This window comes from Dromiciops gliroides, chromosome 2, assembly GCF_019393635.1.
Source record: "Dromiciops gliroides isolate mDroGli1 chromosome 2, mDroGli1.pri, whole genome shotgun sequence".
In the NCBI taxonomy this organism is placed as follows: Eukaryota; Metazoa; Chordata; class Mammalia; order Microbiotheria; family Microbiotheriidae; genus Dromiciops; species Dromiciops gliroides.
In genome coordinates, this window is record NC_057862.1 from 674,985,141 (window position 1) to 675,055,565 (window position 70,425).

A 70,425-nucleotide genomic window follows, 5' to 3' on the forward strand; every position below is an offset into this window, starting at 1 on the left:
CTTGCCGCAATGCTTGGCAAATAGTAAGTGCTTAAGAAATGCCTTTTGACTGATGCACGTCCAATTAGAGTGGGACAGAATTCTAACTAGTATCTTCCTTATTCCAAGCTGCCTAACTAACTAGTGGATAGATTAGGGATTAGAACCCCAGGCTGACTGGGTATGTGTATATATACACCAAACCTTTGGACTAACAAGATATGAAGGGGCAGGCATAGAGAGGTGGAAAGACACAAATTAGTAATTATGCCAAAGCAAGGTCTGGCATTGAGCAGCACCCATTGGAAGTGGGGACAAGCTTTTGACTAGACAGCACTCAGGCCTTCAGCTGGGTCAGGCCCTGCCCATCATGCCCTCCAGCTGCTACATTTTTATGAACTCAACCAACCTTTATTAAATGCCTCTGATCTGCCAGGCAGAGAAGATAAGACAAAAAAAATTAAAATGAGGTAATGCCTCCAGGAAAACAAATATGAGGTAATGTGTGAAGGGAGACAGCATCTGGGCTGAGCCTCGTTGACAGTTTCTGGCTATAAGGTGATCAGAACTACAGAATTCCAACGGGCTGTTTGATGGGGGTGGCAGAGAACAGCAGGGCAGAATCACCGCCGCTTCAGCCTTCTTTCCTCTCCTGGTCCACCTTTTTATTGTCCTTCCTCCCTCCTAGCTGAAAAGCTAGACAACTATGGGAGCTCCTTGCTGGGGCAGTCAGTCCATCGATGCATTTCGAGACTTATGGGAACCAAAGGGAAGGAAGTGTTCTTTTTAAAATGAAATTACTTTTAAAAAAATGGAATTACTGGGGGTAGCTAGGTGGGGCAGTGGATAAAGCACTGGATTCAGGAGGACCTGAGTTCAAATCCAGCCTCAGACACTTGACACTTACTAGCTGTGTGACCCTGGGCAAGTCACTTAACCCTCAATGCCCTGCAAAAACAAACAAAAAAATAAAGGGAATTACTGCCTCAAGTGTCAACAGTTCAAGAAAAAATCAGGCAATGAGGTGATGGAAGAAATAAAACACAAGAAGCTATTGTGTGTGTGTATAATATTTTATTGGGAGAAATAAGACATCGAGTGGTTTACCTTAGGAACAATCTTTTCGGACAAGGCCACTGCGAACAACATCTTGTTTGGTCCTCCTGAAAGATAATAATAACAACAACGATGATAATGTCGATATAATTCTGTAAATTTTGCAAATCACTTTGTATACATTTTCACTTTTAAACCCTGTAAGTACTACACGTATTATCATCCCCATTTTGCAGACGAGGAAACTGAGGCTTGGCGAGGCTAAGCCATTTGCTCAGGGTCACACAGCTGGTAAAAAATAAAAGAGGCTCCTAAGTCTTCCCAACTCCAAACCCTACAAGCTATCCCGACACAGCCCCTTTGACCCACCTACGCTGCCAATTCCAGCCCTGAGGAGTGAGCAGAGAATAAGAGAAGGGCCTTTAGGGGCTGCCCATCTTGCCCCCTCAGGAAGAATTCTTCCTCCTGCAGATGGGAACGTGGGCCCCGTCGGCACCCCTCAGGAAGCCGGGAGCATCACCAGCTTAACCACTCCTGTCTCATCACCTAAAGATTTCTTTCTCAGACAGCTTTTAGAGCAGGGATTTTTTAACGTGGTGTCCCCAGGCCCCTTAAGGAGTTTCAGGGGAGTCTGGAAATTTGTTTTTCTAAAAAATATTTTGGGGGCAGCTAGGTGGCGCAGTGGAATAAGCACCGGCCCTAGATTCAGGAGGACCTGAGTTCAAATCCGGCCTCAGACACTTGACACTTACTAGCTGTGTGACTCTGGGCAAGTCACTTAACCTCCATTGCCCTGCCAAAAAAAAAAAATTTTTTGATAGTTATTTCCATATAACTGATTTCCTCCGTCCTGTGCATTTTAAAACAAGATTATGAGCATGGGTTCAGAGGTTCCACCATTGCTAAAGGGTCCAGTACACAAGACAGGTTAGGAATCCTTGCTTTGGAAAAAAGCTAGGGCCACGTTCCCTGCCCACCCCTGTCCACCCCTGTCCGAGGCAGTGGAAAGGAAGAAGCCTGGGACTTGGCCTCAGATCCCACTCTCCGGCTTATCCGAGTCTCAGGATTGGAAGGGAAGGGACCGCTGCAGAAGCCACTTACTTCCAGTTTCTCCTGCCCTGAAGAACTGTCCAGGATGGGTGCGGTAGTGTGGTTTGGAGGCAGAGGGCTGGACCAAATGACCTCTGATCCCTTTCAAACCAGTCACAGAAACTCAGAGTTGGAAGGAACCTCAGAGGCCACCCAGTCCAACCAACACTTGACCAGGAATCCTCTCTCCATGCACGGGAGCAGCCGTCATCCAGTGCGTACCTGAAGACTTCCGGGAAGGAGCCCTGGATGACCCACTGCACTTTTAGATGAGAACTGACAGCCCTGTCACACCTTAATCTGCCTCTTTGTGATTTCCACCCTTGACTCTGGCTCTGATCCCTGGGGACAAGCACAGCAGCTCTATTGTCTTTTCCTCATATATTTGAAGATGGCTATGTGTGCCCCCGCCCCATGTCTTCTGCTCATCAGGCTGAACATTCCTAGTTCCTGAATCTTCATAGGGCCTCCAGGCCCTTCACCTTTGAGGCCTTAGACATATTCAGCCTCACTCCGCCCCGCTCCCCCCCTTGGGGCCAGTAAGGATGGAGGTGGCTCTCCCTCCCAAATATCTCTTCCCATGAGCCTATCTCAGTCTCTGAAATCCCACCATTTTAACTTCATTCCTGTGTTAAGCCCTGCCCTCCCAGGGTCTTCTTATGAAATTCAACCATCCACCAGTGGGGGGACACATTCGGTGCCTAACAACGTGGGACTGCGCTCATCTGAGCTCTTCTTCCGGATGGAGGCTGGGGACAGAAAGTAAGAAGGTTCCTGGGGTCACAGATTTAGAGTTGGGGGGCTCTGTGAGGTCATCAAGCCCACCCCCACCCCATTCTATACAGAGGAAGAAACTGGCCCTAGGGGAGCCCTAAGTGTAAGATGAAAAAGCCCGGATTTGGAACCAAAGGCTCTGGGTTCGAATCCCAGCTCTGCTTTAATACCTGGGCAAGTCACCCCCTCTGGGGTCTGTAAAATGGAAGGCTTGGCTGGGCTGGCCTTTAAGATGCCTTCCAGTTTGAAATCTGAGATCGCTCTTGAAGGCATCGGTCCCCCAAACCTCTCCTGGGGAGATGGAGGAAAGGTTCTTTCCATTTTCACAGACAGGACTAAAGAATTTAGAGCTGAAGGGAACTTCAACAGCCGCGGAGTCCAACCCCCGTATTTTACACACGAGGAAACTGAGGCCCGGCAGAACCGGGGTCCAAATTCGGAATCCTGCCCGCGGAGGGCCAGACTTACACAGAGAAGAGGCTCGGGCCGCGGGGAGGGCTGTGAACTGTGAGGGGCCAGGCAGGGTGGGTGAGTGCCCCTGGGCCAGTCCTTTTCTCCCCGCAGCCCTGGGCAAGGACCAAGATGGGTGGGCTCCTGGGAGCTCGTGCCCAGTGTCACACCTCGCACCTTCCATCCCACGGCCGCCCCCGCGCTGGCCGGGACCCCTCCCTCCCCCTCCCGTGCGGTCCTTTAAACCCCAGGAGACGGGAGTCGAAGGCACCCAGTCCGACCTCCTCCTCAGTAATGAGGACGCGGATAGACTGGCCCGAGCGGCGACCGCATTATGTAAGGCAGGCCATCCGCCCGCGCCTCTGGTCGGGACAACAAGGAGTTAACTGCGTGCGTCACCAGTGGCGTCACCAGTTACCAAGGAGCTTTGGCATCTGGTTTTTGCAGCCCCCAGACCCCAGGGATGGACGCCCTGGGGAGCCACAGATGCCAAGTCCTAGGTCAGGAGGGCCCCTTCCCCCCTCCGCTGACCCCCTCCTCCGTCAAGAAGCTTCTAGAAATTCAGATTGGCAAAGGGCGGAGGTTCTCGGATTTCTGAAGCCTTTCCCCCTCCATCCCCCTCTACTTCCCCACCCCAGGCAATGTGACTTACCCTAGCAGGAGCCCCCTCAGAGCTGGGATCCAAGCCCCTTCCCCGATTCCCCCGGCGGCAGCGTGGAGAAAGCAGCAGGAGGGTGGGGGTGGGGCAGGAGAGACCACCGAAATCCAAGGCGAGGATGATGGAAGGGAGGAGGGGAGGAGGGTGAAGAGACAGAGGGAGCGAGGCAGGGAAGCCCCCCCCCCCCCAGACGGAGGCCAGGAAGGGAGACAGGTGAGGCAGCATGCAGATGCTAGGGGGACAATGAATGAACAGACTGGGGAAAGGGTCAGCAGCGGAGAGAGGGAAGGAAAGAAGGGAAGAAAAAAGGGAGGATGGAGAGGAGGAGGAAAGAAGGGAGGGAGTAGGGAAGGAGCCGGGAGCGAGGCCCACGAGGCCGAGCCCGGAGGGGAGAGGGCGGCAGAGCAGGACCCGGAGCCAAGGCAGGGAGATGCCGATGGAGAGGAAGCAGCGAGGAAAAGGGGAGGCGAAGGGAAGAGAGCTGGACAGAGAGGGGGCGGAGGCAGCGCTTGACTGCGGGCCAGGGGCGGGGGGCTGCCGTCACTCAGGCGGGCAGCCCCGCTCATTGGCCCGGGCCGGCGCCTGCCCCCTGCCCGCGAGGGGGGGGAGCGGGGGAGGCTCCGGCCCCGCCCCGCCCCGCCCCGCATCCAGGCGGAGCGCAGCCTCCCGCAGTGCGGGCCAGCCTCGCTTTCCGCAGCCTCGCGGGGGCAGCCGCGGGATGCTCGCAGAGTGGAGGGCTGCCTCGCAGTCCGGGCGTCCCAGGGCTGGGGCCGGCCGAGCCTCACTTAGGGGACCCCGCAGGGAATTCCTTTGTAATGCGAACCGCACCCAGTCCCTCCTCCTCTGCAGTCCGGCCACCCACCAGCTCCAGGAATCCAGCCCCGCCCCGCTCCCCCCACCTTCCGTCAGGGCCCCCAGGAGGGCGGGGCCTCCCTCGACATGCAACAGGGGGTGGGCTGGACACTGCCCGGTCCGGGGATCTCGGCTCTAGAAGAGAGGCGGGAGGCCTTGGCCTACGAAGGTGCGAGGAGAGGGGGGCAGTGGGGGGCCCCGCCTGCTTTCTCTAGCGTGCCGCAGCACCCCCTCTTCCCTGACGCATGGACAGGGTTCAGAAACAGCAACAAAAGCAACCCTGCCGCCCCCTCCCCGCCCAAAACCCTCGTGGCCTTTTCGGAGGTTGGGGGGGGCGTGTGGGGGAGGCCGGGCTGAGGTCCTAGACTGGACCCTCAGAGCCTGGCTTCTTGGGAACACTTTCCTGGGCGATAATAAGCTTTTTCCGGAGTTGAAGGGGGATGCATGGACATGGAAATGGAGGGAATGCTGGGTGCTGAGGATGAGTGTGAAGACAGGATGGATGAAGGGGAGAAGGAATCCGCATTTATGGAATGCCCAGTGTGCCAGGCACTGGTGCCTAGGGCGGGCTTGACATCTCTCACGCGAGGTGACTGAGAATGGGGAGGAACATGAGCGCTGCAAAGCAACTCCCGATTCTCGGATCTGGGATGCGGGAGCTGAGGCACAGATAAGCCGGACTAAGGCACAAAGACGGGGTTTGACTCTGGGTCGTGACTCCAAAGCCATCTGCTTCCACTAAATGTCCTCACCCCGTGCGGTACTGTGGGAAGAGCGTTTGGTGTGACCATGGCTAAGTCACTGCACTGCTGTGCCTCAGTTTCTTCATTTGTAAAATGGGAAGGCAGGCCCAGAGAATATCCTGAGGATCCATCCATGCCATAACCTAGGCCTCAACTCCTAATGGAGACAGGGATCAAAGGACCAGACCACCCCCTTGCTGTTTCTGTGGAAGTCTCTGGTGGCTCAGAACTCAAGGCTGATGCAAGTGTAGGAAGTGAGGGGATAAAGAAGCTCTCCAAAGTGGGCGCTGATAACGCCCACCCTCTCCTTCCAGGGGCCTCTGTAGGCCTTGTCCATCTGCAGCCTTCAGGAAGGGCTGTGCCTAACTCACCCCGCCCCCTCCCCAGGGGGTGTGAGGTCCTGGCAGCCAGTGAGTGTCACCCCTTGCTGTCAATTTCTCCAAACAGCTTTATTGTAGATACTGAGCAATCACAGGGTTGGGGGGGGGGAGGGGGCGATGGTGGGCTCAAGGTCACCCAACTCTTCTCGGCCCAACCTCTCCACCAAATGTGTGGGGAAATGGACCCAGAAGAGCAGGGTCCTGGGATAAGGTGCCAGGTGTCTGTGGCACGGACACAAGCCAATGCTGCCAACAACCTCCCCTAAAGGTACTGGATTTAAGTGCGTTGTAGGGGAAGGACAGAAGACTGGGGACAGCTAACTGGCCCGCGAAGCCAGCCAAAGGAGCGCGCCCGACCCAGGGCGTCCCCTCGGGTGGGCTGGAGCAAGCACGCCCAACTCCACAGTGACTGGGGGAGGGTCTGTAAGGGGGCTGCAGCTGGGGGGCGGGGGCAGCTCAGGAAGACAACAGGGACCCTCCTCCCAAGGCCCAGCTTTCCTCTCTGTCCTCCCCCTCCAGAGTGGTTTTTCACCCCCTCAAAATAGGGTCGTGCCTTCATTTCTCTACCAGTGAGCACCAGTGGGGAGTGACCCGGCCCCTGCTCTGGAGGGACTGTCTGATCGGATAAAAGGCACACACATGCCAGCCAGGGCTCAGTGTGCCCGGCTCAAGGCTGACTTCCTGGAAGGAGCAAGTATGGCGCAAGGCCTTAGAGCCAGCCCGAGGGCAGGGACTGGCTTTGTCTGGACCCTCCAACTCCAGTCCTCACTGCCCCCATGGCCTTGGGCGTCCTGGACCTGGTGGTTCCGTCCCATGGAGGTTAGAGCTAAGATGTGATGGGTCAGAGGCAGGGGAGATAGTTCAGTGGGACCCCTGGAACCCTCCTAGGAGAGGGTGCTGGCTCTCAATGCCAGATTAGCTGGATCGGATCCCACAGGCGCCAGGGCTGTGGCCACCTGGGGGAGGCGGGGGGCAATGACATCAGAGGCTCTGAGTGCCCTGGCATGGGCTGGAGGCCAGCTAACCCCTGCTTGGGTCCCAAGCCACCCCAATTTGATATCTGAAGAAACTGAGGCTCAGAGGAAGGCCTGCTCAAGGAGACAGAAAAGCAGCTGAGCCAGGATTTGAACCCAAGACTTCTCATTCCCTATCCAATGGCCTTTCTACCACGTGTCAGCGGCAATGGGACAAGGAAGAGAGGAAGATGGGCACAAACCACTTATGAATGAATGGGATGGTGAGGAGTTGGTGATGACATGGAGTGGGGGAAAGAGCCGGATGACGCCCGGGTTTGGGCCTTGTGAAGCTTAGGCAGATGCCAGCCTGAAAGCAGCCGCAGAGAAAGCCCCACGGCCCGAGGCCAGCTCCGAGGCTGGGCTCCCACCCTGGCCACATGAGGCCGCCTCGGGAAGGCACAGGGAGAGGGGCTGGGCCCCCTCAGCTTCACTGTTGGCCGGGGCCCGTGCACAGGCTTGACAACTCGGCCAAGGCCTGACACATTCTCTGCTTCCCATGAGCCTATTCTCAGGAACAGGATCTACCCGCTCTTGCTTCCTCGGCAGGCCTAGCACAGGGGGTCTTAACAGAGCGCGGGGTGGGGAGGAGGTGGCCGCAGAGGGCCTCACAGATCCGCTTAGGAGACAGTGATTCGGACTGTGCTGAGACACCTTCGGTGCCAGGCAAGTCACTACCTCCCAAGGCAGCCCATGGCTCTGAGGGCTGTACTGGGTCCATCTACAAGAACCCCAGGCCTGAGATGAGGTCATCCCATCTGCCTCCTCCACTAGTCGGGGACGGAGCTGGATAAATGAGTGGTTAGAGCTTGACATTGACAGGCTTCCTAAATCCCTGTCTCCCTAAATTGTGTCCGTCCCAGGACCAGGGGAGAGCGGGGCTGCTGCCCGCTGCCCATCCCTACCGCAGAAGCTACAACTCGGCACAAAGCACGTGGAGAGGGACAAGGGGAGGGGATGCAGACTGTGTTCAGAGCTCTCCAGGCCTGGGGCCCTTACCTGGCCTCTCATCTGACCCCCTCCTTACCGAGGAGGTCCGTGGGCATCCCGGCCCTAGGGGCCAGCTCCACCAGAGGACCCCACAAACACAGGAGGCCTCTCTCCACAACGCAGCCTACACCTACTCCTCTTCCCTGCCCCCAGATGGGGGGCTGCCAACAAGCCGTGACACTGGAGGGGGAGGGAGGGAGGGAGGGAGGGGTCCCGTTAGACCCCTTATTTTTGGCCGCGCTTGTAAATGACGGCCAAGGCCACAGAAAAGAGCACCACGGCCACAGTGGACCCCAGCCACACACCCCAGGAGCCGTCGCCAGCGGGAACCCTTCCAGGCTGGGCCGCAGGGCTGGGTGTCTGGGCCGATGCAGGGCTGCTTCCCAGGAGGTCCTCGCTGGGCCTCTCATGAACACGGACCTCAAAGGTCCCCAAGGAGGGGCTCTCTGAGCCCCCGGGCTGGCCGAGGGGACCACGGCAAGGCACAGTGTGGATCGACAAGTAGTCGTTCTCCTCCGGGAGATTCTCAGAACTGATGTGGAGGGACCCCACGCTCCCGGAGGGGTTGCTGATGATCAGGCGATCTGAGCCGCCGGAGTAGGGCTCCCCATCATGTGACTGAAGCACCCCGGGCTTGCTTATCTCCACCTCTTCCACATGGGGAGGGGGTGCCTGCCCTGAGGGAGCTGGCCCAGGGGACACCTGGGGAGGTGGAGCAGGGTGGGGAGAGCCGGCTGGCCGCACCTGCAGGAAAACAGAATCTGGGCTGTCAGTGGGATGCCGGGCTGGGCATCGCCTAATGGGGGGGGGCTTGGAGGGCCCCCCTAACTAACCCAGCCTCCAGCCTGTCATCAGACCCTCTTGGAAACTGTAGCAAAGTCACTGGGGGAGGGCAGGAGGACATGTGGGTGGAAACAGGAAAAGCATCCAGCCCCAGGCCCAATGGGGGTCTCTTTGGTGTATGCCCGCCCCCCGCCCCCCGCCCCTGCCCGGGCTTCTGGTACTTGGATCCTGTGCCGAAAGTCAGGAACTGGCAGGGACAAAGTCCGTCCCAGTCCTTCCTGCCCAAGACTCAGCGAGTGTGTGGGGCCACACTTGCTGAGCGCTCCCCCAAAGCTCTGCACACTTGAGGCAAAGGGGCCGTGTCGGGTCGGCAGAGGAAGGGCCAGGCCCGGGCCTGCCGCCCAACCTTGTTGCCCAAGCCCCGGCGCCAGAATGCTGCAGGGAGCCAGGGCTCAGCCACATCCCAGCAGCGCTGACCACGGGGGAGGGGGCAGGGTTAGGAAGGGCTTAGAGAAATCCCTGAAGGACCATCCACCCTGGTGGCTCTGCAGGAGGCAGAAGTCTGGGCCCCCCCTGCCCTTCACAGATCCTTAAAGAATCCCCTGGGGCACCTGTCCCAGGGTGTTCTTATTGGTGCAGGGGGTGAGCCTACCTTTGGGGGCCCTGGGATCCTGGTGCTGGGCTCTCCACTGGCTTGGGGGGGAGGGGCAGCCGCTGTGGCACGGTGTGAGGGCGAGGAGGAGGCTCCATGTGAAGGAAGTGATGGGGCTCCAGAGGTTGGGCTCTCCTTCTTAGCGGAACGGGACACGAAGGAAACAGACGGAGAGATGGGGCCTCTGGGAGATGTTGGGAGAGAGGTGGCAGCTGGCGGCGGAAACACAAACGCGTGAGACTTGTGACCACGGTCAGCCTCACCTCGGCCTCTAGGCACCCCCTCCTCCTCTGGCCGGTGACCTCCCTCCCTGGACGTCACCACCATTTCCCAGCTGCCCTCTCACCCCAGAAGATCCCTCCGCCCTCTTGCCCTTCGAGAACCCCCATTTGCACGACAGTCCCTTGAGAAATGCTCCCTGACTGGGAAGAGGATCTGGGGTGACTCCACTGGGGTGAGGGGCAGGCAGCTCACGCCCATGGTGCTGGCTTCAGAGGCCTAACCAGCCCAGCTCCTTGAGGGCTGGCCACAAGGACGGCAGACGGCCACCCCTAATGCCACCCCCGTACTGGTCCTTACAAATGTCCACTGGCTTCGAAAGCTGTATGAGAACTTCGGAACCCGCCTGTCCGGCTCCTAACTGTGCCCGGAAGGGAATCCCTCCCAGTGACGTGCCCAGCTTGTGGTCAGCTCGAGGACCGCCCCCGGCTCTGCCCTCTGGGGCCAGCCCGCCTGTCATCCACTCCAAGATGGCTCTCATGTCCAGCACGGTGGCCAACACCTGCAACCCCTCCTACTCTTGAGCCTGGCAGTTCTGAGCTGCAGTGAGCTAAGCCGACGCCCACTGGGAATTCCAAGCCCAGCACCAATAGGTGAGCCCTTGGAGGGGAGGGAAGAGGAAGGAGGGTCTCTGAGAAGGGCTGACCAGCTTGGGTCAGAAGAGATGGCGCAGGGACAGCTAGGTGGCACAGTGAATAGAGCACCGGCCCTGGAGTCAGGAGGACCTGAGTTCAAATCCAGCCTCAGACATGTGACACTTACTAGTTGTGTGACCCTGGGCAAGTCACTTAACCCCAACTGCCTCACTAAAAAAAAGAAAGAGAGATGGCGCAGGTTAAAGCGCCCATGCTGATCGGAATGGGAAGAGGCCTACAGGTGGCTACTGAGCTTCCAGCCTGGGGCGAGACAAGGAAGACCCAGTTTTGAAAAAACAAACCCAAAGACAGCCTTGATGTTCCCCTGGTCTTTTCTTCTGCACCCTGGCCACCCTGCCCAGACGCCGCCGAGCAGAGGCAGATGGGATGCTTTGCAAGCTTCTTGCCACCTCCCAGTGCTGACTCGGGCTGAGTTTATAATTCACTAAAACTTCCCTGTTGTTTCCACTGTCTAAGCATAACCCCACTCCCCCAACCCCCATCTCGTACTTGGAATGCTGGGCTTTCCCTCATCCCTGTTGGTCCCTGTCTTGAGGCCCCACATCATCGGTTGTGTTAGCTTTGCGTCATCACAGGTGTGCCCAAGGCACCGCTGAACATGCCGGGGTGTACTGAGTCAGGCACAGATCCTTGGGCACTCCATCGGAGATCTCCAACATCAAACCACTGACGTACAACCGTCTGTCCCGTCGTCAAAGGTGCTATCATCTAGCCCGATGCAAAGGCCATTCTCCTTGACAGAGAAACAGATGCAAAGAGTAGAGTAGTTGGGTCACCTCTCTCTCTCTCATTCCATGGGGCAGGAGCTTCATTACGCCCTCCACTTTCTTCCCTTTATTTGGACTTGACTTGTGAATCCATCAGTATAGGGAATTCCTCCTGAGGAAAGTCCATGCACCAATGTTTGGAGCTGCCTCCTCTGAAACTTATAGGCTTGCGGAGCTTCCTGGAGCACTAAGGGGTTAAGTGACTTACCCAGGATCACAGGGTACTTACGCCAGACTTGGACCGGGTCTTCCTGACCCAGAAGCTAGCTTTTCTTCACTCTGACCATCTTGTCTTTCACTTTCTTTCTTTCTTTTTTTGGTGAGGCAATTGGGTTAAGTGATTTGCCCAGGGTGACACAGCTAGTAAGTAAGTGTCAAGTGTCTGAGGCTGGATTTGAACTCAGGTACTCCTGAATCCAGGGCCAGTGCTTTATCCACTGCACCACCTAGCTGCCCCTTTGTCCTTGACTTTCTTTAGCAGTCTCAGCTCACTGGGAACTTCAGCTCTGCTATTATTGTTACGGAATTGTGCCACGCTCGTATTCTTCTTGTTACCTGCCTTTGCTACCATCTTCAGGGCCAGTCCTCTTGAAATCTAAGGTGGTGGGCGAGTTTCTTAGGGGTCCCCGTCAAATCTCAAACACTGGGAGTTATTTCCCTTTGTGTCTTCAGACTTTCATTTTGAGTATGTCCCATCCTTCCTGGGCTGACTTTTCCTACAGAATTGTAGTTCATGATTTCTATACATCCTTCCTCTGAACCCTTTGAAATTTATCCCCCGAAAACTAGGATGCAAGTCAGTCTACTTCCAGCTTTCCTCTCCTGCTGAATGGTCACTTCCCTTTAATGTGCCACCACTTCTTCCCTATTAGTGAGAATCCTATACAACATAAAATTTCCCCTTTTTGCTTATTATTTCTCCACTTTTTGAAGAATGAAATGATCATTGAGGAAGTCAAAAAAGAATCCTTCATGGTGCTTTTGGTGGAAAAAGATCTCCACCAGATGTCTCAGACAGCCATAGTCTTTTCATCACTAACTGCATCATGTCTCAGTGCCCCTGTGGTGACCAACTTCCTGAAGACCTCATCTATTTCCTCTTCCCGGAGGCGGGCTGATAGGTCAAATCTACTTCTATTGCTCACCCTGCTGATTGTCATCCCAATGCCCTCTACCACACTTCTCTCCCCAAGCCCCGGGTTCTTGGATTCGTAACAACTAGATTCTTAATAGATAACACACCCACCCTTCCCAACCACTTTTACCAATGAGGTTCTTCTGAATAAGGTGCTGCCTTCCACAACTGAAGTCATCGCATGGGTTTCATCCCCCTCCATCTGTGGTACGGACAAGGTCAGATCTGCCTCCTGGCTTAGGACCTTTCTGTCACCTTGACTGCTCCCTGGACCCTGGGCACCTTTGTGCTGACACCGGGGACCCGAGAGCCGTCATCGGCTCCTTTCTTGGACCCTGTCTCCTGTGAGCTCCTGGGTGTCTCACTGCTCTCCTCCTTCCTGCCTCCACCGTAGCTCCTCTCTATGGTGCCAAGTCTGGCAGAGGCACTTGGGCACTTTTCTCCCTCTGGGATCCTTTTCATCTTAAAGCCCTTTAGACCAGACTTTCAAAACACTGCAAAAATCCATTCCTTATGACCACAGGCGGGCGCGCTCCATTCCTGGCCAGGAGTCTGTATTTTACTCCATGGTTCAGGATTCCAAATACCATCCTCAGAGGGCATCTTCTTATCATCTGTTTACTTCCCCAGCCTTTCGCTTCTGTCTGCCTTGTCTTCAAAGAGTACCAGTATGGAAAACAACACCTGCGTCCCGAGAGGCTTCAGTTTCTTGCTTAGGGTTCCCTAATCTTTGGCGAGCGCACACAGAAACATATGCATACACACATATATGATATGTGCATACAAGCATAGTATACATCAGTGTGTACAGTTATACCACTATATAGACATGTTCCACACTTACATATTGTATACACACATTGTGTATTCACAGTGTGTACATAAACACACACACACTGCAGCAAGGTGGCACAGCGGATAGAACACTGGGCCAGTGGCCAGGAAAACCCAAGTTCAAATCTAGTGCCAGACACTTACTAGCTATGTGATGGTGGGCAAGTCACTTAATGTCTGCCTCAGTTTCTGTAAAACGAAGACGATAATAACACCCACATTCCTAGGGCTGTTGTAAGGTTCGATATCTGTAGAGCCCTCAGTCCACTCCCTGGAACACAGCTGCTACTTTAGTAAATGCTTGCCCCTGTTCTCACATATGCCTGTGTGCCCGAGGCATTCATGAAGTCGGAGGTTTTCTCCACACCTTTGGCATCCAAACCTCCTGGGTCGCCTCGTGATCCTGCCCCCTTCTCTAGGATCACTTGGCCGAATGCAGCTGCTGTTCCCATTGTTCTTTTGAGGCCTGTTTCTGCTCCCTCTGCCGAGACATTTGAGACAGTCACACACAAGTGTGGAGGCTCCAGGGTCCCACGGGGGGAAGTCTGCTAGACGGTTTTCTGCAGCTGTTTTATCCTGCCATTTTTATCTTCAAATGCCTGCGGAATGACTCTGCACAGCTGTGCCACTCACAGGCCTTCTTTAAACCACTGACTTTCTATTTCTTTGTGGAGAGACACAGTTTCTACTCAACTTTTTAAAGATTTTACAGGTTTTATGTTCTAAGCCTGTTATGGGAATGTATAATTTTAAAAGTTTACATTCTCCACTTGCTATTGCCTTGTCTCTCTCTCTCTCGGCTCTGCAAGTACACCAAGGGTCTGCTAACTTGGGCACTTTTGTGCTCATCTGGACTCCTTGTTATAGCGACTGATCTAAGCTGGTTAAACTTCTGAATGAAATGATTGTCATTGGTGTCGCTCTCCTTCCTTCTACCTGTTACCCATTTTTCAGTTTCAGTAACTTGTATGAAGAAGTTGGTTTCCATTACATAGGCTTAGATTTTTCTCGTTTTCATTTTTTCACACGGTTTTTGGCTGTTCTGGATCTCTTCTCTAACAAGTCAGTGGTCTGACTCGAATGACTCAGGGAATGGCTCAGATCAGTCCTTAGCCCTTCATTCAGTGCCTCCTCTGTGCCAGGCACTGCGCTAAGCACCATCATGACACTCAGCAGATAATACTAGCAGGAAGGCCTCAGCTGGTGCCTCTTCTTACATATTTTTCATGGAGAGACAGAAACCCCCACATTGCAAAGAAAGGTCTTACAATATCGTGGAGACCCTGACCACTGGAAACGACCCATTGTCACAGACATTGTCTACAATCTCCTGGATGTCGCAATAGGCCCCAAACCTTAGAAGCAGGAGACTGCAGACCCTAATAGCTCAGCCTGACCAGCCTCTCCAGGAGGTTCTTCACCAGCCCCGAGCCCAACAGCTAGTCTAAGGCAGGACCCACGGCTTTCCTCAATCCCGCTGAGACAGTCACACCAATGACACTTTCAACATGGAATGGGCCACAACAGTACAGAGCATGCTGGGTTTGCTGCCAGAGGACCTGGGCCCGACTGTGGCTCTGCCACTCCCTAACATGTGATGACCCTGGGCACATTTCCTGTGGGATGAGGGGGCTCCCTCTCTTGCAGCCCCAAGTCTAGAATCCCAGGATGCAGCCAGAGTAACACAGATACTCATATTCTCACCACGCTAACAGGGAGGACGGCATCCTTGCTAGGGAGATCATGGGGGGTACCAACCACGAGGTGCCATGCTCAACTTTTCTGGGAGCGTCCCAGAGCTACTCCTTCCATAAAGGCTGTGTGTCACTCAGGGTGGATCCCCCCAATTTGGAGGAAAGGACAGGGTCTGCCCAATGGCGTCCCAGCCTCCAGAACTGAAGAGCTGGCTTACCTGGGGGGCTGTCCCCAGATCCTCCGCTTGCCTTGTGGTGCTTTCCAGGGACTGTGGGGGCAGGAGCTGAGAAATAAGGGTATCCCAGAGAGCTCTGGGGGTTCCTGGATGTGTCCCCAGAATGGGCAGGATTCAGGGCCGCCCCTGGGACCTAAGAAAGGGAATACATCAACAATGAGTCCGATCCTTTCAGAAGCTGAACAATACACCTGACTTGCAGTTGGGACCTGGGAGCCCCAACTCGGACACTGGCTAGACAGCTCCGGGCCAGTCGTTTCATCTGAGTCAATTTCCTCATTTGTAGAGTGGGGGAAGTACTTGCGCTACAAGCCAGTAGTTTTGTGGTGAAGCTGCCAAGCTCTGTGTAAATGTGCACACTGACCGTCAGGATGCTGTAGGGAGGGTGGTCACATACATGCAGGCCCTGGGCCCTGCCGTGCAAAGACACCACAATGTCAGCCCAGAGCCCCTTCCCCAGATGCCAGTTCTATGTCCTCCACACTGCAGGGACCAACATTTATTGATGGCTCTTAACCTCTTTAACCAAACGTCAGTCTGGTGTCTGGTCTAACGCTATCCTAGTAGATACAAAAGTGAACCTCGGGCAGCTAGGTGGTGCAGTAGATAGAGCACCGGCCCTGAATTCAGGAGGACCTGAGTTCAAATCTAGCCTCAGACCCTTAACACTTACTAGCTGTGTGACCCTGGGCAAGTCACTTAACCCCAACTGCCACACTAAAAAAAAGAAGAAAAAGAACCTCATCCCCCAAGCATTTCAGGAGTCAGTGGGGAATGAGTTTTCCCCAACCTTTCTGACCTTCCAGGTTCAGGCCAGCCCGGCCACTCTGATGATATCATTTCCCATCATTCGAAGCCCTACTTGTCTCTCCCTTCTCTGAATACCCACCGTCCTCAGCTGAGTCTGGAGTACAAGTCCAGCATTTAGACTATTCTTGAACTGTTTCTAGTCTTCCCAGACAGAACACTCCTGACAGCAGAGGTTTCTATTGTACCCTTAACCTTGTACAACACATCTGCTTTAAAGAGGCTCAGTAGTGGGTTCCCAAGTGCTCTCCCCAAGGGCTCTGTTCTTCACAGAAAGATGGGAGCAGAGCAAAGAGCAGTAGCTCTCACTTCCGTGGTCTGGGGTCCCTCCCTGAAGACTGGAAGCCGTCATCCCAACTGGGAAAGGGAAAGCCGTACCTCTCTCTGACGCTCAGGCAGTTGGCTCTCCTGGACAGGGGCACTGGGGCTGTCTTTTGCCTCATCTCCCTCTAGTTCTTCAGGGTAGCCATTGTAGGTGGTGTCGGGCAAAGCAGCGGTTGCTCGGACGGATGGGCTCCCACTGGCGGATGGATGGGTCCCTGGGGCTCCAGCATAAGGTACTGGCCGAGGGTCCTGGGGCTCCTGCTGCCTTCTGGCCGAGTTACTGGGTGGAACAGGGGCAGCGATGCTGCGGGGATGGTTCTGGAACCCTGCTGGAGGTTGGGAAGAACAGAGACAAAGAGGCAAGGGGGGGTTACAGTAAGGTCAGGCTGAAAAGGGTGCAAAGGTCATGCAGTCTAACTCGGCCATCACAACCTGTTCTACCAAATGCCCTGTTTCACTCTGAAAAGAAAAAAAGAAAACTGGGGGGCTGGCTTAGCTCTCTAAGTGCCTCCCTCTGCCCCCCAGATCACACACCAGCTATGCCTGTGTCTGGCACGAAAGTCGCTCACAAGGTGGACGGCACGGACCCTTCCAGGCTCATCTGGGCCAAGGGGCCCTGATTGGTCCTTTTCTCTGATCTCTCATCTCCAGCCTCGGCACCTTTGCGTGGGCTGTCCCTTCTGCCTGCTGCCCACCTTCCTCACCTCTGCCTTCCGGGATCTAAGTTTCCCTTAGAAATTCAGTCCAAGGGAGTCTCCTCCACACCAGGGTGCTCCTGGTCCACCCAAGTCACTTTGTATCTATTTCTCTTGACTTGTCTTTGCACTTGGATTTTCCCAATAGAACCTGAGCTCATCGAAGGCAGGGATTTTATAGTGTCTGGTACATTTGTTGTTCAATCATTTTTTTTCTTTTTTTTTGCAGGGCAATGAGGGTTAAGTGACTTGCCCAGGGTCACACAGCTAGGAAGTGTCAAGTGTCTGAGGTCGAATTTGAACTCAGGTCCTCCTGAATCCAGGGCCAGTAATTTATCCACTGTGCCACCTAGCTGCCCCTGGGTTTTTTTTGCAGGGCAGTGGGGGTTAAGTGACTTGCCCAGGGTCACACAGCTAGTAAGTGTCAAGTGTCTGAGGCTGGATTTGAACTCAAGTCCTCCTGAATCCAAGGCCAGTGCTTTATCCACTGCGCCACCTAGCTGCCCCCTCAATCATTTTTTAATCCTATCAGACTCTTCATGACCCTATTTGGGTCATTTTCTTGGCAGAGATACCAGAGCGGTTTGCCATTTCCTTCTCCAGCTCATCTGACAGATGAGGAAACTGAGGCACAAAGGGTGAGTGACTTGCCCTGGGTCACCCAGCTATTAAGTGTCTGAAGCTGGTTGTAAACTCAGAAGGGTGAGTCTTCCTGACTCCAGGTCCACTCTGACGCCACCTAGTGGTCAAGACTGGTACACAGCAGATGTTTAATAGATGCTTGTGGGATGAATAGGATAAACAGACAAATAGCATGTGATAGAAGGGTGTGACAGAATGATCAACAGGGACAGATGATAGAAAGGTAGACCAGACAGACAGACCGCACCTACACCCACAGAGGTGGGGAGAGAGGAGGGAAAGTGCTGGGCCACAGGCGGGAGGGACAAGGGCTATAGCAAGACCAGTTCGGGGGGGGGGGGGGGGGCGGGGGGGGGGGAGGGGTGGCTCTGTTGGCTGCACAGGGAAGGAAGGAAGGGTACTCACGGGTCTGGTTGGAGGCATATTCCCTAGAAATCTCATCAGCGAGGTCCATGTGCTCGCACTTCTGAAGGGCTGTGATGAAGCAGGTCACCCAGGCTGAGCGCCTCCGGAGGTGGTCAAAGAGCTTCCACACGCTGTCATGATTCCCGAAGCGTTCGATGTGGGCACGGATCTTGTCCTGGAAGAGGAGGTTGTGCCAGGTTCTGGCTCTGGCCTGAGAGGTCACCTTCCCAAGCTGGGATGACAGCAGTCTTTGGGCCCCTGGGGAGGATGGGGGAGGGAGCCAGGGTCCAAGCCCAGAACAGGCTTGGGAGAGAGAGCAGGGGAGGCAAGAAAGGTGTCCCTGAGGGTAGGAGCGTCCTCACATCATCTGACCTACCTGATCAGCGGGGGTGAGGCAGGGCAGGTGGGACAGTAACTCCAAGACATCGACTCGTAAGAAGTGACTGAGGTGGTTGCGGATATAATTCTCGGTACGCTCCTCGGCCACCCCCATGGTCCTGAAGGGGAAAAGAATGGGGTCAGTGGTGTGGTGAATGTGGAGGGAGAGTGGCCCTGCCACTTGCTATCTGTGTGAGCTGGGGAAGCCCATTCTCTGACTCTCAGGGGATCGTGGGGTAGGGAGCTGGGTGACTTGAGCTAACTTCCCTTCAGATTCAAACTCGAGATCTTATGGAGAGCTGCTGAGGACAGGGTGGTGGCCCTTCACTGATGACCATGCCGACTGAGATGGAGGATTCTTCAGAAGACGAGGCTTTCTGAGTCTGGAAGGATGGAGGGCGAGAGGGGAGGGGTCCCAGCAGTCAGCTGAAGGACACTGGTGGGACACCCACACCCAGGCTGCCCCTTTCCAGTGACTAAGGCCTGATCATCAGGGAGACTCTGGCTTCTCTTCTCCCGAAGATCTTCCACAATCCAAGGCTGTCCTGGTTGGCTGGGAAGTCTGGTTTGGAGGCAGAGGGATGGACCAAATGACCTCTGATCCCTTTCAAACCAATTACAGAATGTCGGAGTTGGAAGGAACCTCAGAGGCCACCTAGTCCAACCAACACCGGAGCACGAATCCAGTCAAGGGTCAGCCTTCACCGGCTGGACAAGGTCTCTTCCACTTGTTAGCATGGTTTTCCTGACATCAGACTTAGAAATGCTTCTTTCCCCTTCTGAGTTCTTCCCTTGGGGAAGCCCCGCTCCACAGGTGGTATCCTCCAGGTCTGCTCTTGACAGGATGAGCCCAGGTCCTCAGAATGACCCTCACTCACCACCATCTTAGTCACTCTCCTTGACCACCACAACACTCCCCTGTGGTCCCAGCAGGGACGCCCCCCCCCCCCCCAGTCCTATTCGGCTGTTGGCTCATCCTGACTTTCTGGCAGTTAAACTCTTGTCCGGTCATCTCTCCTTCCTGTCTTGTTGCTTTTTGAACCCTAGTATAAAACTTTGCATTTATCCTTCCTAACTTGAGTCTAATGTTCTAGCCTACACCGCCCCCCCCCTCAGCTATCACCCCCCCCACCCATCCCTCCCTGTGCTGTGTCATCTGTAAATCTGATGCGGATATCTATCCCCTCATCCGAGTCAATGACAAAAATGTTGTCCTGTGACACTTCACCCACTGGTGACCTCCTTCCACTCTCCACTGACCCAGTGATGACTCTTCTTTGTGCCTGGCCATTTAACTGGTTCTGAACTCACTTGACTGGAGCATCATTTAATCCCTGATTCCCTTTCCATAAGAACAGCCTGAGAAAACAGGGACAAATGTGATTGGGAGTTTACAATCTCACCCTTAGTGCTGCACCCCTTTGGGGCCAAGCCTAGTCTCCTGAGGTTCCCAGGGTCCTTGGCACATCAGATTGGCCCCTCGGCCGCCCGAGGAGATGGACAGAAGAAGGGCGTGTTTGGGGAGGGGGCTGCAGAAAAGGCACAAGGCTCGAGAATGGAGCACATGCAGCTAGTCAGGGGGAGGGATCCGGGCCTCCAAGTTTGTTATCATCCTATTTATTCTATCAGACTATGGGAAGGGAAGAACTGACTGACTCCTGTGGCCCGGGAAGGCCTGGCAGAAGCCGCAGCCTGGGCACACCGGCTTCAAAAGGAGAGGCCTTTGCCCGGGTCTCCTTGGGCAGCCGCAGTCTGCTCCTCTTCCCGGCCCCGGGGGTCAGGGGGGCCCGCCCTGCTATTTCTCTGGGGCGGGGAGGGGGCCGTGGGGAAAGGTCACGGGACCTGGAGCCTGGCTTCCTCGTCTGTAAGGGGTGGCCGGCGGGGAAGGGCACCGTAAGCCCTGAAGGGCACCGGCCGGCTGCTGGCAGAGCTCGCCCCGGGGTCTCAGGTGGAGCGGGCGCTAAGTTACGGAGGAAAACAAACGGCTCCCTGTCCTCGGCATCCGCCCAGAGGTCGGCACCAAGACTGGCCGTGCCCATCGGGGGCAGGTGCCCATCGGGGGCACGAGGATGGGGCACCGGCGGCCTCCCCCGGGGGCCCGGCCCCGGGAGAGGGAGGGGGGAGATGGGTCCGGGTGGGGAGGCCCCTTCCAGGCCCACGCGCGTCTCGGTGCAAACCCCACACGGTCAGTCCCACCTGCTGCACCCGAGGCCCCCCTACCCCCACCCAAGGACCCCGGTCAAGGTTAGAAGGGCCGCCCCGACAGGCGGGGGCGCGGGGGAGAATGCCCCCCCCCACGAAGGGGGAGGGGAGCTGCGGGATGGCGCCTCCACCCTCCCGCCGCTGCGCCCTTGACCTTGACCTCCGGGGCCGCCCGCGGGGTGCGGGGTGCGGGGTGCGGGGTCCCCGAGCCGCCGCACTGCTTACCTGCGGACAGGGGCCGGGGCCGGTCGGTCCCGGCTCGGCGGAAGCCGGCGATGGCGCAGCGGCCCAGGCTCGGAGGCCGCTCGGAGAAGAGGCAGAGGCGGCCGCCGCAGCCCAGCGGCTCCGGAGGACGGGGACGGCGGGCGGGGCCGAGGCTCACGCCCGCCCTCGCGGCGCCCGCCCATTGGCCGGCCAGGCGAGGGGGCGGAGCCCGAGCCGGCCGGGGAGGGAGGGGGCGAGGGAGCTGGGGAAGGGGGCGAGGGGGAAGGACCGCAATGATTTGACAAAAATCAGGGAAAGGAGCCCGCGGGCTGGAACACAAACCATGGCATGTCAGAGGGGAAGAGCGGGGACACAGAACACGGGGGAGGAGGGCATTGGAACATAGACCACGGCGTGGGGGTGGGGGAGGGCACCCGCACTTGGGAGATCGCCCCGAAGCTTTATTATCCTCCCATTGCTCTCTGAAAATTTCTGAGAAGGGCGGACGGACGGGCAAACCTCGATCTGTGTTCAGGGTATGCCCAGCCCTGTGCAGCAGAGGCAGGCCCAGAAGGGCACGGTCTGGTCTGGGAAGAAGTGAGCCTGACAGAAGAGCCCAGGACTTCCCGGAAGGCGGGGGCTGTTGTACTTTATTTTTTTTTGCGGGGCAATGAGGGTTAAGTGACTTGCCCAGGGTCACACAGCTAGTAAGTGTCAAGTGTCTGAGGCTGCATTTGAACTCAGGTCCTGCTGCATCCAGGGCCGGTGCTTTATCCACTGCACCACCTAGCTGCCCCGGCTGTTGTACTCTTGAGCTCTGCCCACGGACAGGGGCTTTGTCACATTCTGTGGAATGTAGGAAGGAAGGAATCGCCTGGCTCAGGTTCGTGTTCAAAACACATGCACTGGAAAACTCAAGTTAAGCATCCAAGGTCCTCAAGCCGCCAGGTGATGCCTCAGTGCACAGTGCTGGGCCCACAGTCTGGAAGACCTTGGCCATGGCTGTGTGGCCCTGGGCAAGTCACTGCACCGCTGCCTCATTTTCTTTCCATATCAGGAAGGAAAAAAATACATTTTAAACCCATTACATGGGAATACAAATGACACTTATGAAAAATAACTTTTCCAAAACAAGAAGGATTTAGTGAGAAGTGTGACTGTTTTCCCTATTGTTGCAAATCTCTTTCGTGTCTGTCTGAATGGTTAGGACTCCTGTCTTTTTCTGCATCACTTGGTCTACTGTGATATTCTTTTGCTTGAAGTATATGAAGAGAATGTAGTCTCGTAGAGATGTTGTTGGACAGGGAGAAGTGTTTTAGTAGGCAAATAACATCTCCATATTATGATGAAAATTGTGACCTCAGGGGATCCAAAGGGTCCATGGACCACCCTGAGAACCAAATTTTAATAAACCAAGAGGATCAAAGGATGGAAGAGCTAATAGAGACCTTAGAAATCAGGAAATCTTCCCTACCCCTTTTTATTAATCAGAGATGCAGATCGTGGTTGTTCAGGGATTTGGGTTGTGTCCCCTCCCTGTGAGCCCATTTGGGGTTTTCTTGGCAAAAATACTGGGGTGGTTGGCCATTTCCTTCTCCAGCTCATTTTACAGATGAGGAAACTGAGGCAAACAGGGTGAAGTGACTTGGCCAGGGTCACACAGCTAGGAAGTGTCTGAGGCTGGATTTGAACTCAGGAAGAAGAGTCTTCCTGACTCCAGGTAGCTGACCTGTTATCCAAACCCTGATCCTCAACTTTTAAGTCATGGTCTTTTTGTACTCCATTACGCATGAGGAAAAAACCACTTGGGGAGTGGTGAAGGATGTGGCATGGTTACCTCCAGTTGGAGAAATGAGGAGACAGGCCTGGATCTGAGCTCTGTGCTGGGAGGTGTGGGTGAAGATCCCAGCTCTGGAGCTGATGGGGCTCTCAGGTCATCTGGTCCAATCCCCTTACTTTCTAGAAGAGGGAACTGGAACCCTGGGAGGGAAAGCGATGGGTGACCGCGTAGGCTAGGCCCCGTCCCCATTTCCTTAGCCTACTGTGACAATCTCCTAACTGGTCTCCTTGCCTCAAGCCTTTCGCTCCCCAAGCCATCCTCACACAGATGACCAATGCTACTCCTCAAGCACAGGTGCAATCGTGGGCTCTCCATGACAGCGCGGACCTGACACGCTCTTCGGTTGGGTATTTCCAGCCCGTCCCCATCTGGCTCCGTTCACTCACTGACCAAGAATGGACAAATCGGTTCTTGTTAGTAACAATAGCAGACAGCATTTCATCCATCCCTTTAGGTCTGCAGAACACTTTCCCTGGCATCTCGTTGAATTCTCTGCCAGTCACTGGGGATTCAGACTCAGACTGACACTGGCAGACCTACTGGGGTGGGAAAGGGGAGAGAACATCTATGTGGAAATGAAATACACGATACCAAGCAATTTTCTGGGGAAGGGCCTGTGCATCCGAGAGGGTCTGGAGAGACTTCTTGTAGAAGGACTCCCATGAACTGAGGCTCTGAAGGCAGCCAGGGATCCAACCGGGTGGAGGTAGGGGCAGGGGACATGCCAGCCTTGAAGGATGGAGAGCCAGCACAAAGGCAAGTGGAAAGAATGTCACACACTGGAAGAGCCAGCAGGCCAGTTGGGCTGGAATCTAGAATGCCTCTAGAATCATGTTCAAGAAATCTGGAGCTGGTTAAGCTGAGGCTAAGGTGTGAAGGGCTTTCAAACACAAGCAAGACATTCATTTTTTTACTCTATCAGGAAATGGGAGCCACTTGAGTTTATTCAGCAGGTTAATGACACAGTCGGACCTAAATCTTAGGAACGTTATTCTCAAAGGAGTGTGGAGGCTGGACAGGAGGGGAGGCTGAAGGCAGAAAAACCAATGAGGAGGCTATCGCAATTGTCCAGGCAAGAATAATGAGGAACTAAATTAGGGGTGGGTGGATGGTGGCTGTGTGAAGGGAGAGAAGGGAACAGATGCAAGAGATTTGGCATCTGGTTGGACATAGAGGTGGAAGGAGAATCAGTGAGAAAACGGAGTGTGAGGAAAGTGAAATGACTTGCCCAAGGTCACACAGCTAAGTGTATGAGCCAGGATTCAAACTCAGGTCTTCCTGAATCCCCATGCAGTACTCTACCTACTATCCACCTAGTGGCCCTCAAGAGATGGCTAAGTTGGGGGCAGCTAGGTGGGGCAGTGGCTAAAGCACCAGCCCTGGATTCAGGAGGACCCAAGTTCAAATCTGGCTTCAGACACTTAACACTGACTAGCTGTGTGACCCTGGGCAAGATATTTAACCTTCCTTGGCCAAGAAAGGAAGGAAGGAAGGAAAGAAGGGAGGGAGGGAGGGAGGGAGGGAGGGAGGGAGGGAGGGAGGGAGGAAGGAAGGAAGGAAGGAAGGAAGGAAGGAAGGAAGGAAGGAAGGAAGGAAGGAAGGAAGGAAGGAAGGAAGGAAGGAAGGAAGGAAGGAAGGAAGGAAGGAAAGAAGGAAAGAAAGAAAGAAAGAAAGAAAGAAAGAAAGAAAGAAAGAAGGAAGGAAAGAGCACTTATCCATCACCCCAAGATCCAGAGTCCTGGGTGGCAGAGCCTGACTTCAGACGCCAAACCCAGTGGAGCAGGTTGGGTCCAGAGGGTCGAGGTCCCTGAACAAGCACCACAGCTCATCACAATCCCAAGGGCTTCGCGGCCTGCTCTCTTGTCTCCTCCTGGGCCTGCTGGCAGTGTGGCATGGGGTGGCCCATGTCCCAGAAGGCCAGGCTGGCCGGGGATGCCAAATGCGGCACATCCCGAAAGGCTGGAAAACCGCCAGCTGGAAGCTCAGCTCAGCACCGTCTGTGCTGCCCTGGGACCTGCCAGGCCAAACCTGGTGCTGCTCCTGGGACTGTCTGACCCAGGCACATGCTTTGGCCACAGGTCCCCCCAGAGGAGACACTCCCACAGGCCCCTAAGTTTCAAGAGAAGCCACTTTGAGGTAAGCTCCAGGTACCCAGGGCCGCACCTGGGCCTCTAAGATGAGCCACAGCGTGAACAAGTGTGGGACAAGCTTCCTTGGCAGCGGGGACCTTTGCTCTTCCTGCTCTCTCTCTGGGCCTCTTTTCTTCTCCCATCTTTAGTCCTTCTTGTGAGGAAAGGCCGTGGTTTCCTTTTAATAGGATATAACCGCCACCATTCAAATGACATTCCTCCGGACCTGTTTGAGGACAAAGGTCTCAGTCCCCCTTCCCTCCAGCAGACAGATCACGTGGTTCAAGTATCCCTGAGCTGGCCTCAACCAGGCCCTATCCCAGGAGGATTGAGGGAATGTCCCTGTGTCACCTCCCCATTACCTAAGAACTCAGAGAATAATAATGGAAATTAGGGTTAAGAATACTGTGTTCTGGTTAGCTAGCTTTCAAGCTTAGGTTGTAACCCTTAAGTAATCAGCCAATGATGAACAAGGGGAGGGTCCGTGCCCTGTTAGAGACTAGGGATTAAAAAGGGGCCTGCGGGCTCCAATCCTCTGCACTCAGAACCTGCCTGCTGCACACCGATCTCGGCTCCTATTCTTGGCACATCAGTGCCGAGTTCCAGAGAACTATGGGGGGGGGGGGGAAGGCTGCCCTGCCCACACCTAAAATCACACTTTTCCAAGTAGGCCGAGTTATGAAAGCTAATGTTCCTCCCCATTCCCTTCGAGAGGACCAAAGATGGCTCATGATCACTATGGGAAAGTACTGGCTGTGGGCACAGGAGGGGAGGCATGTGGAATTGGGGGCCGGAGCAGCTCTTGAGGGCCATCTCTGCTGAATCTGGGCAGGTGCCCCCATCTCTGTGAGAATCAGTGTCTCCTTCAGTGAAATCAAGCCCACAGTGTCACAAAGGGAGGGTCCTCGATGATCTCCTAAGGCCCAGGCCTAGGACCCTCCAGGGGCAGGAGCATCCCGTTCCTCCCTGAGGACACCCAATCAATCCACAAACATTTCTGAAGCACCACTAGGTGCCAGACACTAAGCTAACCACTGGGAACAAGAAACAAGAAAGAAGCCCTGCCCTGTCCTCAGGGAGATTACATTTTATCTGAGAAGACAATGTCTGCACGAGTAAACATGGACAGAATACAATCTTACACAGACTCAAGTGGTAAAAACCAGCTTCCAACCCATCTCACTTCTGCCATTGGCCAGACCTTACCCGCTATGGCCTGACAATGACCCAAGGGGGCAAGGAGTCACCCGTGGGAGCACTTCCCCAGGGGCTGGGAGGCATGACACGGATGCTCAGCCCTATTGCCTTCTGCATGCCAGTGTTCTCTTGGCACTGTCATAGAACTTCCAGTCCCAGAACCCTGCACTGTCACAAAGACCACAATGTGGGGTGACTCCCAGCAATGCACAGATATGTGGTGGATAGAAAACCCATGATGACCTGCACGGGAGAAGGGCATAAAAGGCATCGCTGATGCCTGGTTAGAAAAGGAGGAAGAGGGGCAGCTAGGTGGCGCAGTGGATAGAGCACTGGCCCTGAATTCAGGAGTACCTGAGTTCAAATCCAGCCTCAGACACTTGACACTTACTAGCTGTGTGACCCTGGGCAAGTCACTTAACCCCCATTGCCCCACAAAAACAAAAACAAACAAAAAAAAACAAAAAAAAAGAAAAGGAGGAAGAGGGGCAGCTAGGTGGCACAGTGGATAAAGCACTGGCCCTGAAATCAGGAGGACCTGAGCTCAAATCCAGCCTCAGACACTTGACACTTACTAGCTGTGTGACCCTGGGCAAGTCACTTAACCCCCATTGCCTTACCAAAAAACAAAAAAGAAAGAAAAGGAGGAAGCCCAAGCATCTTGTGGGAGCACCTGCGTTTGTATCCATGAGATAGTGAGGGAACTGGGTGGTGGCTTTGGTCTCTCCAATCAATCCCCTGGCTGGAGTGGAGCAAGCTGGATGGAGCTGTGAGCCACTGAGCACCAGAGAGGAAGACTCTCCTGCGGAGGCAGAGTGGGCAGCAATCGAGAATTAGGGCATCTCAGGTCCAGGGCTTCTTCTGACAAACCAGACACGGCGGTCAGTCCCATAGGGCCTCTCAGGGCTGTGTCACATTCTGCAGACACTTGGCCCGCTGAGTCAGGGGCCAAGCGGCAGAGTCCACACTCAGAGAAGTGGCCGGACAAGCGGGGTCCCCTCGTGGCCTCAGGTGTCCAGCCTGGGCGGCCCTCACCGGGGCAGGCTGGCACTCAGTTCTTTCTCCAATCCCTGAACAAACTGGTCGTTGAGAAAGAGCAGCTGGCCCTGCGGAAGGAAGTGGTTGAGGATGATCTCGATCCGGTCTGCTCTGAGGAGAATGTCGCTGCCCGAGGACAGCAGCTTCAGGTGATCCAAGAGCAGGCGCATGAGCAGACGCAGGGTGCTCTCGGCCAGTGGCAGGTTCTCATGAAGCTCACAAACCAAGGCACAGCCTATGGACAGGACCCTAAGCCACACGACAACCTTGGCTTCCTGGAAGGGGTCCCCAGGTCGAAGGCGGAAGACCCCCGAGGGAGCATCGTGCAGGGGGATGGGCTCATCAGAGGCCTGGGGGAGGAGGTCCGAGGGAGGCCGGCCTGACGCTTGCTGCAGCAGCTTACACGCCGACTCTGCCTGTCTGGGGGAGGAAAAGAACTCAGACCCAAGGGATGGGGCGAGGAGCAAAACCGCCCCGTCTGACCCGGCCTGAACGTGGGCCTGAGTGGGGCGCCAAGAGCTCCCAGCTCTGGGCCGGAGGCTGGGGCTGGAGCCCAGCTCTGCTGCCGGTGCTGGCAACTCAGAACCAGGCCCTTGGGTCACCCAGATCTCAGTTTCTCCATCTGTCGAATTGGAGGAATGAGCCCCATGGACGCCGAGGGCTCTTTTAAGGCCAAAATGAGGGGGTCTTTGTCATAACAAACACGAGGGTGTGCTCCTCGCTCTGCCTCTGCTCAGTGTGCTCACGTCCACAGGCATGTCAGCAAGGGTCTGGGTCGAGGCAGCCTGGCACAGGCCCTGGCCTTCCCAGCACCACAGTGCCGGACTCTGGATGGCCAGCGGGGGAGACCACTGCCCAGCTCTGGGGCCTTCAGGAGCAGCCCTCCCAGGAGGGCAGGAAGCATCACCCTAAGTTCTGGGGCCCTTAGAGCTGGGAGCTATGACCCCAGGGGCTGGACCCTAATGAAAGGACGGAGGGGGCGAGGCGGGGCAGGGTGAGGCACATCCACCCCCACAAAAGGTCCGTTTGTCCTACAAGGGTAGCTTTCCACCCCAGGTCTCCCTGAGGTCCAGCTGGTTTTAAGTACAGTTTGGACCTGCTACAGTGGCCCAGATGAAAAATAAATAAGCCTTCGGCTGCCGCGGGACAATCCCCAAGTCTCTGTCTGACTCTGGGGAGCAGGGTCTAGTTTTTCTCCAGGCAGGTTAACCTTCCTACTTGTCCTAAAAGATAGAAGTGTGGAGTGGAAAGAACCCAGAACCTGCAGCCGGCAGAGCTGGAGCCTCTGTTTCTTCATCTATAAAGTGGGCACAAAGATTCTTGCACTCCCTACCTGCCCGGGCCCTGGGCTCTGTCACTGTGAGGTGCTCCTCCCACAATGTCGAGTGGTTTGGGCCCCAGACCTGGCCTGAGCAGCCTCTTCCATTTACCTTGCTACAGCCAACAGCTGTTCCTTCCTGAGCAGCCGGTCCCTCTCTGCCCCATGAGGCCGGGGGTCATCTGGTGACCTCTCTGACCCAAATACTCGTGAATACAGCACTCGGCAGAACGCCACATCCCCGGTGGCCTGGTTACTCAGCGTGTGGATCAGGAATGCATGCACCATGGTGGCTGGAAGCTTCGTCCTAAAAGGGGAACCCAGGACAATCAAAAAGGGAAGGGCAGCAGCAAGACTGTGTGAGAAACGTGCAGCCAAGGCTGCAGAAGCACGTGACCAAGGCCGTGCAAGAAACGTGCAGCCAGGGGGCAGCTAGGTGGTACAGTGGATAAAGCACCGGCCCTGGATTCAGGAGGACCTGAGTTCAAGTCTGGTCTCAGATACTTGACATTTATTAGTTGTGTGATCCTGGGCAAGTCACTCAACCCTCATTGTCCCGCCAAAAAAAAAACAAAAACGTGCGGCCAAGGCCACAGAAGCCGTTGCTGACCTTTTACTTACTACCACTCAGCAGAGTCACAGAGCCTTCAGCTGCACAGGCTGATGGGAAATTCTTGTCTAAACTTACTGTGGGCCAGAATTTCTCTAAGCACAAAGGAGCTGGGCTAGTAAGCTCAGTGGTTAGAACCCGGTCCTCATGGGACCCAGACTACACACAGGAGGCACTACAAAACCAAGACGAGGTCCAGGGGGAATCTCCAAGCAGGACAGTTCATTAATGCCACCCAATGCTCAACAAACCTCTACCAAGTACAACGTGGCCAGGTGGAAGTCAGAGGCGCTGGCCTTGTATTCCACCAGGGACGCTTGCTACCTGAGCCCCGGGGCCTCTGCTTCCGTAGGGGGCTGGGGAAAACGGCCCCTCCGGCCCCTTCCAGCTGGGCATCTCCAGGCTTTGGACTGTGTGCAGAGCCCTGGGCAGATCCAGGGTCGAGGCGAGCTCTGCCCTCGGCCCCTTTGGAGCGCACAGATCCAAGCCTGCACCTGGGGCCAGCAGCCTTATCAGGCTGCACAATAAGTGGAGGGAAGAAGCCCTGCTCCCTGGCTGCGGGTTGACTCCTCTAACCCTGGCCAGGACAGAGGAGGAAGCACTGTGGATGGGGATCCAGGGCGCCAGGCGGGCACCCACACAGCGCCCTCTCTCTGGGGCTCAACTCCCTCATCAGAGAATCCACTGGGCTGGGACGTGAGTGAAAAAGGTGACTAAAGGCCAGCCTGGGAACCACTGAACAAGCAGCCCCAGAGGACAGAGTGAACTACACACCTCCCTCTTAGGTGGAAAGACAAGGGATGAGGAGGGCAGACAGTGCGTGGATCCTGAGATAAGGTCACCCGCTTTTTGCTAATTTTGGGGGGTCACAATGAGGGTTTCATTCTGAGGCAGAGTCACTAAACTGTTTTTGCTTAACTTTTGTTATAAGGAAGTGTCTGATTTGGGGGTAAGGGAGAGCAGAGGGGTGAACAAGCATATCAAGAACACTCTGATGCTAAAAAAGGGGGGGGGGTCAACTAGATGAAGGGTTATTAACTTTTTTTTTTTAAATCATGGACCCCTTTGCTGTCTGGTGAAACCTATGGATTCCTCAGAGCATTTTTTAAATGGAAAAAATTAGAAACCAAGTTAGTGAAAATAAAGATGCAATTTTCCCTCATCCAAGACCACTGAACCCCCAGGTAAAGAGTCCTTGGACTACACCAGAAGTCAAATGGACAATTTTGATTCCATTAAATTAAAAAGGTTTTGCACAAACAAAATCAATTTAACCAAAATTAGAAGAGAGCTAAGTGGGGCGGGGGAAATCTTTACTGTAAACTTCTCCTATGTAAAGATCTGATTCAAATGTAGGAAAATAGAGAAGGGAAAGTGGGGACGGCAGAATCCAGAAAGGCCCCCCCTAAGAGGAGCTAAGCCAAAAAGCAAAGAGGCAGGAATGGGGAGAGTGGAGAGAATGGGGTACACACCCCACTCGTTTCTAAATGTACCCCACCCCACCCCTATTAAAAACAAACAAACGGCATTTCAGCAAAACCAAAGCACCCATCAGTCCTGCCAGATAATATAAGCCACCCAAGCAGCAGCCTGGCACCCAGTCCCTGCTGCTTTGACAAGGGAGAATGGTGCATGTTTATCATCTCCAGAGGTAAGCTATTCATGCAGTTCTTGGGGAAATGATGGTGATGCGAGCTGGATTAGGGGGCAATCTGCCGAATCCAGAATCCAGAACTAGTCCAATGATTAAATCCAACAAAAGGGGTCATTACTGGTTCCCTGTCAACTAGATAGGTAGCTGGGTGGTTCAGTGCACGGTTCAAATCCTGCCCCGGAGGGGCAGCTAGGTGGCGCAGTGGATAAAGCACAGGCCCTGGATTCAGGAGGACATGAGTTTAAATCTGGCCTCAGACACTTGACATTTACTAGCTGTGTGACCCTGGGCAAGTCATTTAACCCTCATTGCCTCGGAAAAAAACAAAAACAAAAAAAAACAAATTCTGCCCCGGACACTTACTAGCTGCGTGACCCTGGGCAAGGCACTTAACCTCTGCCCGTTCCCCACCTGTAAAATGGGGGTGGTGATAACAGCACCTCTTGGTAAAGCGCTTCATAAACGCCCTCTTCTGTGACTATTATAAGCCTAGCTATCCGGCAACCACAGCTTTTCCCCAAGGCGGCTCCTCCTCCAAAGACAGCAGGCTCCAGCTTTGGAATCTGAGGTCCTGGGTTCGAGTTCAAGTTCTGCCGGTTTCTACCCACGTGCGCCCCTTCACTAAGCTGGGCCTCAGTTTCTTCATCAGTTAAATGACAGGAGTAGGCTGGAAGGCCTCTGAGGTCCCATCCTGCTCTAAATATCCAATCCAATAAACCCTGGAAGCGAGAAACGACCACGCCTAGTAACAGGGGGATGGCTAAAATGACCCCGGGAAGAGCTTCCGGGGTCAGCTGATCATCCCAGTTCCCGGTTGGCTCCGCCCCCCAGTCTCGAAGAGCATGCGTCACTTCCGCACATGCGCCAATCGGCACCAAGTGCACCCTGGATGTTGTGGTCCCTCTCCTACAGCTGACCAAGCACAGGGAGGCATTTCTCAGGACAGTTTCCTCCACCCATTCCCGCCCCCCCCTCACCAAACCGCGCCCCAGGGACCCCGGCGCCATCCGAAGAGAACCTGCAGTCCTTACCCCTCTTACCGCGCCGGGCAGCTTCGCGGGGCAAGCCCCTGACACAGCGGAACCGCGGTTCAATGGAGGACGCTTACGTCAGCACTCACGCATGGCGCACAGTCCGTCTCGAGCACGAGCATGCACGCGGGGGGGGCGGGGGCGGAGCCAGAGGAGCCTTTAAAAGGACTTTGTCTGGGAAGTTGAGGCAGATCCGCAAAGGCCGCGGGAAGGGGAGCTGGGGTAGCGGCTTGGGGAACGGGTCCTTGAGGCGTCCCTGGGCCGAGTAGAGCCGGATGGGTCTTCCAAGGGAATGCCCTTCCACTTTCGCCTCACAGTAATTCTACCAAGCCATGAGTCTGACCACCCCCCTTCCTGCTCCCAGTCCTGCACTGGCTCCCTATTACCCCTGGGAGCAAAACCTCTCCAGCCCTCCACGTGACTGCCAGCAGCCGCTTCTTGGGCAGCTTCCTCCTGTGCAGACCCCACACTCCGCTTGGCTCCCACCGCTACTTGCATGACCTTTCTTCTCCCGGCCTCAATTCCCCCATCTGTAAAAGGGGAGCCTTGACTAACCCTTGTAAGGGCGTTTCCGAATTGAAATCTTGGGTGCCTCATCTCATGATGTTTGGATCACCCTTTGAACTCCTCCAAACAATGTTCTACCTCTAATTAGATTGTAAGCCCCCGAAGACAAGGGCTCCATTGCCCATAGGAAAAACAGTAAATGTTTGTTACACTGCATGTAAAAACAATAATTCATTTTTTAAAAATTTTGAATTCCAAATTCTTTCCTCCACACACACCCCCCCCAAGATGGTAAGCAATTTGATCTAGGTTATACCTGTGCAATTATACAAAACATTTCCGTATTAGTCATGTTGTGAAAAAAAACACAAACCCTCTCCCAAAAAAACCTACAAAAAAATAAAGTGAAAACTCATATCCTTTGATCTGCATTCAGATGCCATTGGTTCTTTCTCTGAGACAAACAGCATTTTTCATCATGAGTCCTTTGGAATTGAATTAGAATGCTGTATTGTGGAGAATAGTTAAGACATTCACAACTGATCATGGTACAATACTGCCGTTACTCTGTACAATGTTCTCCTGGTTCTGCTCACTTCACTTTATGATAGTTCATGTAAATCTTTCCAGGTTTTTCTAAAATCATCCTCCTAGTCAATATTATTGACCATTCCACCCCATGACACCTGGGTAGAGCAGTGGATAGAGCACCTGGGCTAGGGTCAGGAAGACTCATCATGAGTTCACTTACTAGCTATGTGACCCTGGGCAAGTCACTTCACCCTGTTTGCTTCAGTTTTCTCATCTGTAAAGTGAGCTGGAGAAGAAAATGGCAAACCTCTCCAGTATCTTTGCTGAGAAAACCCCAAATGGGGTCACAAGGAACCAGACATGACTGAAACGACTCACCAACAACAAATTCCATCACAATTTTATCCCATAAGTTGTTTAGCCATTCCCCAGTTGTTAGACATCCCCTCCATTTCCATATCTTTGCTACCACAAAAAAAAGAACTGCTGTAAATAATTTTTGTACAAATAGCTCTGTACTGAACAGCAAGGGTGAATCAGTCTCTTCTTCACCTCCCAGCTCCCTTGGCTTCCTCCAAATTTTGGCTAACATCCCATCTACGAAATGCCTTTCTCAGTATCCCTTAATTTGAATGCCTTCCTGAGTGTTGGTCAATGAGTTGTGTCTGACTCTCCGTGACCCCATTTGGGGTTTTCTTAGCAAAGATATTGGAGTGGTTTGCCATTTCCTCCTCCAGCTGATTTTACAGATGAGGAAACTGAGGCAAGCAGGGTGAAGTGACTTGTCCAGAGTCACACACCTAGTAAGTGTCTGAGGCTGGTTTTGAACTCAGTTCTTCCTGACCTGAGAGCCAGCACTCTCTCCATTGCACTACCTAGCTGAACCTCTCTGGAAGGAGTTTGGATTTTCTGTCCTCTTACATGCAAATATCAAAACCTTAGAAGGGCTGTTGCACAAATAAAATCAATTTAACCAAAACCAAAATTAGAAGAGAGCCAAATGGGGGAGGGGGGAATCTTTACTGTAAACTTCTAAGCCCTTCTAAGATGGAAACTTCCTTTAGTTCAGCCAGGCTTGAAATGCTGAAAGCTCTAATACAGGCCCAACCATCTCAGACTGTCGGTCAGATAAACAAACACACCTTCTAGTGGCTAAATAAATACTCTGTCCCCTACATAGATCTTGGACTTTTTTTTTTTTCAAATGTATGTTAGCTAATAAAATATCAGTTAATTTTTTTTTCAAATGTATGTTAGCTAATAAAATATCAGTTAATTTTTTTTTTTTTGCAGGGCAATGGGGGTCAAGTAACTTGCCCAGGGTCACACAGCTAGTGAGTGTCAACTGTCTGAGGCTGGATTTGAACTCAGGTACTCCTGAATCCAGGGCCGGTGCTTTATCCACTGTGCCACCAGCTGCCCCAAATATCAGTTAATTTAAAAGAATTACTGAGTTCATTGTAGCTTATGATGTGACATGATCTGTATAGTCTCAAGTTGTAGATACCACTCAATTGGATTTGGCTCAGAAAGAGGCAGCTTCCTTCAGGGGAAAGGGTTCTGGCTTAGGAGACAGATGACCTGGTGTAAGGGTGTTTTAAAACCACCCCATCTGGTACTGGCGACTAGAATAGGAAAGAGCACCTTTTGATTGACTCAAATAAGAGGAACTAAGTGTAAACAGGGCCTGTATACGTCCCAGAATCAATCAAAGCCACTTTAGGAGAGACTTGGGGCAGCTAGGTGGTGCAGTGGATAGAGCACCGGCCCTGGAGTCAGGAGGACCTGAGTTCAAATCCAGCCTCAGACACTTGACACTTGCTAGCTGTGTGACCCTGGGCAAGTCACTTGACCCCCATTGCCTGCAAGAGAGAGAGAGAGAGAGAGAGACTGGATCCTACCCTAAGCAATTTGCATAAGAAGGAGAAGCTATCTCAGAAGGAAGAAAGTGGGGATGGAGAGGAGATTCTAAGGATCTGGAATCCTGGATATGGAACAAAGAGGGAGCAAGGGAATGTCTGAACTGTGCTAAAAACAACAATCAAATGCCCAGTCAACCTTTGAGGAGAATCTTTAGTTCTATAGACATCTCAGAGGAAAAGACCCAGATGGAGGGAAATCCCAAGAAAAGGTCAATTTTTTCTCCAATTTCCCTCCCCAATGTCTGTCTATTTCCAGATACCATGATGTAATCTGCTCTTCTGTTGCCTAAACTTTTGCCTCAACCACAAAGAGACGAGGAGTTAACTAGAGATAGATGATATAAATGAACCCAACTGGAGGTTGCAAATAATGAGTTCACTTTAAGCCTGCAGGCAATAAAATGTCCCCCTCAGATCCACCTGGTTCTCTCCTCTTCCACCTTAGGAATTTCAAATTTTATTTTAGATGAAAAGTTCTCTGTTCAATCACAATCACCCCAAGCCTTCAGTGAGGAAAATATCTAACATGTTGGCAGAAATTGCATTCTCTGCCTAACCTCATATTTATACCATATTTATATCTACTTAAGCCCAGACTGGGGCAAAATTCAGTTTACTAGAAAACATGTGAGTAACAAAATAACAAATTCTATTATAATGTCTGTGAACACATAGGTATTGGGGAAATGGAGAAAGATCTGACTTTTCCCTGCATCGACTCTGAGACTACTGTAGAATCAATGACCCCCCTCACACCCATCAGACTGGCTAAAATGATAGAAGGGGAAATTGACAAATGTCAGAGGGGATGTAGAAAAATTGGGACACCAATACAACGCTGGTGGAACTGTGAACTAATCCAACCATTTTGGAGAGCAATCTAGAATTATGCCCAGAGAGGTATAAAAACCCCTTTGACCCAGCAATTTCCCAAAGTGATCAGAAAAAAAAGGGAAAGAACCTGCATGTTCTAAAATATTTCTAGCAGCTCTCTTTGTGGTGGCAAAAAACTAGAAATTGGGGGAAGCTAGGTGGCGTAGTGGAGAGAGCACCAGCCCTGGATTCAGGAGGACCTGTGCCATCTAGCTGCCCCCTTCATAGATATCTTAAACTCAACTTGTCCAAGACTGAATTTACTATCTTTCCCCCCAAAGCCTCCCCTCTTCCTAATTCCCTTATTACTGTGTGGGCTCCACCAACCTCCCAGGTACCCAGTCTCACAAAAACATGTGTCATCCTGGACTCAAATCTCTCTCACCCTGCTATCCAATCCGTGTCCAAGCTCTGTTGTTTCTACCTTTATGACATCTCTAGTAAACTCCCCCTTCTCTCCTCTGACAGTCCCTGCCTTGGTCCATGATGAGTCTGTGATCACCTTCCTGAAATTCTCTTTCTGCATCTGCAAAATGAAAGGGTTGGAATAGCTCACCTCTAAGATCCTTTCAAATGGGGGTGGGGTGGGCCGGGGGGGGGGGTCACAATGACCTGAAAATAACTAAAATATGTGTTTATCCTTCCTTCTTGAAGACATCAGGGTGATGTCATGGCTCGAAATGAATTGGATTTAAGTGAGGGAGGGCTTTGAAAGGTCACCAGCCTCGCTCTCTCCTCCAGAGCCATCTGAATCCAGTGTCAAGATTGATATCAGGATGACTGGAGATGGTCCGGGATGTTTAAGGCAATTGGGATTAAGTGACTTGCCCAGGGTCGTGCAACTAGTGTCTGAGGTGAGATTTGAACTCAGGTCCTCCTGACTCCAGGGCCAGGGCTTTATCCACTGTATAACTAAACAACAGCAACTAACAACAACACATGTGCACGATAGAGGCACCAGAGCTGGGACCTAAAGAAAGATGAGGTGGAGAGGATGGGGGGAGTGCACTCCAGGCCCACCTCAAGATGGGAGGAAACTGACGTAGAGTACAACTATCCTCACACTTAGGGGCTGCCAACATTTTTGGCCCTTAAAAAGACATCTTCGTGGTGGAATTGTTCCAGGGAGAAAACGCCATGCCATTCTTTCTTCCGCCACCAGGGGGAGCGCCCGGGTTGGGACAAGGGATGCTTTAGACTGATGAAGTCCACCTCAGCTTCTGAGCGTGAGCAATCAATCCCTAGTGCTGCCGCTAACAACAGCACGCCTCTATTTAAGCCCAGTCAACAAGGATGATCATCCCCATAGTACAGATGAGGAGAGTGAGGCCCAGAAACTTATACCAGGTAGCAACTAGTATACGTCAGAGCTGGCATGTGGACCCAGGTCTTCTGGTCTCCAGAAAGCTGCTAACCAACAGAGCACCCTGTGAACCCTGAGATTTCTATTTTTTACATGGAGATGCAGCAAGGTCTTTGTTATCAGGCTTCAGGGCTTGGTTTAAGTCTAAGTTCGATTTTCAGTTTATCTCCATACAACAAACATCTATTACTGAAGAGAAATTAGATAAGGAGCAATGGGCAGAAGTTGTATAGAGGCAAATGTCGTCTTGATTTATGAAAACACTTCTTAACCAAAGTGGAACAAATTGTCTCCTGAAGGGTGCGGTCCTAGAAACCAGGGATTCTAGATTCAGAGTTAGTAGGGACCACCCTGATCATCTAATCCAATTCTCTTTTTGACATCGATAAGGAAACTCAAGATGTTGAGGGACTTGCCCAAGGTCTCAGAATAAAATGGGTGAGATTTGAACCCAGGTCTTGTGACTCCAAAGCCCTCAGTGGGAGGTTTTCAAACAAAAGCTAGATGACTACTTGTCAAGTGTGGCATAATCTTGGTAGCTTGTGGTTCAATAGCTAATATTCACAGAGTACTTTCTGTATGTTAAACCCTGTGGGTGGGTGCTGTTTTTATCCCCATTTTAGGGATGAAGAAATTAAGGTTGAGAGAGGTTATATGGCTTGTCCAGGGCCACAAAGCTAGTAACTGTCTGAAACAGAATTCAAATTCAGCTTTCCTGATTCCAATTCCTTCTCTCTAGCCAATGCACCCCTTAGCCTCCTCATAGAACCTTCTATGGCTAACCACTGCCATAGCCAAACCCTGAGTGTCTAGTCTGTGCCAGGGGTCTATGCAGAGTGTTAGACAGATAACAGTAAGTGCCAGTTGAGGCATTCACATGATAGGTTATTCATTCATTCATTCATTCATCCATCCACTCCTTCATTTATTTATTTGCTTATTTATTTATTCATTCACTTATTTATCTACTTATTTATTTATCCATCTATCCATTTATTTATGCATTCATTTGTTAATTCATTTATTTGTTTGTTTGGTGTTTTTTTTGCGGGGCAATGAGGGTTAACCGACTTGCCCACATAATAGGTTATTAGCTGAGCTCAAGTCCCACCTGCTGTTGATTATCTCCTGTCTATATCTTACTTGTGCAGAGTTGTTTGCATGTGGCATTAGACCTGAGAACAGAGACTGCTTTCTTGTCTCTCTTTGTATCCCCAGGACTTAGCACAATGCCTGGTGCTTAATAAATACTTGTTTGATTTTCCCCAGGAGACTGCTGAGAGTGGGGTGATGGATCCTGCTTCCCAAGAAAGTTATCTGGGTGCACTTGTGAGAACCAGGCCACATAGCCCAAAGTTCAACCTCTCCTAGGCGTGAATGAGTAATACTTGTGTGCTCCTGATGACAAGGCAAAGAGATTAAAATCTTTTTGGAATGGAGCAAAACTATCGGATTTAACGGTGAATTCTGATGACAAAAAGCAGACCTTTAGATTAGAAAAGAGCCCAGGAAAATGCTAAAAGCTAGAAGGCTCGGGGGTCACAAAGGTCCCATCGGCACCTACTAGAGAGATTGACAAGGGTCTCACAGCTGGAATTTGAACTTGGCCAGCCTCCCAATACCTGGACCTGGGTCCCTGGCACTGTGGAGGCCAAATGTCTGAAAGAGGCCAAGGGGAGGGAGGAATCAATCAATAAGCCTCTCTTAAGTCTTGCCTAAGATGGGCTAGTGCACAAATGAAGCCCTTCCCGACCTCAAGGGGTTTCCCTTTTCTGGAATTAGTCTCATAAGCCCTAGATTTAGAGTCGGGGGAGCTAGGCTTCAGTCTCATTTCTGCTTATCCAGGGGACTTTGCGGCAGCTTAGTTAATGTCTAGGCTGTCAATTTCCCCATCTCCAAGGAAGACAAGGTTTGGTTCTCCTCTCCTATCCCCTACAACAGAGCTGGGCACAGGAACAGGTCCATTGGACTCTGGGGTCGGAAAGACCTGGGTTCAAATCCCAACTCAGACACTTAACCTCTCTGACCCTCGGTTTTCTCATCTGGAAATGAAGACAATGCCCTCCTAGGTCCCTATTAGGAGAAATGTGCCTTCACACAGGGACCCTAACTGCAGAGGACACTTACCTAAACACCCTCATGGAGAGTTTCAGAGTGGGAAGAGACCTCAGAAGGTTCAGTCCAACCCCTCCCTTATAGGAATCCCCTCTCCCACAGGCTGCCATCCAACCTCCAGCTATGGGAAAGGAGGAGATGCCTAGAAGGATGAAAGTCCCCCAGGACCCTCTCCCCAACTATATTATTTATCTTTTTTTTCCCCCTTTGGTGAGGCAATTGGGGTTAAGTGACTTGCCCAGGGTCACACAGCTAGTAAGTGTCAAGTGTCTGAGGTCAAATCTGAACTCAGGTCCTCCTGACTGCATGGCCGGTGCTCTATCCACTGCACCACCTTGCTGCCCCTCTCCCCAACTATAAAAGGAATGGGTAGGATTCCAAAGTCCCAACTGACCCCTTCCAACCTGAGCCAGGCCTGACCAGACCAGACCAGCAAGGCTTGGGAGGGGGCCAGGGAGGGAGAAGGACGGGAAAGGTTATAGGAACTCTTCATTTTAATTTTAAATCAACCCTCACCCCATGCAAACCTATGTAATCTCATGCAAATAGTTGTCATTTGGGCCCCCCCCCCCCCCCCCCCCGGTTAAATAAGCTTCTTCCCTGGGTATCACCTGGTGGGAATGAGAAGGGAGGGAGGGAGGTGATTAGTTGGTGGGGGCAGGGTGTCCTCCCCAGGTCCCCTGACGTCGGGTGTTCCCCAATATCTCTCAGAGCCAGAGCAAGTGGCTGGAGACTGATTAGGAAGGAGGGAGAGCAGATGGCTCAAGTTTTCTCTGATGCCTCCAGGCAGATGGAGAGCCCCACCCCAGCATACCAGTCCAGAGATCAAAAGTAGGGAAGAGGGAGGGAACCTGCCTGGGGGAGGCTCCAGCCGGTGAGGCAATCATTAACCCTAGAGGACTTGCAGTAACCCAGAGGAACCCATTGCCCCGGAAGCTACCTGTAATTAATTTAAACTTGGGATTTAGGGCTGGAAGAGACACTGGAGGAAATCCATGGCCCAGAGTCACACAGTGTGGTCTAGCGGACTCAGCGCAGGCCTCTTGGGCTTGAATTCTGTCTCTGCTCCTTAGAATCCGGGTGAGCTTTGTCCTCTCTGGGCCTTGGTTCCTTGTCTGTAAAAGGAAGGGATTGACCTAGGTGATCTCTAAGAACCCTTCCCACTCTTTATGACTGGATGGTTCTAGGTAATGAGCAGACAAGCTGGGATTCAAACCCAGCTCCATTGATTCCAAATCCTGGCTTCATTCCAACAGGCAAGGGAAGTATCTAGATATGTTGGGTTGGGGAGTCGGTGGGGGGAATGGAAGCTGTATGCCATGAGTTTAGAATTAGATACTCATCATTAAAGAGAATGACAATGAGATATCATATCAAAAGTTATGGGATATGGGGGCAGCTAGGTGGTGCAGTGGATAAAGCATTGGCCCTGGATTCAGGAGGACCTGAGTTCAAATGTGACCTCACATTCTTGACACTTACTAGCTGTGTGACCCTGGGCAAGTCACTTAACCCTCATAACCCCCGGGAAAAAAAAAAAAAGCTTTGGGATGTAACCAAAACAGTACTTAGAGGAAAATTTATATTGCTAAATGCTTACATCAATAAAATAAAGAGCAGATCAATGAATTGGGCATGCAACTAAAAAAAAAAAACCTAGAAAAAGAACAAATTAAAAATCCCTAATTAGGGGCAGCTAGGTGGCACAGTAGAAAGAGTACTGGCCCTGGATTCAGGAACCTGAGTTCAAATGCAGCCTCAGACACTTAACACTTACTAGCTGTGTGACCCTGGGCAAGTCACTTAACCCCCCAAATCCCTAATTAAAGATCAAATTGGAAATCCTGAAAATCAAAAGAGGGATTAATAAAATTGAGAGTAACAAAACCATTGAACTAATAAATAAAACTAGGAGCTGGTTTTATGGGAAAACATCAATAAAATAGATAAACCATTGGTTAATTTGATTTAAAAACAAAAACAAAAATGAAAAGGGTAAATTCGCAAATAATGAAGATGAAATTAAAGCAATTATTAGGAGCTACTTTGCCCAATTTTATGCGAATAAATCTGACAATCTAAGCAAAATGGAAGACAATTTACAAAAATATAATTTACCCAGATTAACAGAAGAGGAAATAAAATACTGAAATAACTTCATCTTAGAAAAAGAAATTGAACAAGCCATCAATGAACTCTCTAAGAAAAAATCCCCAGGGCCAGATGGATTCACAATTAAATTCTACCAAATGTTTAATAGAACAATTAATCCCAATACTATATAAACTATTTGGGGAAATGGGTGGAGTCCTACCAAATTCCTTTTACAACAAAAATGTGGTGCTGATACCTAAGCCAGGAAGAGCCAAAACAGAGAAAGAAAACTATAGACCAATTTCCCTAATGAATATTGATGCAAAAATTTTTCAATAGAATACTAGCAAAGAGATTACAGCAATATATCACAAAGATCATACATTATGACCAGGTAGGATTTATACCAGGAATGCAGGGCTGGTTCAATATTAGAAAAACTATCAGGATAATTGACCACATCAATACTAAAACCAACAGAAACCATATGATTATCTCAATAGGTGCAGAGAAAGCTTTTGACAAAATACAACGCCCATTCCTATTGAAAACACTAGAGAGCATAGGAATAAATGGGGCTTTCCTTAAAATAAGTAATATTTATCTAAAATCATCAGCAAGCATCTGTAATGGGAATAAGCTAAAAGCCTTCCTGAAAAGATCAGGGCCGAAGCAAAGACGCTCATTATCACCACTATTATTCAATATTGTACTAGAAATGCTAGCTATAGCAATAAGAGAAGAAAAAGAAGGGAATTGCAATAGGCAATGAGGAAACAAAACTATCACTCTTTGCAGATGATATGATGGTATTCTTAGAGAATCAGCTGAAAAAGTAGTGGAAATAATGAACAACTTTAGCAATGTCACAGGATATAAAATAAACCCACATAAATCATCAACATTTCTATATATTACTAACAAAGTCCAGCAGGAAGAGAAAGAGAAACTCCGTTTAAAATAACTGTAGACATTTACAAAATACTCAGGAGTCTCCCTGCCAAAATGAACCCAGAGACTATATGAATACAATTACAAAACACCTTTCATACAAATAAAATGAGATCTAGACAACTGGAAAAACATTAATTGCTCATGGGTAGGCTGTCAATATAATAAAAATGGCAATTCCACCTAAATTAATCTACTTAAAACTGCCCCAAAAATTATAGAGCTAGAAAAAAAAAAAAGAACCAAATACTAAGTCAAAGGTATAGAGAAGCAACCAGGTGGTGCAGTGGCTAGAGCACTAGACCTGGAGCCACTATAGCTGGGTTCACATCTGGCTTCAGACTAGTCACTTAATCTCTTCCTGCCTGTTTCCTCGGCTATAAAATATGGACGATGATAATAGCACCTACCTCACAGATCAAATGAGATAGTATTTATAAAAAAGTACTTAACACAGCGCCTGGCAGATAGTAGGTGCTTAATAAATGCTTATTTCCTTCCTTTCTTACATTCTCCTTGTACGACTCCAGGCATCCGTTAGCTACAGCTTTCAAAGCATCTTTTTCACTGACCAATCAGTCCACAACTACTTACCTCTAAAGTCCCTTCAAATCTGTGACCCTTTCATCCTAAGGAAGTGTCCGGCCTGGGGGAAAAATCTGACTATGAGCTTTGCTTCCCTATATGACTTAATGCAGCAAACATTTATTAAGTGCCTACTATGTGTAAGTCACTGTGCTCGGAGTTGGAGAAATAGTGCCAGGACCTCCCAGTGTGGTAACTCCCTCTACTAATGCACATCTAGCACCTTATCTCTAATTTACCTGCCTAGAGTTGCCCCTGAAAGGTTGTCACTTGGCTGGGATTACAAACCTACTATGTGTTAGAAGGAGGATTTGAATCCAGGCCAGCTCTCCATTATGCCGGGATGCCCCTCAACACCCCCCCACCACACCCCTCTTGTTTTGTTTTTCTTGTGGGTTGTTTGATGAGGCAATTGGGGTTAAATGACTTGCCCAGGGTCACACAGCTAGTAAGTGTTAAGTGTCTGAGCTGAATTTGAACTCAGGTCCTTCTGAATCCAGGGCCGGTGTTCTATCCATTGCGCCACCTAGCTGCCCCCACCCTCTTGTTTTATAGATGAAGAAAACACAAGGTGAGAGAAATTCAGTCCCTTGCCCAAGGTTACAAAAGTAATTAAGTACCAGAGGCAGAATATGAACTCAGTCCCTGTGACTTCTCATTCGGGGCATGCATGCTCCAGTCAGGAGGGCAGCCTGGGTGGGGGCTGATTGCTCAGCTCCTACATACTTGCTCCAGCAAAACTCCAAAGTTCCAGTCAGACCAAACAATGATCAAGAAATTCAGTGAGAAATTATAGTCAATTACTTTTATGCCCAGAATGCACAAGGTCAGTCAGAAGCCAGAGAGGCTAATAACTGGTACCCCAGTTCCATTTAATCCCTTAACATCAATTAGCTTTCTAATGAAGAAATGTTTGCTTCAAAGACACAGGAAGAGCAAATGTACAAACAATACCTTATGCCATCTTATTCTCTGGGGGAGTAAATTCAAAACTTAGCTCAGTTCCTATATAGCATTGGTACTACATTTCCAAAGCTGGCATTGCTGCCAGGATGAGGCTATCTTCTGGAATGGGGTATAGGAAGGTCACCACCAGAGATCACTCAGGGTACTGAGGATCATCTGGACTGTCTTTTTTTTTTGGTGAGGCAAACTGGGGTTAAGTGACTTGTCAATGGTGCTTTATCCACTGAGCCATCTAGCTGCCCCACCATAGTCTTTTTTTTGCAGGCAATGGGGGTTAAGTGACTTAAGTGTCAAGTGTCTGAGGCCGGATTTGAACTCAGGTCTCCTGAATCCAGGGCCGGTGCTTTAACCACTGTGCCATCTAGCTGCCCCCCCCCTCCCCCGCCATAGTCTTCTAATGGTTTCAAGTCTCTCCACACTGCAATCCAACCTTCATCTAGCTAACAAAGTGATTTCCCTGAACTGTGGGTCTGACCACACTCAACAAACTTCTTTTTTGTCCCCAATAATGAGATGACACAAAGTCAGTTCTCAAAAAAAAAGTCAGCTCTCTCTCACGCTCTCTCTTTTGCTCTCTCCCGCTCTATCTCTCACTGTCTCTTTGTCTCTCTCTCTGTCTCTCTCCATGTCTCTCTCTGTCTCTCTGTCTCTATCTCTCTCTCTATGTCTCTTTCTCTGTCTATCTCTGTCTCTCTCTCTCTCTGTCTTTCCCTCTCTTTAGAAGGAGGAGATGCTGGGGTCTCCCTGCCTCCTCTGGGTATAAGTGCAGTGGCTACTCACAGGCCTGACCCTTCTGCTGATGGGCACAAAAGCTTTGACCTGCTCCTTTTTTTTTTTGATCTAGGCCAATTTGCCCCTTCTTGGGAAGCCTGATTCTCTCCAAGTCTCCCATCCAGAGGTTCATTATAATGGTGCTAGGTGTCTATTCAGAGAAGCTCTCAATAAATCCTCATTGATTGCCTATGTGGTAAAAAAAATTATTTGTGGTAAAGATATATATATATATATATATATATATATATATGAAGTTTTAGCTGAATCATTTGAGAGTTGAGTGCATGCTACTTAAGCAGCTTTTGAAGGATCTCCCTTTTGGGGAGGAGACCGCAAGGGACTTCCAGGACACCAGCTTAAAACTGAGGGACGAACGGAAGTTCACTCTCTCTCTGGCTTTTAAAACTTAGCTGTGGGGCAGCTAGATGGCGCAGTGGTTAAAGCACCGGCCCTGAATTCAGGAGGACCTGAGTTCAAATCCAGCCTCAGACACTTGACACTTACTAGCTGTGTGACCCTGGGCAAGTCACTTAACCCCCATTGCCTGCAAAAAACCAAAAAAACAAAAAAAACTTAGCCATGGTGGCATGCGCAGGTGAGAGGAAACACGTGGCTTGTGTTTGGCTCTGGGTGTGCTGGTTCTTAGCCTGGCGGGCAGTTTGGGATTCGGTGAGTTTTATAAAGGAAAATAGACTAAGCTTAGATCTAAGATTATTCATTTGTATTTCTACTTCCCTATTTCCCTAATTGGTATCACCTTTTGTTATCTAATTAATTCCCAGGCAATAAAAACTAATCGGTCACAGATTAAAGCTCAGAGGCTTCTTTTTCTTAGTGGTCTGGGAGATACATATATAAATGGGAAAAAGGGGGAGTTTAATGCTCGTATATCCAATTTTGAATCTCACACCTGACTAACTAACTACATTGGCAGTTATTCTGGTCTCCTTAAGGAACAGTCATAATTCTCCATTCCCACAAACAAATCCGTGTGGCTCAGCCATTTGTTGAATGCTTTTTTATTGTTGGCTGGGTTCGTGCAGATGTTGCCCACTTGAGCAAGAGATTTCACTCTTGCATCTTACCATTTCATAGACTCTATTTGGGTTCCATTCTACAAATTCTAGTATATACATATTGTCGGCCTTCGTTGCTACTCAGTAAAATGATATCTGCTTGTTCCAAAAGTATTTCTGTAAGCTTTGACCTAATGCAGATTCAAAGAGTAGCTATCAGAAGTCAAAACTGGTTTGGGGAGAAAGAGAACAATCATTTTGAATGTGTTGAACTGGAGTCTCCCAAAGGACATTCAGGTAGAAATGTACCCTCAGGCACTTTGCAAAAAGATCTCATTTGATCCTCACATTTTGCTGTTGAGGAAACAGAATTTTAGTGACTTACCCAGGGTCACACAGCTAGTGTCTGAGGCTGTATTTGAATTTAGATCTTTTTGACTCCAAGCCTAGCATTCTATCCACTGTATCACCTGGGTGCCAGGGATGCTACTTGCTACCTGGGTAACTTTGGGCATGTTGCTTCATCTGTCTTCTTGGGATCTCAGGCAGCTGGACTAGATGAACGCTAATGTCCCTTCCAGGACAGCTGGGTGGCTCAGTGGATAGAGCACTGGGCTTGGAACTAGAAAACTCATCTTCCTGAATTCAAATCTGGCCCCAGCCACTTAATAACTAGATGACCCTGGGCAAGTCACTTAACCCAGTCTGCCTTAGTTTCATCTGCTATAAAATGAGCTAGAGAAGGAAATAGCAAATTGCTCCAGCGCCTTTGACATGAAAACCCCAAATGGGGTCACAGAGAGTCATATACTACTTAACAACAACATCTTGACAATGTCCCTTCCGGCTCTAAATCAGTGGTCCGATGATTCCCTTCCTTCTAGATTTAAAACAACATCCCTGGTCAACCCCACGGACTTTCATTTCTCCTAAAAGTCCCTACTTAGCAACTCCTCAGTGCTGAGGGATATCACCAAGGCTAAAATGACCTACAACCATATCAGTAGCTCACAACCCCGCTAGAGGGAGGCTTGAGCCTCCCTGGTGCATTGCTTGAGCTCAGGAGTTCTGAGCTGCAGTGGGGCTAATGGGAACTGGGGGCCCACACCATGTCTGGCACCAATGAGCTGAGCCCCTGGGAGGGGGAAGGAAGGGCCACCAGGTTGTCTAAGGAGGGGAAGACCAGCCTAGATCAGATGAGGTCAAAACTACTATGCCCTGGGGCAGCTAGGTGGCGCAGTGGATAGAGCACCGGCCCTGGAGTCAGGAGGACCTGAGTTCAAATCCGGCCTCAGACACTTAACACTTACTAGCTGTGTGACTCTGGGCAAGTCACTTAACCCCAATTGCCTCACTAAAAACAAAACAAAACAAAACAAAAAAACTACTATGCCCTTCAGCAGTGGGGCTGGGGCTATGAGTAATCATTGTACTGCCAACGTGGACAAGAGAGGGAAACCCAGCTTAAAAATAAAGAAATAAATGAAATAATTTTAAGTTTTGGGGTTTTTCCCCACATTTAATCAATGTTTGTAGGTCTGAACATATATATATATATATATATATATAAAACATACATACATAAAATATACTTATATGTATATATGATGTATCTACACATATGTGCATATTATAAAGGGGTGTGTATATGTATCATGTAGGTATGTATATATACATATAATGTATATGCATGTATGTTATAAATGTGTATTGTACATATGTGTATATATACCCATCCATAAACACATACACATATAAGATTCGCCACCCCCTTAGCTATTTCCAGGATCAGTTCTGTTTTGGGCTAATAACTATTCAACCCATCACCCAAGCTCACACCCAATATTATTCTTTTGCTGAGAAACACAGAAAATCTAGGATCCTATAACCAATTAAAATAGCTCCCATCCTCTGGGAAAATAAGTGGTCCTCGTTGCTATGGAAACTGTGTTGTCTGCTCTATTAAATAAAACCAATCCTATCTGACGGCCTCTAAGGTCCCTTCCAGTTCTAAATCGGGAATCCCATCATCAATTCTACAGCCCCATGACCTCAGCCTTTTGAAGCCTTTGAGTGGAGAACAATCAAAAGAGCTCATCTCTGCTAAAACTTGCGTTGCAGACCTTAAAATACTGGGCCATTAGCAGTATCACACAAATTTCGCCTGTTGTCATTCAAGTCTTAGATATAACTGGTGAAAAATAGTCATTATTTTTCCTCAAAGAATAAAAATAAAGTGAGTTTTATCTCCTAACATCTTGTTACCCTAAATGATTATATGGAAACTGTGCATTTACCCCCCCCCTTTTTTTTTTTGTGGAGTTGATTTCAGATGTTCCAAAGGGAGACTGTGAGTGGAGGGAGGAATGAACCAAAAAGATTGGTGTGAGAAAGCCCAAGACAAACCCAGAGAGCAGACCAAAGGTGCCAAGTCATGAAATCTGCTAGGAGTCTAGAAAAGACAGTTGGACACAGATAGATGCCCTCTTAATTCTAGCACCTTCCCTTGTCAATTCTTTCCAACTTTGCTTATAATAGATCTTGTTTATACGTTGTTGTCTTCCCATGAGACAATGAACTGCTTGAGAGCAGCCACTGTCTTATGCCTTTTTTTGTGTGTAGTATCCCCAGTGATTGGCACAGTACCCAGCACATAGTAGGTACTTAATAAATGCTCATCCACTGAGGCACAGTGCCCAGCACACAGTAGGTATTTAATAAATGTTCATCCACTGAGGCACAGTGCCCAGCACACAGTAGGTATTTAATAAATGTTTATCTGCTGAGGCACAGTGACCAGCACACAGTAGGTACATAATAAATGCTTGTTGATGGACAAAAGATGAGAGAATGGAGAGACACAAAATGCTTTGTTAATGTAGTGCTGGGAAGGATCAGAGAACAAAACCTTCTGAAGAATCTAATGTTTAGGCGGGACCTTGAAGGATGGGTGGGATTTTGAAAGGGGAGGGTGGGGAAAGAAGGTTAGGTAGGAGGAACTGAGTGAGCAAAGGCATGGAAGGAGGGAAACTACAGGTCATGTTCTAGGAATCCAATTCAGCTGGAGTGTCAAGGATGGGAAGACTCGTTAGGGACAGGGTTGGAAAGGTAGGATCATAGATAAATCAGGAACTGGAAAGCACTCGGGAGGTCATGTAGTCTAACCCCTCTCTTTTACAAGGAAGAAGCCTGGGCAGAGTAGACTTAGAGACAGCAGGACCTGGGTTCAAATCCTACCTCAGGGGGCGGCTAGGTGGCACAGTGGATAAAGCACCGGCCCTGGATTCAGGAGTAACTGAGTTCAAATCCGGCCTCAGACACTTGACACTTACTAGCTGTGTGACCCTGGGCAAGTCACTTCACCCCCACGGACCCTCAAAAAACAAACAAATCCTACCTCAGATAATGTGTGACCCTACCCAAGTCATTCAACTCCTCTCTCAGTTTTTTCAACTCTGAAATAAGGAGTTGGACTCAAAGGCCTGGAAGAGCAGTTCCAGAATGAAATCTATGACTCTAGGTGGTTTCCAGAAGGTAGTAAGCAGATGAACTGGAATTTGAACCCAGATCCTCTGTGTTGACACTTGATCACACAGATTGCTGATATCCAAAAAGAAAACCAAAGAGCCTCTGAATGGAAACGAGAATTGGAGTGGATGGAATTAGGATTACCATTCAGTTGACATTTTCAGTGGGTGGGAAGGGCACCCTTGGCAAGAGCCTGAATCTCCAGTCTGGTAGCCCCTGGCTTGGAGCCAGAGGAGCAGAGTTGAAATCTTGGATGTGCCATGTACACAAGTCACTTGAAGTTCTTGCCCTGAGTTTGTTATTTGTAAAATGACGGAGTTTGGTGAAGATCGTAGGAACATTGGCTTGTAAATTTAGAGGTAGAAGGGACTTTATGGGTGGTCAAGTCTAATCTCCTCACTTTACAAATGAGGAAACTGAGGCACAGAGCGGTGAAGTCATTTGCCCAGAGTGACACAGTTAGTAAGAGAATAAGGCAGAATTTGGACCCAGGTCTTCCTGACTCCAAGTCCAGCACTATGGATGTGTCACTTCTTCTCCAGTCCTATATATATGTGCCTATGATTCCAAGCTGACTTGGAATACCAAATTCCCTTCCGAAGAGTCCTAAACCCTGAAGAGGAAAAAACAAAGAAACACCTCTGGGTAAATTGGGGCTAAAAAGCAAAATAATAACACCATTTGGTTGTGTGAGTGTGATAGTGAAAAAAGGAGGGAAACTGAAACGAAATCAATACATAAATAGAAATGAAAAGTTCTATCAGTGCAAAGCAGTTTGGTGAATTTAGAGACGGTGCCTCCTATCTCCCTGGGCTTGGTCTGCCTCTCTACTCCCCTCCTCTCCCTGGCTGGGTGGCAGCCAGGCTGTGTGTGTGTGTGTGTGGGGGGGTAAAGGCCCTGCTGAGCTGAGCCAGCCAGTTGCTTTTCTAAACCTTCTCCTTTCTTCTTCACTTCAGGGAGCTAGTCATGGGAAAATCCAGGGGCCAAGGGGCTGGTGATGGGGCTTGGTCACAAAGACATTCGTTCCCTAAACAAGCAAGGGAAGACCCTCCCCTTTTCCCAGCATGGCATGAGAGCACAGAGAGGGCTGGATTTAAGAGTCAAGAAGAGTAGGGCTCAGATCCCAGCTTTGACGCTGAGTAGCTGTGTGACCCTGGACAAGTCGTTTCCCCTCCTTTGGGTCTTGGTTTCCTTCTCTGTAAAAATGAGGTGGTTGGACAAGATGATCTTCAAGGTCCCTTCAAGCAGCAATAGCAACAGTAACAACAAAAATCGCATTTCTATAGCACTTTTTTTTTTTAGGGAGGCAATTGGGGTTAAGTGACTTGCCCAGGGACACACAGCTAGTAAGTGTTAAGTGTCTGAGGCCGGATTTGAACTCAGGTCCTCCTGAATCCAGGGCCGGTGCTCTATCCACTGCGCCACCTAGCTGTCCCATTTCTATAGTACTTTACATATGCGACCTCATTTTATCTTCAGAACAACCTATAAGGGAGCTGTTGTTATTATTCTCATTTTATAGCCAAAGAGGGAATGAGTGACTTACCCAGGGTGACACAACTAAGTGAGGGTTTAGGGTGGGATTTGAATTCGGGTTTTCTTGACTCCAAGTCCATCACTGCTACAGGATGCAAGAAGATAGAGCTCAATGAGGATCAAATGAGGTAGTATTTGTAAAGCACTTAGCATAGTGCCTGGCACATAGTAGGTGCTTCATTAAGGTTAATTTCCTTCCTTCTCTCTACTGCCCCACCTGGTTGCCTTTAGATGCCTGGGTTTATGATGCCCCAAAACAACCTTCCTCACTATCCCAGCATCCACTGAGCTGTTCCTCCTTCACTGAATCCCTATGATGTTTAGAATTCTAACCCCCTAGCTTTGAATGCTAGATACACTGTCTTCTTCTATTCTCTCAGTGTCCCGTGGGTAAGAGCTGTGGCTCTCCCATCTGGACTCTGAGCTCCCCAAGGGAAGAGACTTGGGAGAGAGTGTGGGTTCAGGGGAAAGAGCATCAGACCTGGAACCAAAGAGTCCAGGTTCAATTCCTGGCTTTTCCATATGCTACTTGGGTGGCATAGGGTGACACGCACCATCTCCAACAGATCTCTGACAGACACTACCAAGTCACCATGGCAATGAGGACCACTTATTTTCCCAGTAGGCTTTAGTTTCCTCTGTAAAGTAAGGGGGATTGCTTTAGATAATCTCTCAGCTCCCTTCCCCCTCTAAGTCATTGTGGAATGGTATGGAATGGAAAAAACAAACCAAAAACATTTGTAGGGGAGCCTCCTATTTGCTAAGTGCTGTGCTAAGCCTTGGGGATCCTCATCAAAAATCAAACTTTATCATCATCAGGGGTCACAGAGGGAGTCTAAGCAAGGGCTTGGGTATGATTCTTTTACATTCGGATGATCTTAAAAGAAGAATAGATTGAGAAGAGGAATGCACTAAATAGAGGGGAAAATTATCTCACGTGGATGGAATGTGCAAAAAGGAGTTTATACAACAAGGAAGAGGCGGTAGCGGGGATGGATGACACTTGAACTTCACTCTCATCTGAACTGGTTAAAAGAAGGAAGAGTAAATATACACACATTTGAGTAGAGAAATATATCGATGCAACAAGGAAATAGGAAGGAAAGGGGTTAAAGGAAAAAAAGGGAATAAGGGGGGAAGAGATGAAGGGGGGCATTACTCACAAGAAAAACAGACTCTTTTTTTTTTTTAGAGAGGCAATTGGGGTTAAGTGACTTGCCCAGGGTCACACAGCTAAAACAGACTCTTAAAGAGGGAGCAGGAAAAAAAGAGGGTAAGTATAAGAAAACAGGATGGCAAGAAATATACAGTTAGCAACTATAAATGTGAATGGGATGAACTCACCCATAAAATAGAAGAGGATAGCAGAACTGATTAGAAACCAAAATTCAATATGTTTTTTATAAGAAACACACATGAAGCAGAAAGGTGCATACAAAGTTAAAATAAGGGCCTAGAGCAGAATTTATTTTGCTTCAGCTGAAGTAAAAAAGGGAGGGGTGGCAATCATGATTTCAGACAAAGCAAAAGCAAGAATAGACCCAATTAAAACAGATAAACTGGGGAACTACATTTTGCTAAAAGGTACCAGAGACAATGAATAAATATCAATACCAAATACACACACACACATATATATATATACACCAAATGGCATAGTATTTAAATTCTGAAAGGAAAAGTTAAGTTAAATCGTTATAGAAGAAATAGTAAAACTATAATAATGTGGAAACTCAACTTACTCTCCTTTTGTTTTGTTTTGATTTTTTTTGCGGGGCAATGGGGGTTAAGTGACTTGCCCAGAGTCACACAGCTAGTAAGTGTCAAGTGTCTGAGGTTGGATTTGAACTCATATACTCCTGAATCCAGGGCCAGTGCTTTATCCACTGTGCCACCTAGCCGCCCCCTACTCTCCTTTTAAACCTAAATAAGTTTAATAAAAAAATAAACAAGAAAGAAGGTAAAGACAAATAGAATTTAATGAAAATTGGTTATGATACACTTCTGGAAAATATTGAATGGGAATAGAAAAGTGTATACCTATTTCTTTACCATGCATGGCATCTTCATAAAAAATTACAATTAAAGTACAAAACCCACAAACAAATGCAGAAAAATTACAGGCACCTTTTACCAGCTATAACACAACAAAAACTACATTAAATAAAGGGCCTTTGGGGGGCAGCTAGGTGGCACAGTGGATAAAGCACCGGCCCTGAATTCAGGAGGACCTGAGTTCAAATCTGGCCTCAGACACTTGACACTTACTAGCTGTGTGACCCTGGGCAAGTCACTTAACCCTCATTGCCCCGCAAAAAAATAAGGATAAAGGGCCTTTGGAGCACAAATTAAAAATTAATTGGAGGGACAGCTAGATGGCGCAGTGGATAGAGCACCGGCCCTGGATTCAGGAGTACCTAAGTACCTAAGTTCGAATCCGGCCTCAGACACTTAACACTTACTAGCTATGTGACCCTGGGCAAGTCACTTAACCCCAATTGCCTCACAAAAAAACAAAACAAAAAAAAATTAATTGGAAATGAAAAAACTTAATCCTGAAGAATGGGTGGGTCAAAGAATAAATTATAGATGATATGATGATTTATTGAGAACTCTAGAGAGTAAACCAAAAAAAAATAAAAATAATCAACAATTTGGGCAGTTATAATATATATGGATATAGTATATAAAATCAATATATGTAAATATAAGTTCATATATTTAATATATGTATAAATAAAAATATGAAGGATACAAAATAAACCCACATAAATCATCAATATTCTGTGTATTACCAACAAAACCGAGCAGAAAGAGATAGAAAAACTTCATTTAAATATAATATAAGTATAAAATATGTGGGTATCTACTTACCAAGACAAACACAAGAACATAAGAATACAGTTACAAAATAGTCTTCACAGAAATAATGACAATCCACTGGCCCTGGATTCAGGAGGACCTGAGTTCAAATCCGGCCTCAGACACTTGACACTTACTAGCTGTGTGACCCTGGGCAAGTCACTTAACCCCCATTGCCCTGCAAAAAAACAAAAACAAAGACAAAACAGAAATAATGACATCTAAATAATTGGAGAAATATTAATTGCTTAGGAGTAGGCCAAGCCAATATCATAAAAATATCCATACTACCTAAATTAATTTACTTATTCAGTGTCACACCAATCTGACAACCAAAGGATTACTTTAGAGAGCCAGAAAAAAATAACAAAATTCATCTGAAGGAACAAAAGTTCAAGAATATCAAGGGAATCAATAAAAAAAATTGGGCAGGAAGGGGGCCTAGCAGTGCCAGATTTCTAATTGTAATGCAAAACTGTAATCATCAAAACAATTTGGTACTGGGTAAGAAATAGAGAAGTTGATCAGAGGAATTGATTAGAAGTAAACAAGCACAGTGACCTAGTGTTTTATAAACCCCAAGATCCCTGATATTGGGGCAAGAACTTAGCATTCAATTAAAACTTTTTGGGAAAATCAGGAAGTAGTCTGGCAGAAACGAGATATAGACTAATATCTCACATTATATACCAAGACAAACTCAAAATGGGTACATGATTTAGGCATAAAGGATGACATTTTAAGCAAATTAGTGGATCATGGATGCAATTACTTGACAGATCTATGAGTAGGGGAAGAGTTTGTGGTGAAACAAGCAAGAGACAGATTTACAGGAGATAAAATGGACAATTTCGATTACATAAAATTAAAAATGTTTTGCACAGACAAAACCAATGTATCTAAAATTAGAAGAAAAGCAGGAAACTGGGGTAAACCTTTACAGGAAATTTCTCTGATAAAGATATTGTTTCAATTTAAAAAAAAGATATCGTTTCTAAGACATATAGAATATTAAGTCAAATTTATAAGAATGTAAAGTTGCTATCTGTAAGGTGGCTAAAATTCTAGCTAAACTGTCTAAGAATCTAATGAGTGGTCGCCATAAATTAGGAGCTTTAGCAAGAGTTTAGTCTTTTTTTTTTTTTTTTTTTAGTAAGGCAATTGGGGTTAAGTGACTTGCCCAGGGTCACACAGCCAGCAAGTATTAAGTGTCTGAGGCCAGATCTGAACTCAGGTATTCCTGAATCCAGGGCCGGTGCTCCATCCTCTGTGCCATCTAGCTGCCCCAAGAGTTTAGTCTTTTAAGCATTTATTAAGGTGCATAAGAATTTGGTGAAGAGAGAGAAAGAGGCCAAGATTTGTTCATCTATCTCAGGGAGCAAGCATCTCAGCTCCACTCAAACCGAGGTCCTGGGTGAAAAGAGAGCTTGCTCCTTCTTCCTCCTCCCGGAAGCCTCCTGCAAAAAGGGAAACAGGGCCATCCACACACACACACAAGCGACTCTACAGTTGCAAGTCGTCCAGCTTCCGGACATTAATGCCACATGACTTGTCCTCACATAGCAGAGTTTCCCTATAGTATCTCTCCAGCAGGAGCGTCATTCCAATTCTCACAATCTCCCCTGTGCTTTGAGTGAAGAAACATGGTTTCCTCACATGAAGCAATACCATTACAGATGTTTACGATGAACTAAATAAAGGGAATGAAAAAGAAATTGAGCGACGCATTGACAAAGGCTAAAGGGAGCACTCCCCTATTAGCAGTTGGACATTATAAACAATGTATACAATGTGGAAAAGGAAAACAGGGAAATGTCCATTTAAGCCTTTGGAAGTCTTTTCTCAGATGATTCTTGGGATATCCTCTGGGTGTAGTTGTGGAATGGAAGTCTTTTCAGGTGTTGATGTGTGGATGCTGGTAATCAGCCAGGAAAATTTCCTACAAAATTGAGCTTAACACAACTTTAAAATAGCTTTGTCAATAATCAAATCAAACAATGAGAGTTCTCAAAAACATGTCTAAAGGAATTCAGGATCTTAGTTGTTACACATGAAACATATAATAAAAACAAAAATTGAAACATTCTCTAAAACTTAATATTACTACACTCCTCTAAAACTTAATAATACTACAAGAATAAGAGGAATTCTCCAACTGATAAATAGTTAAAAGATATGAATAGACAGTTTTCAGAGGAAGAATTACAAGCTTTCAATAGAAGAAAAAAAATCTAAACTACTACTATTTAAAGAAATACAAATTAAAGCAACCCTGAGGTATTACACATCTAATAGATTGACTAAGATAACAAAAAAAAGGAAGATGGGAAAACAAGTACATGTACTGTTGGTGAAGCGGTGAACTGATCCAGCCATTCTGGAAAGCACTTTGCTCAAAAATCTATTTTACTGTACTTACCCTTTGACTTAGCAGTACTGCTACTAGGTCTATACCCCATAGACCAAAGAAAGAAGAAAAGGACACATAAGTACAAAAATATCTATAGCAGCTCTTTTTATAATGGCAAAGAATTGAAAACTGAGGGGATGCCCATCAATTGAGGAATGGCTGAACAAGTTATGGTATATGCATGTGATGGGATGCTATTGTGCCATAAGAAATGATGAAAGGGATGACTTTAGATAAGACTGGGGAGACTTGTATGAATTGAGGCAAACTGAAGAAAACAGAACCAGAGCAGTTTATCAAATAATAGCAGTATTGTAAAGATGATCAACTTTGAAAGACTTAGAAACTGATCAACACAAGGACCAACCACAAATGCAAAGGACTCATGAAATATATGCCCCTCTTCCAGATAGAGAACTAGTGTTCTCAAAGTGCTGATTGAAGCATATTTTCTTCTCTTTCTTACTTTTTTTTTCCTTTTTGGACAGAGCTAATGAGGAATTTGTTTTGCAAAACTATATACATTTGTAATGGGTTTTGTCTTTTCTTGCCTTCTCAATGGGTAGAGGAGGGGAAGGAGAGAGAAAAATCAGAACTGAAAATTAAATAAAATTGAAATTAAAAAAACAACACACACGAGTATGAATAGGGCCATTGTGCACTTCCTAGAAGCAATCAAAGCCATTGCTTACTAGACTTAATCATATCCTGAGGAATTTCATACAAAAAGGAGGAGAGCTTATCTAAGAACTAGAGATTTCTCATGGTCTGAAAGGGCAGAAGGAGAAAAGTTATACAGAACTGAGTCAAGAACCAGTAACCCATGGGCAACCAGCAAAAGGAGGAAGAGAACGTAGAACTGAGCTGTAGTGAAGGAAGAACATCATCTCTTTGAGCATCTTGGAGGAGAAGACCCAGGCTGACAGCATCAGTGTAACCTCTACTCAGAGATTAAGGGAAATTGCAAGAAAAGGTCTGCTCTTTCCCCAGCTTCCTTTCCCGGCTCCCATCTATTCACAGACATTATATAATTTGCTATTTCGTTTATATATTTTGCTATTTCATTACTTAAATGTTTCCAGTAACCTGAAATTTGCCTCAAACATGAAAAGGCCAGAGATTAACTAGAGAGAAATATAAATATAAATTTAGACTGAGAGCTCAACCCTTAATGTCAAAGATTTTCCTAAGTGGGCACTTGGAGCAATTATGATTGTACTTTTTTTTTTTTTTGGCAAGGCAATTAGGGTTAAGTGACTTGCCCAGGGTCACACAGCTAGTAAGTGTTAAGTGTCTAAGGTCGGATTTGAACTCAGGTCCTCCTGACTCCAGAGCCAGTGCTCTATCCACTGCACCACCTAGCTGCCCCCATGATTGTGCTTTTAATCCAAAATAATGTCCCTGAAGTCAGAGAGGAGGGAACCGTGGAATAACAGCTGGCGTTTAAATAAGGTTCTAAGGACATTCCATTGTCCCTCCTCTCAAAAACATTAACAACCATCTACCTTTATACCTGCTCTCCCGTCTATACACAAACTTCCATGAGAGCCATCTAAACAAGAATTTGAGATATCCTTGGCCAAGTATTGGTAGAAAGCAACTAGGTTTTCATAATTAATAACCAACAGTGGACCACATCTTTGCCATTTTCTAATTGACTGAGAAGGAGCAGAATACGAGATTCCATTGTGCTTTTAGATTAAAGCAAGTCATCACCTTGCAGCTTGGTGACGCAGTGGACAGAGCTCAGGCCCCGAGCTCAAATGTCATCTTGAACACTTAAGTAGCAGTGCACACCTGGGTAGGTTAATTAACTGCTGTGTGCCTCAACTTCCTTATCTGTAAAATGGCTTTTGGACGCTAGACATTAGTCGAGGCATAGAACAGGGAGTTGTATATTTGCCCGTGGTGTTCACCACCATGATGGAGAGGACCCAAGGTAAAGTCACAGTTGAAGATGTGGGTAGCGTGACAGTAAGGTCCTCCTGTTTGGGGATGACATTAGGCTGATTACATCAAGCCCATTGAATTTGAGAGACCCCGGGAAAGTTCTTTATTGCTGTTTGGTCGTGTTCGACTCTTTATGGTGCCATTTGGGGTCTTCTTGGCAAAGATACTGGAGTGGTTTGGCATTCCCTTCTCCAGCTCATTTTACAGAGGAGGAAACTGAGGCAAACAGGGTGAAGTGACTTGCCTAGGGTCACACAGCTAGGAAGTATCTCAGGATGAATTTGAACTCAGGAAGATGCGTCTCTCTGACTCCAGGCCTAGTGCCCACCTTGGTACCTCCCAACAATCCCTACTGATATTCTACTTGACATCGGTTACGAATTTAGATTAGATTCTTTACTTTCTCATAATGGCATGAAGATAATTAGGCACGTGATGGCAAAAAGTGATGAAACCAGGATATAAATGCTTTTCTTAATTAATAGCACAATTGTTTTAGCCCTGTATTAAGGAAGGGTATACCAGTATAACTTATGGACTTTTTTGCAAGTAACTTAAGGAAACATCCACTTTTGTTAGAAGTTATCATAACAAATTAATCTGACAACCTTTATATTATGCCTTCTCAATTTATTCTCCAGAGGCAGGTATGTAGTAATATTGAGTTTTTTAAAATGTTTCAATTTTTGTTTTTATTATATGTTTCATGTGTAACAACTGGACAATTATTGTAAAATGCCTAAAAGATTCTGAATTTCTTTAGACATATGTTTTTGAGAGCTCTCATTGTTTGATTTGGTTATTGGCAAAGCCATTTAAAGTTGTGTTAAGATCAATTTTGTAGGAAACCTTCCAACAGCATAGAGAACCAGGCAATCCTCAGTGTTCCCCAGGTACCTGATTCCCAAATCCACCCACACCTGAAAGACTTAAAACTCTACAACCACACCTGAGACCATGCCCAGAATCCAGAGCTATACACAGATGACATCCCAAGAACCATCTGAGATAAGACTTTCACAGACTTAAATGGACGTTTTCCTATTTTTCCTTTTCCCATTGCATACTGTAAAAAAATTAATTAATTTAACTTAATCTGAAAAAATTTTATAAGTGTGGGTTATATGAAAAATTATAATTGGGCTGTAAGTCCTGCCGCAGTTGCCATTCAGATGTAAAAATATTTTTGCTAACTTGCCTAATTTGGGGGCCTAATCTATCTGGAGGACTAATCTGGGGACTTTTGACTCCACCTGGCTATCTGACTGCTATTAATTTCCTAAGCCAATCTGTTAGGGCCTTTTAAAAATTTTCATCACACTGCTCTACTCCCAAATTGATAAGCATTAAGCATTAAGAAGCTTCTTAATTGAATAATCAAAGCAGGGTTTATTTAGGTGAATAAATGTAAGAGCTAAAGGTAAAGAAATGCAGTTATACAACCTTCCGGAATGTCTCTCTTGCCCCTTCATCCTCTCTCTCACAGACCTCTCAGTGTCTCTTACTCCATCCTCTCCTGCCCTGTTTCGTAGCTTTTTCTCCATCTGCTTTTCAGTCTCCTTAGCGTCCTTGTAGCAGCCTCCCTGCCTGTCTTCTCCAACCTCGCTTTCTCCAACAACCCTGTGCTGACCTTCACCTGGTATATATCTTCCTTCTCTCCCCTCAAACCTCAGGCTCCCTACGCCCCCGCACATGCCAAGTTAATCCACTGGCCGTGCTAGCGCTGTGGTCCGGTGGGGGCTCGAGTGTCCCCTGTGTACCACACCTAGGGCTCCAGGGGCCTGTGCCCCCTGCTGCGTGCCTGGAACCTCTGCACAGGCTATGAGCCTGGGATCTCTGGGATAGATCCCCTCAGGGTGGAGGGAGCTGGGGCTTTTTCCCCCAGGCGTTTGACCTGGCATCCTGTAAAGCCCACGGGGCTTTTTGGCTCAGCTGAAGCAGAGGGAGAAGGGCACCAGCCCCTCTTACACAGAAAAAAACCCTGAGGGCCTAAGGCTTTTTAATCTCTGCCCAAAGGCAGGGTCCCCAAATCAAAATAAATTCCCACAATACACTATTTGTAATATCCACCTCCTAAAGGGGATTGCCCCCTTCAGTTTTTGTCAATGTGTCATTCAATTTCTTTTCTCTTTTCATTCCCCTATATTGTTAGTCATCATAGAAACCCTTTATAAGTAAGTATTTGTAATATTATTGCCTCATTTAAGAAAATCATGTTTCTTTTTTTAAAAATTCAATTAACTTTTAACTTATTTCTTAAATTTAATTTTTTTTTTGTGGGACAATGAGGGTTAAGTGACTTTCCCAGGGTCACACAGCTAATAAGTGTCAAGTGTCTGAGGCCGGATTTGAACTCAGGTCTTCCGGACTCCAGGGCCAGCACTCTATCCACTGCATCACCTAGCTGCCCCCAAAACCATGTTTCTTAATGAAGCACAGGAGGGTTTGTGAGAAAATAATGAGCTTTGGGATGCCTAGAGGCCCCCCCCCACCCCCGCCCCAAGAGAGGATAATGCAGGAAGCTTCCAGTCACACAAGGATAGGGACTTCCTTTTGTGGCCTGAGACTCACAGGTGGTGGCTCCTGCTCTATCCTAGCTAGGCTTTCCTAATTTTCTGAGCCATGTGTTATCTTTCTTTACTAATATTTAATATACTTTAATAAATGCTTAATACTCCAAAACTGGTGCTAAAGCTTCTTATTTATAAGTAGCCATATATTAGAAACCTCAGCTAATTTTCCCCAAACTTGGGACAGAAATAAGGCGACCACATTTAATTTTACTCACCACAAGGGTGAAGTGACTTGCCCAGGGTCACACAGCCAGTAAGTGTCTGAGACCAGATTTGAAGTCAGAAAGATGAGTCTTCCTGACCCCAGGCCCAGCGCTCTGTGCACTGAACCACTCAACTCTATCATCACTCAAAAGGTACAGTAGAAAAAAGTCATTAGAGGGGGCAGCTAGGTGGTGCAGTGGATAAAGCACTGGCCCTGGAATCAGGAGGTCCTAAGTTCAAATTCAGCCTCAGACACTTGACACTTACTAGCTGTGTGACCCTGGGCAAGACACTTAACCCCCATTGCCCCGCAAAAAAAAAAAAAAGAAAGAGTGTTCCACTTTGCACCAAGCCATCTACTATCTATTGCCTGATTCTCCTGGGCCCAAGACCAGTGAATATGGCAGGGAACAGAAGATCCTTGAGGGCAGGCACTATTTCTATTTTTGTCTTTACATCCTTCAACAGAGACCAGCACATAGTAGGCACTTAATTAGACCTGAGTTCAAATCTAGCCTCAGACATTTACTAACCACGTGACTCTGGGCAAGTCATTTAGCCAATATTTGCCTCAGTTTCCCCATCAGTAAAATGGAGATAATAATAGTCTTACCTCCCAGGGTTATGGTAAAGATCAAATGAGGGGCAGCTAGGTGGCACAGTGGATAAAGCACCGGCCCTGGATTCAGGACTCCCTGAGTTCAAATCCAGCCTCAGACACTTGACACTTAACTAGCTGTGTGACCCTGGGCAAGTCACTTAACCCTCATTGCCCTAAAAAAAAAAAAAAAGATCAAATGAGACAATAATTGTGAAGTGTTTAGCACAATGCCTGGCACATAGTAAGTGCTGTATGAATGTTAACCCTTATCATCATCACCACCACCACCATCATCATCAATTAATGTTTGTAGCATTGGACTAGCCTGCTTGAGCAGTCCATTCACCTGAATGGATTTAATTGATAGATAGCTCACCTTACTTGTTCAGAGCTCTGTACTGGGAGAGATACAAGGTCTTGATGTGATTTCTGTATCTGTGTGTGACAACCTACAAGTTCTCTGTACATTCCTCATTCTCTGTGGGGTGAAACTCAAGCCACCCTTCAAGCATTTGTTACTTCAGTGGGAAGTAGGGACTTTATTACCCAACATCTAGACATGCCTTATACCTAAGCTAGCTATAAGTTATTTTATTATATTATGTATATAACATATTATCGCATGTTATTGTATCATGTTATATCACAGGTCTAACGCATTATTGCATTATATCATATATGTAATATGACATGTTTATGATATATGTCATCTAGGTGATGTTATTCTATTATGTATTTAATATACTATTATATTGTCATCGTGTGTAATATATTAATTATGTTATATGTGCATGTAATGTATTATTTTTTGTTTTTTATTTTTGATATAACACTTTTTTTTTTTGCAGGGCAATGAGTGTTAAGTGACTTGCTCAGGGTCACACAGCTAGTAAGTGTCAAGTGTCTGAGGCCGGATTTGAACTCAGGTCTTCCTGAATCCAGGGCCAGTGCTTTATCCACTGTACCACCTACCTGCCTGATATAACATTTTTAAGGTCTAATTAAGATCATATTTTAAATGACCCTTTCCATTTTCTTTTTTTGGGGGGGGATATTATTATATTGTTATATTATATATAGTTACAACTATGTATAAGCTTGTATATTTCCTGATTCCTCAGGAACCTGAGAGGAACCTTTAAGGGTTTTAAACTCCTAGATCCAGCTCAGTCCTTGTGAATTCAGAGAATAGTGGGGTCCCATTACCCAGATTCCATTTCTATTCCATTTTGTATTTGTTCTCTACTAATAAACTTTGAGCCAAGGACTTCATCTCACTTTTCTTTGCATATGTGTTTAAGATGAAATATGTGTTTTAGATGAAATATCTGTGTCTTAGTGGAAAGGCAGCCCTGAGATATAGTGAAAAGAATGCTGAACTTGGAGTCACAGCATCTGAGGACCTCTGGGTGGGGCAGTAGATAGAGCACCAGCCCTGAAGTCAGGAGGACCTGAGTTCAAAATCCAGCCTCAGATACTTACTAGCTGTGGGACCCTGGGCGAGTGAGTCACTTCAACCTGATTGCCTCCAAAAAAAGAAAGAAGGAAAAGGAATCAGGGTTGGGGATTTATTAGATCTGTGGTCTTGGAGAAGTAGTCCCTTGAACTTTCTGGGCCTCAGGATTATAATAATGGGAATGATAATAATGCTATCTGTACTGCCTACCTCTAGAGATCACAGGAGGTATTTGTGAAACATCTTGTCAACCTCGATGGGATATATATGCTTGAATGCATGTATTCATGTATGTATGTATACATAAATATGTGTATATGTCTATCACGTATCACATCTAACCCTAGTCTGCTCTTCTTATTTTCCCCTTAGCCCTAGAACACAGGGGTCTTCCTGCTTACAGTCTTTCTGAAATGATGCTCAATGAATGACAACCTAACACTGGCTCCCTTTGTCTCGGCCTCCAGTCACTAAATTATCATATGTTGTGTCCTGTTGCCTTATGGGAAAAAGAGCACTTCATGCAGAGGACACAGGGAAGGACCTCAGACAAAAAGGGCACTTTTACTACTTTCTTGGGGAAGAAGATGTCTAAGAGCACAGGATTCCTCTGAACTTTGGCATCAGGAAACAGACCAATAATAAATGAGAAATAAAAAAAAAATAATAATAATAATAATAATAAATGAGAAGGGGCAGCTAGGTGGCAGAGTGGATAGAGTACTGGCCCTGGATTCAGGAAGACCTAAGTTCAAATCTGGCCTCAGACACTTGACACTTACTAGCTGTGTGACCCTGGGCAAGTCACTTAACCCCAACTGCGTCTCCAAAAACAAACAAACAAACAAAAATAATAAATGAGAAATAGTAGGAATGGGGGACACCAGGTATAGCTAAGGCGCTGAGAAACATGGGAAGCAGTGAGCTACCCCTGAGGCAACGAGGCAATGACCATTGCCTTTTAAACTGAGCCTGTGCCCTGATGGGTGGTCTTGGGCCGGTCCTCTGTGTTTCGTTTAGGAATATGGGGGAAAAGAGGAAATTCTGAGTCATTTTCCCCTGGACAGATGCCAATTCCACGTGTAGTCCCGGTGTCAGTCTGGACGTGAGCGAGGTGGGTGTGCAGGAACATGGTGTGATGGAGGCCTTTCACAAAAGCCGGCTGGTTTGCATCTTCTCCCCGGGGGAGCTCCGATTTCCCAGGCCTGCCCTCCGACCCAAATCACAGCCTTCCGGGCCTGGAGCTAGGGATCAGTTAGGTCAGAGGTTCTTGGCCTTTCTTTGTGTCTTGGGCCCCTCTGCTGAACCTTAGGAACCCTTTCTCAGAACTGTTTTTAAATGCACAAATAAAATGCACAGGCTTGCAAAGGAAGCCAACTATACTGAAAAAAAAAAAGATTTAAGTTTTTTTCTCCCCCCCAATCCAAGTGTATGCCCCCTGCCCCCTCAGTCTATCTCCAGACCCCCAGTTAAGAACTCCAGACACTGCCACACCCCATCTTACAGAGCAGGAACTCATTTCTGCATTCCTCCCCCCCTTCCCCCATCCCTGATCCCCAGCCCCCCTCACCCCCAAACATCCCTTTCCTCCGTGGGAAGCAGCTGGGGCCCAAGCACGTGTTGGGGAGAGGGGGGTGGCCACGCTGGATGGGGCAGGGGGCGGAGAGGGAGGCAGTCGCAAGCCATTCGTCCTTTTAAAAGGCAAACATTCCTCTCAGCCAGGGGGGAAGTCCAAACGGGAAAGCAAAGCCGGGCAGGAAGCCAGGGCACAGGGCCCCGACACGTGAAGGCTGCCGCCTCCTCCCCCCCCCTCTCCCAAGGCGTCCAAGTGGAGCAGCCAATTGGGCCAGGACCCCCCCCCCCCCCCCCCCCCCCCCCCCGCACACATCTGCTGCAGCAGCAGGGAGGAAGGGGAGGGAAGAACCTTCCTGGGCTGAGGCCGATTCACGTGGGACTGACCCGTGCCTGGGGTCATGGTGCCCCCAGGCAGACGGATGAGGGTGACCTACTTGCCCTCCCTGCCCCAAGGATTGAAATGGAGGTTTGAAACAGCTGGAGAGAGCTGGCCCGTTCATTCCAACATACCTATTTATTTCCACCTCCTTCTGGGTGGGTAAACTGAGGCTCACGGGGACGTCCTGACTCTGACGCATACTAGCTGTATGCCTCGGAGGGACTTCCCTCACCCTGGAGTTCATAGGACCATAGCCTGAAAGTTGGAAGGAAACTTTTAATGCAATCTTCTCAGTTTACAGATAGGGAAACCGAGGCTAAGAAAGGTAAAGGATGATGGCTTCATTGGCCTAGACTGCGCACATATGCACGCACACGCACACACAGCCAGGTAGTGACAGAACAAAGATGAGATGATGGGTATCAGCCCAGGCCTCATGTTTTCTGTGTCTCCCATCCCCTTTGCAGAATAATATTTCCTGATCACCTGCTGTCTGCCTGGTCCCAAGCTGGCTTCACAGGGAGAAGACAGAAAAGGCATTGAAGTGTTTGCCCTCGGGGTAGCTGCTAAGACAAGACTCACAATTAGGGAAGCATGCGACAGTTCTAATAAAGATGAATTAACAGCCTTTCTCAAGGCATCTGGGTGGCCTAGAGTGCAGGGCCTGGAGTCAAGAAGTCACACTAGCTGTGTGACCCCTGGGCAAGTCGCTTCTTCCTGCTTGCCTCAGTTTCTTCATCTGTAAAATGAGCCAGAGAAGGAAATGGCAAACACTGTAGGGTCTCTGCCAAGAAAAGCCCAAATGGGGTCACAGAGAGCCAGAAACCACTAAACAAAACATGCTTTTCTCAGGCAAAGCCCTCTGAGCCTACAAAGAGACCAGGGAGTGAGGGGGAAGCCTACGTGATGAGCAATGTCCCAAAAACCATGTACCCACTACGGGCGGGCAGAGAGAACTCCTCTGAGAAAGGACAGCTCCATCTCCCCGTGGGCCTGGGCAGCCTGGCTGTGACCCGAGCCCCTTCCCTCTCCCTCCCCTCCTCAGCTCCGCCATCTTCATCTTGCCACGCTGGTTATTATGATCGTTGTGACCCCCTCTTCCCTTAGTGGATTTCTGCTCCCCACGCACAAGTCATCCCAAAGGCCCTTCCTCTGGGAGCATCCCCTGATCCCCAGCCCTGCTCAGTCACCATTTGTCCCCCTCAGGCCTCCTGCAGGTGTAGGACCCGCAGAATAAACTGGGCAGTGTGAGCCAGGGATAAAGGCTGGGAACGGGAGACAGATGGAGAGGGCCTGTCCCCCAAACATGCTCAGGAACTGGAGCCAAGGACGTGGCTTTTCCAAGGTCGGTGCATCAGTGGGCAATGGTGGGACATCAAATAGGGAGATTGGAGGGCCAAGCCCTAGGACCCTTTGCAGGGTGGGGTGGGGCATGTGGGGCAGGGAGAACAGCAGCAGCTTGAGTGTCTGGACACTTGGGGGATGGGTGTGTCTCCCCAGCCCTACTTTTTGTGGTCTCTGGGGGAAAAGAGAGCAAACCACCGTCAAATAACAACAAGGCCGGGCCAACAAAACCCTTTTGTCTTTTGCTAGCTTGAGAAGCAGTGGTTAGGTGACTTGCCCAGGGTCACATAGCTAATTCACGTACAGTGCCCTCACAACTACACCGGGTGGGTCGCCTCGCCTGGGTGAGGTTGCCTGGGTGGAAGGGAAATAAGGCGTCAGAAGGGCAAGGCACTCAGCCTCAGTTTCTCCATCTGTAAAATGGGAGCCGTGGACTCGAGGGCTCTTAAGTTCCTTGCAGTCCAAAGTCTAGGCTCGATGAACTCTGGCCCAGTCCCCTACTCTGCACCGTGGCCGTGGCTGGCTGGACTCCAGCAGAGTGTGAGGTCAGAGCTAAAAGGAAGCAAGGCCCAGGGCCCATTTTGAAAAAAACCAGAAAACTGCCCGCTCAGCGGCTGCTTAACGTGTCTCTTTAAAGGCGTGCTTGGTGCTGAGCACCTCACACGAGCCCCGGCCACACGTGGCCCCGGCAATGCCAGGGATCTCACCCCTCCCTCTCCCTCTCCCCTCTTCCCAGGCTCTGGGGCCACCAACGTGCCAGGCTCCGCCCAGTTGGCCCCGGCTCTGGCTCTCCCCACACAGGGTGCCTCCCTTCCCTCCCCCTCACCTCCTCAACCACTTCCTCCCTGCTGGGGCCTGTGGAAAAACAACATTTCAAACGGGCAGGCGGGAACTTTAAATTGTGTGCAGACCCACGGGGCCCTGACTAAGCTCTTTCTGGGAAGGGCTTCCAGTTTGGCATTGGGGAACACACGTAGCCTTTCTGGGGGAGGCTGGGGGATGTTTGGCACTGATGTGTGTCGGGGAGGATGTCCCTTTTTCTAGGGGTCTAAGCCCTTCTGATTCCTTCTCTCCCTTCTGCCCAGGAGAGGCAGCCTGTGTAGTTGTTAGGGCACTATATGGAGTGAGGGAGATGTGGGTTCAAATACCATCTCAGACCTTTTCTAGCCTGTGACCCTGGGCAAGCCACTTAACCTATGCCTGCCTCAGTTTGTTCATCGACAACATGAGGAGGTTGGATTCTACGGCCTCTAACATCCCTTCCTGAGTTCGAATCCAGCCTCAGATACTTCCTAGCTGGGTGACCCTGAGCAAGTCACTTTATCCTGTTTGCCTCAGTTTCCTCATCTGTAAAATGAGCTGGAGAAGGAAACGGCAAACCCTCCAGTATCTCTGCCAAGAAAATCCCCAAAGGGGTCAAGAAGGGTCAGACACAAATGAAAAATGACGAAACAACAACAACAAACATCCATTCTGTCTCTAAATCTATGTTCCTGCTTGCTGTCTGTGTGCCCTTGGGCAAATCACTTCACTTGCCTCAGTTTGCTTATCTGTAAAATGAAGGGCACTGTTCTCCCTGGCATCCAAGATCTCTTCTGCATCTAAATCTTGGAACTGTGGTCACAGGATCGTATATCTGAATTGGAAGCGAATGCAGAAGCCAGCTAGATCAGCCCCCTCATTTCACCCATGTAGAAGTGCCCCCCCCAATTTTCTGCTCTTTCCCCACTGAATTCTTCTGGAAAGGAACCATTCCTAGTTATTACCCCATTCATAGGAATGGGAATCATTCAGGAGTATTGGAAATTCAAGCAGGGGCTTGGGGGGGGAGGAAAATGGGAGAAGTTTGTATCTGGTCCTACCTGGATGTTTTATCCAGTTTCCTGGCCTTCTGAGACTCTACTGGCTACTTCTATGGTTGGGGACCCCAAGAAAAAGCTCACTGGGTCACCTGTCCATTGGTTCTTGTATTTTTGTTAGCTGTAATAGAAGCGGTGCATGGATTATAAATTTAAATAGACTATAGATTTATATATAACTTATATTTATGTATTACGTATGTATTCATACATACATCTAGAGACAGATTATAGATTTAGTGCATAGAGAGTTGACTTTGAAACCACAAAGGCCAGGGACAGCCAGCGTGTACAACTAAGAGGCCAGAGTGGGACCCAAGTCTCCCTGACTGGAAGGCCAGTTCTTTATTCATGATGCCATGCTGACTTTGACAACCGAGTTACAGAAGTAAAAAAATAAAGCGTTATGTGCTCCCTGAGAGCCAGGCGTGGTTTTGGCTTCTTTGTGGATCCTTGGCACTAAGCACGGTGGCCAGCACACAGTAGGTGCTTGATGCTAATTGACTGCCTGCCTGGTCTGAGGGAGAGAGCAGGGCCTCAGGGAAGGCCCCTTCCACTTCCTCCTCAGTCTTGGCTCCTGTGGCCAGCTCTGATCTCTTCTCAGAATTCCTTGTCATCTCCTCAGCCTTCCGGAAATCCCTCTGGGAGCTGGCCGAATTAGCACAATGCCCGAGGATAGCAGTACAGGTTGGGGAAAGAAATGTTCAGTCAGGGATCCTGGTTTGGGCTTCAGTTACCTCATCTGAAAAATGGCTTTTTTATGTTTTGGGGGGGTTTTTTGGTAAGGCAATTGGGGCCAAGTGACTTGCCCAGGGTCACACAGCCAGCAAGTGTTAAGTGTTTGAGGTCGGATTTGAACTCAGGTCCTCCGGAATCCAGGGTTGATGCTCTATCCACTGTGCCACCAGCTGCCCTCAAAATGGCTTTTTTAACCTTACAGGGTTGCAGGGAGGTTGAAGCATTGGGGGAAAGTATTGAACACCGGTTGGGATACTCTGGCAGATACTCTGGCTGGTTCCCAGAGCCAGGAAACCTGGGTTCTAGTCCTGCCTGTGACAGGTACCCCATGAGCCCATCCCTTACCCCATCAGTGGTCTGGGAAACTTTCTAAAATGGTGAATTGTAGAGAAGGGGCCAACCTGCTCTGTTGGAGGAAGGCATTCCCTCCCCTTTGGGAAGACTCATACCAATGCAATCCCTCTTCCTCTCTTTCCTCCCAACTCCTGTCCTTTGCTCCTCATCCTTTCTCTCCTTTCTCTTCCCCCTCTTTCTTGCTCTCTCTCCCTCTTCTTCTCCCCTTCCTAATCTCTTCCTCCTCTCTCTGTCTCTTTCCTTCTCTGCCCCACCCATTCGTTCCCCCTTTTTTCCCCTCTGTTCTCCTCTCCCTTTTCCTCCTCCCTCTCCACTCTTCAGACTTGGCAGAGTTGGGAGCTGCAGGCAGAGGTCCCTGAAGCCTAGGCCACATGGCCTTCTGGCTCTCGGAGGTTCCCTACTCACCATCCAGCCCCACTCTGTGGAAAACTATGGGATGGAGGGAGGGGATGCACCCCTTTCTCTCCCTGCTCCCCTCACCAAATCCCCTTTCTCATGGGCCTCCTCCCCAAGAGTGCTGACAAATTGTTTTCCCATCTCCCAGACAAGTCTCAACAGACTGAGGCCAATGGCAGTCTACATCTCCACCCCTTCCATCCAAACCTGGGGCCAAGAAGGGGTGAGGACAAGAAGAACAAATACTTAATTCAGTATACGATAGAAACTGTTGGCCACACCCAGAGAACCTTGGGAGAGGAAGCAGGTAGGAGCAGCGCTGGAGAGGGGGCTCTGGGTTCCCATGCTCCCTTTTTACCAGCTGTGATGACCGTGAGCAGCATGTCTAACCTCCCCAGCCTCAGTTTTCTCATCTATGAAAAGGGTATCAAAATAGCACCCACCTCCCAAGGTGGTTGTAAGGCTCATAACATACATAAAGCGGTTTATCTTGGTCATTAATATGATTATCATTCTATAACCTATATCAGATTACCTGCTGTCTAGGGGAGGGGGGAGGGAGGGGAGGGAGGGAGAAAAATCTGAAATTGTAAAGCATGTATAAACAAAAGTTGAGAACTATCTTTACATGTAACGGAAAAAATAAAATATCTCATAAAAAAAATATGATTATCATTCAGTGGTATCTCGCCTGCACTTAGAGCGCAGATCGGTAAATTGAGGTTTCTTGAATCTAGAAGAACAAATCTTTGGATTTCCTCCCACCCACTGGCTCTCTTGCATACCATTCCTCTCCATCCCTCTTGGTTCCTCTTTTTTTGCCCAAGTATGGATATGACAGCCTCAGACTTTCCCCTTGTGATAGCCCCTTTGGATAAAATAGGAATCCCTCCCTGTCCATTCATGCCTTGGTTTTCTGCATCTCTTTCTGTCTCTGTGTTTTCTATGGAGACTTGAAGTCTCCCTGAAAATGGTGGTGGTGGGGTTTTCTGTGCTACTCACCCAGAAAATTAGAAATGACTTGAGATGGGGAAGAGGAGGAAGAAGAGGAATTTTAAACAGCATTACCTCTAATCTACAAGAGTCCTTGATGAATTAGTCCTGATCCTTCCCTATACTTTCTCCTAATTACCAAGCTCATTTATTTCTTTTTCTCAGTCCTCATCCTTGACCTTTCTTCAGCCTATAAATCACTGTCTTCTTCTGGCTGCTCTCTCCCTTCTACGTGTTCAGGACCTGGCTCTCTCCTGGTTTTCCTCCTACCTCTCAGACAATTCCTTCTCAGTCTCCTTTGTTAACTCTTCATCCAGATCACATTTGCTAACCAGGGGTATCCCCAAGGCTCTATCATGGCTCCTTCTCTCTTCCTCTTCTATATCACCTGGATCAGTGATCTCTGCATAGCTCCCGAGGGTTCAATCATCTCAATACAGATGATTCCCAGTCCTAGCCTCTCCCCTGAATTTCAG

The 70,425-nt window shown here is 48.9% G+C and overlaps 2 protein-coding genes across 6 annotated transcripts; both read right to left on the reverse strand.

Moving 5' to 3' along the window:
* Positions 1-6,031: 6,031 nt before the first annotated feature.
* Positions 6,032-20,825, reverse strand: MAVS (mitochondrial antiviral signaling protein). 2 transcript variants are annotated; one of them, XM_043984264.1, is made up of 7 exons: positions 20,699-20,825; positions 18,270-18,390; positions 17,894-18,068; positions 16,206-16,477; positions 15,003-15,153; positions 9,420-9,631; positions 6,032-8,728 (listed from the first exon to the last, which is right to left on the reverse strand). In XM_043984264.1, the coding sequence occupies exons 2-7, from the start codon at positions 18,384-18,386 to the stop codon at positions 8,210-8,212; spliced, it is 1,446 nt and encodes a 481-aa protein (XP_043840199.1). In that variant the 5' UTR covers positions 18,387-18,390; positions 20,699-20,825; the 3' UTR covers positions 6,032-8,209. The 2 variants fall into 2 exon arrangements, with proteins under 2 accessions (XP_043840199.1, XP_043840198.1); XM_043984263.1 differs by having other exon boundaries at positions 16,206-16,480.
* A 3,320-nt stretch (positions 20,826-24,145) lies between these two features.
* Positions 24,146-31,582, reverse strand: AP5S1 (adaptor related protein complex 5 subunit sigma 1). Of its 4 annotated transcripts, XR_006354889.1 has the most exons (4): positions 31,504-31,546; positions 28,312-28,506; positions 26,517-27,301; positions 24,146-24,872 (listed from the first exon to the last, which is right to left on the reverse strand). XR_006354889.1 is itself a non-coding variant. In XM_043985871.1 (3 exons), the coding sequence occupies exons 2-3, from the start codon at positions 28,485-28,487 to the stop codon at positions 26,875-26,877; spliced, it is 603 nt and encodes a 200-aa protein (XP_043841806.1). In that variant the 5' UTR covers positions 28,488-28,506; positions 31,495-31,582; the 3' UTR covers positions 26,394-26,874. The 4 variants fall into 4 exon arrangements, 3 of the variants coding, with proteins under 3 accessions (XP_043841806.1, XP_043841805.1, XP_043841807.1); XM_043985871.1 differs by lacking the exon at positions 24,146-24,872 and having other exon boundaries at positions 26,394-27,301; positions 31,495-31,582; XM_043985870.1 differs by lacking the exon at positions 24,146-24,872 and having other exon boundaries at positions 26,394-27,301.
* Positions 31,583-70,425: the final 38,843 nt, after the last annotated feature.

Excerpts from the sequence above, each read along its gene's own strand:
- AP5S1 (XM_043985871.1), bottom strand. The coding sequence starts at position 28,487 with ATGGTGCATGCATTCCTGATCCACACGCTGAGTAACCAGGCCACCGGG. Across the intron at positions 27,302-28,311 it reads CAGCTGTTGGCTGTAGCAAG|ACAGGCAGAGTCGGCGTGTA; the intron begins GTAAATGGAAGA and ends TTCCTCCCCCAG.
- MAVS (XM_043984263.1), bottom strand. The coding sequence starts at position 18,386 with ATGGGGGTGGCCGAGGAGCGTACCGAGAATTATATCCGCAACCACCTC. Across the intron at positions 15,154-16,205 it reads TGCCTGAGCGTCAGAGAGAG|GTCCCAGGGGCGGCCCTGAA; the intron begins GTACGGCTTTCC and ends TCCCTTTCTTAG. Across the intron at positions 9,632-15,002 it reads ATCTGGGGACAGCCCCCCAG|CTGCCACCTCTCTCCCAACA; the intron begins GTAAGCCAGCTC and ends TTCCGCCGCCAG.